The 65,157-nt window shown below is 47.6% G+C and overlaps 1 non-coding gene and 1 pseudogene across 1 annotated transcript; one reads left to right on the forward strand and one right to left on the reverse strand.

The window, feature by feature from the left end:
- The first annotated feature begins 49,206 nt into the window (after positions 1–49,206).
- Positions 49,207–57,192, forward strand: LOC119321015 (annotated as a pseudogene).
- A 729-nt stretch (positions 57,193–57,921) lies between these two features.
- On the reverse strand, positions 57,922–58,116 carry LOC119326883. The gene has a single exon (XR_005158245.1). It is a non-coding gene; the product is annotated as a U2 spliceosomal RNA (small nuclear RNA).
- Between the last annotated feature and the right edge of the window lie 7,041 nt (positions 58,117–65,157).

A 65,157-nucleotide genomic window follows, 5' to 3' on the forward strand; every position in this document is an offset into this window, starting at 1 on the left:
TCGAGCATAATATCGACGAGCCCCGAGCTTGGAACGCGGAGCTACTCCGCCCATTTTACACTTAAGTTTTATCACTCGGACGAGTTGCAATAAAATACTTCTGTAGTTCATGGACCTCAAAATAATAGTGTCATAGTTCCTCCATAATTTCTGTCACTTTTTTATTTTTGTCCACATAAAATTCCCCCTCAGTTGGTGACTTAGCTGCGAATCCGTTTCGCCTAAGTTTGTAAAAATCCTACCGAGTGGTGAGCTAGGCTCCCACTCGGAGGCTTAGCTGCGAATCCGTTTCGCCTAAGTTATAAAAATCCTACCGAGTGAGGAGCAACCCTCTCACTCGGGGGCTTAGCTGCAGCCCCGTGCTCGCCTAAGTTACGAAAATCCTACCAAGTGAAGAGCAACCCTCTCACTCGGAGGCTTAGCTGCAGTCCAAGCACTCGCCTAAGTTACAAAAATCCTACCGAGTGAAGAGCAACCCTCTCACTCGGAGGCTTAGCTGCAGTCCAAGCACTCGCCTAAGTTATAAAAATCCTACCGAGTGAGGAGCAACCCTCTCACTCGGGGGCTTAGCTGCAGCCCTGTGCTCGCCTAAGTTATGAAAATCCTACCAAGTGAAGAGCAACCCTCTCACTCGGAGGCTTAGCTGCAGTCCAAGCACTCGCGTAAGTTATAAAAATCCTACCGAGTGAGGAGCAACCCTCTCACTCGGGGGCTTAGCTGCAGCCCTGTGCTCGCCTAAGTTACAAAAATCCTACCGAGTGAAGAGCAACCCTCTCACTCGGAGGCTTAGCTGCAGCCCTGTGCTCGCCTAAGTTATCAAAATCCTACCGAGTGGTAAGCAGACTTTCACCCGGAGGCTTAGCTGCAGCCAAGTGCTTGCCTAAGTAGGACTGAAGAATAAGTCGATTGCAATAAAGGCGCCTTGCTTTGAACCTGCAAAAGACATTTCGAGCCAAAAGCAATCGTATTCAAGCACCAAATTCAAGTTTGAATCGATATCTAAAGGAACCGAGAGTGCTCAGGCGTTAAGCCTGTTAAGGTTTATCGGTTACAATTCCACTCGGCATACCGAGGCAAATTTAAAGCGTCGAGCCAGAAGAAGTTTTTTACCCCTCCTGTGGAGGGCTGGAAGGTGCAACGAATTCATCAAGGTCGATCCCGTCGGCGATCCGAGTGGCAGCTGCAAGGAAAGTTTCCATAAAGGACCTGAAGTCGTGTTTCTTGGTGTTGGCCACCCGAAGAGCCGCCAGCTTCTCTTCTCGTGCATCCTTACAGTGGACTCGGGCAAGACACAGAGCAACATCTGCACCACACCGAGCCGAGGACTTCTTCCATTCCTGCACTCGACCAGGGATCGTGTTCAACCGGGCCATCAGCGACTCAAGATCATTCTGAAGTGTCTCTTCAGGCCAGAGCGTCGAGTCGATGCGAGATGTGGCAGCCTTCAGTCTTGCGAGATAGTCCACGACAGCTGCAACACGGGACTCCAGTCGGAGAACATCCATGGCAACTTCATCGTTCACCGGAGAATTGACGGGGTCGAGGTTTGGCTCCAGCCGGCTAGTTTCTTCTTCAAAGTTTTGACAAAATTCTGCAAGGGTGATCACTAAGTCAAGGGGATGGTCGAATGGAAAAATCACAATTGGAAACGTCTGCCAAGCATAGAGGTTTACCTTCAAGCATAAGAAACAGCTTCTTGGCAAGTCCACTCAGGAAGGCCTCCAGATCAGTTTTCTTCCCAGTCAATTTGGTGACTTGGTCGGTCAGGGCAGCTTTATCAGTTTTTAGTCGACTGACCTCCTTGTTGGCAATCCCAAGAGCAGCTTTCAGATTGGTATTGTCTTGTTCGAGCTTGGTGACTGAAGCTAACTTCTCGTCAGCAAGCTTGATCTTCTCAGCTAGCTCAAGGTCTTTCTTCTATTGGGCCTCCCTTACCTTACCTGCAAAGTTACAGCAAGATCAGATTTTGAAACAAGCAAGGGGAAAAGCAGTCGTCAGGGTCTCACCAAACATACCTTCGGTCTCCTCCTTTGCCTTTGTCAGCTTCTCCTGAACCAGCTTCAAGCTCAGCTCGACTTGAGTATGCTTGTGTTCCAGCTCTGAGTAGCGAGCCACAAGATCACAAGAGTTCTGCGAAGAACCAATCGACTAAATGTCAAATATAATTCACTTCCGAGTGAAAAAGGGAAAAACTCACGTTTCTAAGACTACAGCCGAATACAAGCATTCGACCGTAGTCTCGGGGACTACACCCAGTGGGTGCACTCAGCGTGCCCCCACTAATCCTATTGAGGACAAAGTCGACCAGTCGACCTCAAAAAAAAAAGTGCAAGATGCATTCTCTAAGACTGTGATCAACTGCAAGCAGTCGACCACAGTCTCGGGGACTACACCCAGTGGGTGCACTCAGCGTGCCCCCACTGGTTTGTGAAATCCAGTCGACATAGTCGACTGACAGAAAGATTGACGTCATAAAGCCTAAGGCCGACTGCCAGCAGTCGACCCTAACCTTGGAGACTACACCCAGTGGGTGCACTCAGCGTGCCCCCACTAATCCTATTAAAGACAGAGTCGACCAGTCGACCGGTCCAATGACAGAAAGACTGAAATTATAAAGCCTAAGGCCGACTGCCAGCAGTCGACCTTAGCCTTGGGGACTACACCCAGCGGGTGCACTCAGCATGCCCCCGCTAATACGGAGCTCAATCGACAACACCCAGTGGGTGACTACTATAAATTCCGGAAAGGAAAAGTTTTTGGCAGCATATCCAACAGAACAAACGGTGGTCGACTGACCTGAACATTGCTTTGAAGGGCAGAACTGGCGTCATAAGCTGCCTAGCTCGCGTCCCGGATGGTCTTCAGCTGCTCCATCATGAGTCCCGCCTGGCGTATCGCCTCCTTCGCTGCGCCAGCTTGGTCCTCTGGGACGTGGTGCGTCGTGAAGAGGGAGGGCTGCTGAGCACTCGTCAGTGGATTTGCGAAGGACACCGTGTGTCGAGTGGTGTTCTCTTCCTCCACAGTCAGAATCTCAGGCGCCGTCACATCCTGAGGCACCTTACTGGCGGACGCTTTCCGACTCCTCCTGCGCTTCAGCGGCTCTTCATCCTCATCATCATCAGGAAGATTGATAACAGTATTGGGTGGAGCTGCGGAGAAGAATCAGGATCAGAGATCGCGAGTCAGTCGATTAAGAACGGCGTTAAGAATACAGTACCTGGGTTTGAAGTTGCTGCGTCCTCCATCTCGTGGTCATCAGCCCGGGCCGAGGTTTCAGAAGTAGCAGCACTGCAACTCCAAAGGATCAGTCGACTAACTTCAGCGTCGACCAGAGACAAAGTTCACACAAAATGAGAAGATTCAAACAACACGATTACCCTGATATGGTAGGGATGGACACCTTCATCTTCGGCAGGAGCTTGATCGGCTTCGACGAGGCCGCCCTGGGCTGCTTCGGTGCCTTTTCAGTCGGCACCGGAGAGATGGTCCGGGGGCGCTTGGTCGACTGAGTAGTGGTCGCAACCCCCTTACCACGTTCGGTTGAAGGGTCGTGGACAAGCTTCGACCGCCTTTCCGAGCGCGGTGGTACGACCTCCTCCTCCTCTTCCTCCTCGTCTTCAACGTCATCATCATCGCCGTCGTCATCATCATCGTCGTCGTCATCCCCTGCAACGTCCGAGTCCCACTCCTCCTCTTCCTGGCTCTCACCCCCGCTCGCCTCACCCTCCTCAGTCGGAGTTTGTGCCCCATTGGGCATCGAGTACAGCTCGGTGAGAGCCTAGCAGATATCAAGACAAGGATCAGTCGACCAGTCGGCGGGATAAACAGAAATGAATGCGACAAGAACGCAGTGGAGGGCAGAGCAAATGTACCTTGTTTGGATCGCTGTTGTGGTCGAGTGGAGGAATCCTTCTGGCTCCGCGTGGGTTGTCTTTGTTTCCGGTAACGGCTACCATCCATCTTTCCAGAGTGACATCGTCGACTGCTTCTGGATGGACTCGAGTCTCGTCTTCGGTCCCACAGTACAACCACATGCAGTGGCTCCGGAACTGAAGAGGCTGGATGCGACGCCGGAGGAAGACCTCCAAGAGGTCCATGCCCGTCACTCCCTCCCGAACCAACTGCACCATGCGCTCCATCAACATCTTCACATCAGCTTTCTCCTCCGGAATCAACTTCAGAGAGGAGGGCTTGTTCACTCGGTCCATGGTAAACTGTGGGAGTCCACTCGACTGCCCCGGCGTCGACTGGTCCCGGCAGTAGAACCAGGTCGACTGCCAGCCTCTGACCGACTCGGGAAAGGTCATGGGCAGGAAGGTGCTCTTATTCCTCACCTGGATCCCCAGACCCCCACACATTTGGACGACTCGGGTTCTCTCATCACCTGGGCTCGCCTTCTTCACGGTCTGAGAGCGACACGTGAATATATGTTTGAACAAACCCCAGTGCGGTCGACAGCCCAAGAAACCCTCACACATGGACACGAACGCAGCAAGATAGGCAATGGAGTTTGGGGTAAAGTGGTGGAGCTGCGCTCTGAAGAAATTCAAGAAGCCACGAAAGAAAACACTCGGCGGCAAGGAAAACCCACGATCAACATGGGTGGCCAAAAGCACACACTCACCCTCTTCTGGCTGAGGCTGCCACTCCTTCCCCGGAAGCCTCGCAGCTCCGTGAGGGATCAAGCCCTCGTTGGCCATGTCGAGGAGGTCATTCTCTGTGATGGTCGACTGGATCCAATCTCCTTGGACCCAGCCTTTCGGCAGGCGGGATCTGGACGAGGACCCTCCGCGGCTGGTGGATCTCCCCTTCGCCTTCTCCGACGCCGACGCCTTCTTTGCACGCTCCAGCGCCGCCGTCTTCTCCTTGGCCATGGTCGCCGGCGAGATGCGCGAAGGGAAGTGGTGCGGGGGCGAGAGCGAGCACGCTGGGCGGGGAAGAAGGAAGCAGAGAGAGGGAGAGAATGCTGAGGCGCAGCACAGAAATCCTCGCCGGGCACATTTGTAAGGTCCCTTCCGAGTGGATGACAGGTGGGCCCGTCGATCTAATCATATCTGGGAGCAGTTATGCAGACGGGATACATGGCGAAAAAGGCGGCGCGGAGATCGAGGCGTCTATGCCCCGTCCCATCCGAACGCCGCGGTCCGCCCCGCTTCGCGCGCGTCCCCAAATTTCGCATCCCGCAGAATCCGTGAACAGCAAATCAGTCTGTCAGACGTGGTGTTTCCAGCGATCCGTCGCTCGGAGATCGTCGAAGTCCGAAAGATCACTCGACGCAAAAATAGAATGGATCGAGTCGACTGAAGGCAAGTTGCTCCCTGTCGACGAAGAGATTCTTTGGTCCAGGACAACGCACGACCAGAGCGCAAAGGTTAATTGGAAACAACATCAACTCCTTCCTCACTCGAAGTCTCAATCCATTCGGGGGCTAATGATGGGGTTATGTACCTAGGGTAGGGTCATGGACCTGATCCAAGTACCTTACCCAAGGACACCCTTAGAAGAAGTCACCTTCCAGTCGACCAACGAGGGACACACTCGACTGACTTGAAGGACTCGACCACGAAGACTCACTCGACCACCGGAAAGTCAAAAGGCACTCTGCACTGCAACGGCCTGTAATCAAGTAGGCTTTATGATAGTAAAGGCACTTTATGTGGGGCGTTACCAGTAACGCCCCAGACTTAACTCACCTTAAACCCTCTCCTGTGTGGGCTGGCTGGGGTCCTGGCGCACTCTATATAAGCCACCCCCCTCCACAGGCAGAAGGGTTCGACATCTTGTAACTCATATACTCATAATCCACTCGACCGCCTCCGGGCTCCGAGACGTAGGGCTATTACTTCTTCCGAGAAGGGCCTGAACTCGTACATCCCTTGTGTTTACAACCTCTCCATAGCTAGGACCTTGCCTTTCCATACCTACCCCCACTCTACTGTCAGGCTTAGAACCACGACAACTATCTTCTCCTTTTTGACTTCTCCACAACCACCATTCTATTCGACATATAGTGCTATGTCCATGGCTCACGCTCATGTATTGCGTGAAAGTTGGAAAAGTTTGAGGTTATTAAAGTATGAAAGAATTGCTTGGCTTGTCATCGGGGTTGTGCATGACTAAATACTTTATGTGATGAAGATAGAGCAACAACCAGACTATATGAATTTGTAGGGATAACTTTCTTTAGCCATGATATTTTGAGAAGACATGATTGCTTGATTAGTATGCTTGAAGTATTACTATTTCCTATGTCAATATGAACTTTTATTTTGAATCATTTGGATCTGAACATTCATGCCACAATAAAGAAAATTACATTGAGAATTATGCTAGGTAGCATTCCACATCAAAAATTCTGTTTTTATCATTTACCTACTCGAAGATGAGCAGGAATTAAGCTTGGGGATGCTTGATACGTCTCCAACGTATCTATAATTTTTTATTGTTCCATGCTATTATATTACCCGTTTTGGATGTTTATGGGCTTTACTTTACACTTCTATATCATTTTTGGGATAACCTACAAACCGGAGGCCCATCCGAATTGCTATTTTTTTTGCCTATTTCCGTGTTTCGAAGAAAAGGAATATCAAACGGAGGCCAAACGCGATGAAACCTTCGGGAGCGATCTTTTTGGAACAAATGCAAACCTGGAGACTTGGAGTGGAAGTCAAACAACAAGCGAGGCGGCCACGAGGGTGCCCGGCATGCCCCCCCACCCTCGTGGTCCCCTCGAGTGTCCACCGACCTACTTCTTCCTCCTATATATACCCATCTACCCTGAAACCATCAAGGAGTACCACGAAAACCTAATTCCACCATCGTAACCTTTTGTATCCGCAAGATCCCATCTTGGAGCCTTCGCCGGCGCTCCGCCGGAGGGGGTATCGACCACGGAGGGCCACTACATCATCTCTAAGGTCCTTCCGATGATTTGTGAGTAGTTTGCCACAGACCTTCGGGTCCATAGTTATTAGCTAGATGTCTTCTTCTCTCTCTTTGAATCTCAATACAAAGTTCTCCTCGATCTTCTTGGAGATCTATTCAGTGTAACTCTTTTTGCGGTGTGTTTGTCGAGATCTGAATCTCCTCTGAATTCTTTTATGTGTGATTAAGTTATCTTTGCAAGTCTCTTTGAATTATTAGTTTGGTTTGGCCTACTAGATTGATCTTTCTTGCAATGAGAGAAGTGCTTAGCTTTGGGTTCAATCTTGTGGTGTCCTTTCCCAATGACAGCAGGGGCAGCAAGGCACGTATTGCATTGTTGCCATCGAGGATAAAAAGATGGGGTTTATATCATATTGCATGAGTTTATCCCTCTACATCATGTCATCTTTCTTAATGCGTTACTCTGTTCTTCATGAAGTTAATACTCTAGATGCATGCTGGATAGCGGTCAATGTGTGGAGTAATAGTAGTAGATGCAGGCAGGAGTCGGTCTACTTGTCACAGACGTGATGCCTATATATATGATCATGCCTAGATAATCTCATAACTATGCGCTTTTCTATCAGTTGCTCGATAATAATTTGTTCACCCACCGTAATACTTATGCTATCTTGAGAGAAGCCACTAGTGAAACCTATGGCCCCCGGGTCTATATTTTATCATATAAGCTTTCAATCTACTTTTATTTGCATCTTTTACTTTTCCAATCTATATCATAAAAATACCAAAAATATTTATCTTATCATATTATCTCTATCAGATGTCACTTTTGCAAGTGGCCATGAAGGGATTGACAACCCCTTTATCGTTTTGGTTGCGAGTTCTTGTTTGTTTGTGTAGGTGCGTGGGACTTTTGAGGAGCCTCCTACTAGATTGATACCATGGTTCTCAAAAACTGAGGGAAATACTTACGCTATTTGCTTCATCACCCTTTCCTCTTCAAGGAAAACCAACACAAGATCAAGACGTAGCACCTATATTATCACCTGCAAAGTAGTTCTAGTTTCATACTTGTTCTATGTGAAGCGAACGCAAGCGTGCGTAGAGTTGTATCGGTGGTCGATAGGACTTGAGGGAATATTTTTTCTACCTTTAGCTCCTCGTTGGGTTCGACACTCTTACTTATCGAAAGAGGCTAGAATTGATCCCCTATACTTGTGGGTTATCACACTGTGGTCGTCCCCGACAAGGATCTTGCCGGAGGCCTCGTGGATTTCCCTGGCAAGGATCTTGCCGAGGATCATCGTCTTCTGGTCCTCATCTGATCTTGTGCTTATGATCTTTACAATGATCTGCATGCCACCATGGGGGCGCCTTCCGAGCCTTGGTCCCCAATGTGGTTGATGGTGTTGGAAACCTGGGGCTCAAGGGTGGCGCGCTCTGCTGGCATTGGGTAAGTCCCCCCGGCTAGGCTCTTTCCAGGGCTGCATAGGCTGCCCCCGGCAAGGACCTTGCTGGGGGAGCCTGCCTCTCACTCTTGCTCTTTGTGTCTCTGTCTTGGTGTCTTGCAACTTCGGCTTCCCTCCTCTGCCATACTAAGTGTGGCCGTGGGCGCGGCTCTGACTTCCCGTGCACAAGTAAAGGGGTGCAAAGGAGAGCCCCTACTTTTGTACACCGACAGGTTGTTTAACATACACCAACTCATTAATAGGACCATTAAGAAAAGCACTCTTCACATCCATTTGTTGCAATTTGAAGTTATGATGAGAAGCATAAGCAATCAACAAACGAATATATTCAAGGTGAGCAATGGGAGCAAAGGTTTCACCTAGTCGATACCCTCGACTTGGGAGTAGCCTTGTGCTACCAAACGAGCTTTATTGCTAATGACAATCCCATGAGCATTTTGCTTGTTCTTGAATATCCACTTGTTCCAATGATATTATGGTTCCCCGTTGTCCCTAGCATCAGTCTCCACAACTTGTTGTGCTTGAAGTTGTTGAGTTCTTCATGCAGGGCATTGAGCCAATCCGTATCCTTGAGCGCCTCATAGACCTTTTGGGGTTTAACACAAGAAACAAACATGTGGTGTTCACAATAGTTTGCTAATTGTCTATGATTTCTTACCCCCTTTCTCAAACTTCCAAGCACATTCTTCATGAGATGATCTTTGGTAGTGAGCTTGGAAGCAATCTTGGCGGCACGACGCTCCAATTCCTCCTCAAGAGATAGTTGAGGAGCGGTAACTTGACCATCTTGAGCATCGTCTTGAGCTTGCTCTTGATCTTGAACTTGCTCGGGAGGGAGAACTTGACCTTGGGCATCACTTGGTGGTTCACCACCATCTTGAGATTGATCTTGCCCTTGATCTTGTTCACTTGGTTGCACTTTGTTCTTCAGAAGCGTGTGGGTCTTGGGTTGGTGATGGCTCCACTTGAGTGGAACATTGTCCTTCTCCTTCGGCCAGAAGGGGTTCCTCAATGGGTAGGATATGACCAACACCCATTCTTCTTATGGCTTGGGGAGGAATTTCATCACCTACATCACAAGTACCACTTTGCTCCACTCGGGAGCCATTATTCTCGTCAAACTCCACGTTACATGTATCCTCAATGAGTCCCGTGGACTTGTTGAGGACACGGTAAGCATGAGAGTTTATAGCATAACCAAAATATATGCCCTCATGAGCTCTAGCCTCAAAATTAGACAAATGAACACCTTTCTTGAGAATGAAACACTTACACCCGAACACCCGGAAGTACTTGTGGTTGGGCTTGCTACAGGTGAGTATCTCATATGGAGTCTTGTTAAAGCCTTTGCGGAGATAGAGCCGATTGGATGCATGACAAGCGGTGTTGATGGCTTCGGCCCAAAAGTTGTAGGGAGACTTGAACTCCGCCATCATGGTCCTTGTCGCGTCCATCAATGTTTGGTTCTTCCTCTCCGCCACACCATTTTGTTGAGGGGTGTAAGGTGCGTAATATTGGTGCTTGATCCCCTCATCACTAAGGAACTCATCCAAGGTGTAGTTCTTGAACTCGGTGCCGTTGTCACTTCTTATTGTCATTATCTTTGCATTGTATTGACATTGAGCTTCATTTGCAAAGTCAATGATGGTTTGTTGAGTCTCACTCTTCCTCTTGAAGAAATATACCCAAGTGTATCTTGAATAATCATCCACAATCACCAAGCAATACTATCTACCCCCAAGACTATCAAAGGATGGAGTCCCAAAGAGATCCAAGTGAAGGAGCTCCAAGGGCCTATTCGAGTAGATGATAGTTGTGGGAGGGTGAGCCTTCTCATGTAGCTTTCCTTCCATACAAGCACTGCAAGCATGATCTTTGGCAAAACTAACATTTGTTAGTCCACGGACATGGTCCCCCTTGAGAAGACTTTGCAAAGATCTCATATTGATGTGGGCTAAACGGCGATGCCAAAGCCATCTGTCGGTGTCAAAACTGGCGGATCTCGCGTAGGGGGTCCCGAACTGTGCGTCTAAGGCTAATGGTAACAGGAGGCGGGAGACACGATGTTTACCCAGGTTCAGGCCCTCTCGATGGAGGTAATACCCTACTTCCTGCTTGATTGATCTTGATGATATGAGTAGTACAAGAGTTGATCTACCACGAGATCGTAGAGGCTAAACCCTAGAAGCTAGCCTATGATTATTTTTGATCTTATCCTATGGACTAAACCCTCCGGTTTATATAGACATCGGAGGGGGCTAGGGTTACACAGAGTCGGTTACAGAGAAGGAGATCTACATATCTGAATTGCCAAGGTTGCCTTCCACGCAAAGGAGAGTCCCACCCGGACACGGGATGAAGTCTTCAATCTTGTATCTTCATAGTCCAACAGTCCGGCCAAAGTATATAGTCCGGCTGTCCGAGGACCCCCTAATCCAAGACTACCTCAGTAGCCCCTAAACCAGGCTTCAATGACGATGAGTTCGGCGCGTAGATTGTCTTCGGCATTGCAAGGCGGGTTCCTTCTCCGAATACTCCGTAGAAGATTTTGAACACGAGGATCGTGTCCGGCTCTACAAAATAAATTCCGCATACTACTGTAGAGAGCACAATATTCCACAAATCTAATCTGTTGACAACTTTTCATAGCGTGACAACACGCCACGGCCCGGCCATTATTCGAACCTTTTTTCTCAACCAGCCACTACACGTGTTGCGAGGCGGTATTATTGGCACATCTTGTTGAAGTAGAGACCGTGTTCCCCTTATCACGGGATTCTCATCAATACAGGTGTGGGTAACCCAACCGCGCTTGTTTAATATGACTCCTCGATTTTAGGCAAGTTCCAAACGGCCATGCGGGGGACGCTTAACATTCGTCCTCTTTATAAGGGGGCCAAGGTCTGTCCTTTTCTTCCCACGCTCGATCCTTCCCTTCCCCCACCTCGAGTTCCAACACTGAAGGCTCAAGCTAAGTGCTTCGGACCTTCAACCATGTCCGGATCCAACCTTCAAGGCCGGTGGATGGCCTCCTCTATCACAGAGGAGGACATCAAGAAGCTTAGGGAGGCCAGATATCTCACCGCCGAAATCCCACACAGGTTGCCTGCTCAAGGGCAGGTCATCCCCACTCCCGAACCCAACGAGAGTGTCGTATTTATTTCCCACTTCCTCCGAGGGCTAGGTTTTACTCTTGACCCCTTTCTAAGAGGGCTCATGTTCTATTACGGGCTAGATTTCCATGATCTAGCTCCGGATTCCATCCTTCACATCTCGTCGTTTATCGTCGTGTGTGAAGCCTTCCTCCGCATCACCCCCCACTTCGGCCTATGGCTCAAGACCTTCAATGTGAGGCCGAAGATGATTGACGGGCATCACGCGGAGTGCGGAGGTGCTATAATAAGGAAAGGCGCCGACGCTCCATGGCTAAAGGGTTCCTTCATGGAAGTTTCTGACTTATGGCAACGGGAGTGGTTTTACATCACAGCTCCCCGAGGTACAAAGCGGGCGGCCGCTCCAGCGTTCCACTCGGGCTCTCCTCCTCAACTAGCGTCATAGGTCAACAAGGGGCTGGACTGGGGGCTAGTTAACAACATGCTGACACTGCAGAGCCGCATCCGAGAGCTCCTTAAGAGGGATGTCAATCTTGTCAAGGTAATGCAAGTAATGCTGGTTCGTCGGGTCCTGCCATGCCAATGTCGATCTCTCCATATGTGGGAGTTCAACCCAGAAGGACCGCGAACTATTCAACAATTCTTTGGCGTGACGCTTGAAGAGATGTAGGGATTGTTCTTCGGATCACGAATAAAGTGTCCGGACACCACCGAGGATGTGGGTCTCTACTGCAACCGTCCAGATACCCAAGTAAGTAATTTCGCTACTGAACATGCCGTCCTTTATGTTTGTTACAATATCATTCTGAAAAATTGCTCTCTGCTAGGACTGGATAAGAAAGGCGGAGAGGATCAGGTGTTTGCCCCCCCTTCCCGAAGGCTCACCGGATCCTTTACTAACCAGGATGCTTGAGCGCGCACCGTATCAGGTGCCATCAGGAGAAGATGAGGGGAGGAATAGAGAAGCCACCGGCGGGCTTCATACTTTACACATCCAAATCGAGGGAGTAAGTGCCTACGCGAAGGAGGATAATTGGGGAGGTGGATCTAAAATCCCCTCTCCTCATGGGAAGAAAAGGGCCGCCTCTGAAGACTTGGAAACTGAGGTTTCCAAACGAGGGAAGAAACCCACGCCAGGGGGGCCTGCCCCACAGGGCGTCCCTACCGCACAGCGCCCACAAGGGGGCCAACCCTCAACCAAGTTGTAAGTAAAAAAAGTACTTTGGTAAATATATCCTGTTTTATCTCTGAGAATAATAACCGAGACATATATCATGCAGTCCGGCTCATAGCCCTTCTCCATAGAGTTAGTCTTTGGGGGATCTTCTTCCGGAGATGATGGAGAGCGAAACGCCTCCTCCTGCCTCCCCGCTACATGGGGCGGATGATCCCGAGGTGTCTTCATGGAGGATTTCTCCTAATCCGCCAAGGCCAGAAGTTAACACTTCGACTGCCTGAAGTCTGGAGTATTCGGCTCCCAAGGAGAGCAACAGAAAGAATCCGGAATTGTCCGCCTCACAACCGGACACACTGATGGGTCTTTTGGAGCGAGCGGCTATCTCAGAGGCGCATCGTACCTTAATGGGTACGGTGGTTGAGAGGATTTCCTTTGCCAAAAGTGGTTTGAATGAAGCTTTTACGAGCCTGCTAAGAGGCTTTGAGGTATGCAAAGTAACATGTGTGTATTTTGGACAGTATCGCACACGCTAGGTGTGCTCTGTATAGGTAGTAGCCCCTGAGACTCTAGTTGCCATCCAGAGGTGGCAATCAGAGATCATAGTCCCAGGTAATGATCATGCTGCTTTTATGTGCAGGCGGCTGAGGGTCCGGCGGCTAACCGGACTGCTGATTTTGTCGAACTGAAGCGGCAGCTTGACGTGGCGGATGCCGACATCATGCTTGTGAACAAGTGGCTTGACGAGGCATAGGGTATGTATTTTTGGCTTGTCAGCAAATATTAAGAGGAGCATGATGCTAGTATCTATAATATGATGCGACTGCAGATGGAGCTTCTACCGTGGAGACCCTTCGGGCGGAGCTTGCCCGAGCCAAGGAACAAGCCAGAAGAAGCGATGCAGCTGCCCTAAAGGCGTCCAAAGTGTTAGAAGCCGAACAGGCTGCTCATCGCCAGAGCAAAGATAAGATAGCCAAGATGGCTATTGAGCTGAAAGATGCCGCCGGCCGCTATGAGCTCCTTGAAAAGGAAAGCCGAGCGAAAGCGGCTGACCTAAAGAAGGACTTGGAGGTGGCCAAGGAAACTCGCTCTAAAATTAGAGGAATAAGGGAAGAGCTTCGTGAAGCCGAAGATATTACGGTTGGGAGGCCCTTTTTGTTGCGGATGAAGTTCGGAGATCCGAAGTACGCCCCTCTGGATCAGTTATGGAGTGCTGCAGACACGTATGCGGACTTGGCAAAGAGTGCTGCTGCTATGAGTGAGTTTTTCAAAGACCAGAAAGATCATGAGGTGGAAAGGTGGTTCTGGTCGCAGTTCAGTGCCCCAACGCGTCCGCTATCGTTTAATGAAAAAAATGGCCGCATGGGCCGTACTCCATAGGTTGTCCGAGCTTGCTATGAGGTCTGTCGTGGATCATCTTTGGCCTAAGGGACCAAGGCTGGACAGTTATTTTGGTTTGGTGCAACAATTCCTTGGTGTTGTGTCGCATATCGACGCTGTGAAGAGGTCGGCGTGCATAGAGGGTGCGCGGATGGCTCTTGTCCGTGTTAAAACATATTGGGCAGGGATGGAGGCCACCGCTATTCCAACCCGGGGTCTGGCGGGGGGCCAGGACCCGGCTGAGCACTATTTTGAAGAAGTCCTAGAAGGCACCCGTTCAATAGAGGCTCAGTGCTCGAAGAGTACCAGTTCGAGTGACATGTACCTGAATTGTAAAAACAATGCTATTTTAATTACAAAGGCTGTGTTTATAATTTTGCCCGATAGTATTATAGTGCCTCCTGTGCGTCCGTTTATGTATGTATATACCCTGAAAGTTTGCAGTCGTCGGCTTCAGCCCCCACGCATATAATGTAGGGGTGTTCGAAAAAGCACATAATCACACTTGATCCAACGTCTTGGTCCATTAAGGAGGTGATAGAGCGGCGAACGAGGCAATCGGACTATATAGCTTTAACACTTTCACTTAGCCATAGGAGTTTGACGGTGGGGCTACTATATAGCCCCCGGTACTTCCGCATTCATCCGAATACGGTGCGCGTACGTACGTGATCGGGAAACCGGTCCTTCGTTAATGCGGAGGAATCGCGAAGATTCTGCTAAGTCCTCGAGTGGTTGAACAGTCTCACGCTATATCATGACAGTCAGTTTTTGGCTTTCTATACTGAGGTGCTCATCCAGATGAACCAGGGCACAATCGCAGTAGTTCTCCCAGTTCCACCTTAGCCGATATAGAGGAACGTAAGGTAGCAAAACACGGGAGCCGGGCAAACCCAACATTTGACCAAAGACATGATTCAGAGCTGATGCATATAACGCCAAACTCGCGACGCCGAACACTCACTAAGGTATTTGGACTTTTACAACAAATGATGGGCTGAGTAACGCCCTCGATAATGAGCCCTGAGTTTCCAGGTACATGCATTAATCTGGCATGACGAAATGCCAATAACGCCAGTATCCCTTCCGATTGTGATAATTGTCCAGAGGGTATGAAGCAACAAGAGATGTTAAAAAAGGTTTACGTAGGGGCTAATCTAAAAAGAAACCTTTCGGCGGGGCCCTGCTGCACGTCTGCGCCTTTGTCTCTGTTGTGCCGTATCCTGGATGGTTGTAGCACGATGATCATCTGTTAAAAGGAAAAACCCAGGTGAAAGACTTCGTGTGAAAAGTTAGTATTCTGAACAAACCATGAAAATGCAATCTGTTATTGTATTAATAGGGTCCAGCCGAACTATGGGCTTTTTTACATGCGGGCAGCCCCTAGCACCACCTATGGGGGTATATCCATCGTCCCAAGCTCAGGTTTATCTTGGCTGTTACAACTGGTGGTGCACCGGACTCGTCTAACCGTGTCCGTGGTCTTCACGACCGATCATTTATTTTGATTGGAGAGGCCGTTCAGTGTTCGGCTGCTAGAGCCGCCACATATTCTTCCGCACGTAAGGAATGCTCTGTACTTCTTCTAATTGTGATGACGCCACGTGGACTGGGCATCTTAAGTTTAAGATAAGCATAGTGCGGTACTGCATTAAAACGAGCGAAGGTCGTTCTTCCAAGTAGTGCGTGATAGCCGCTTCGGAATGGAGCGATGTCGAAGATTAATTCTTCGCTTCTGAAGTTGTCGGGAGAGCTGAATACAACCTCTAGTACCAGAGAGCCTGTGCAGCAGGCCTCCATGCCTGGTATGACTCCTTTAAAGGTAGTATTACTTTGGCTGATTCTTGATGGGTCTATCCCCATTTTGCAGACAGTGTCCTGATATACCAGATTAAGACTACTGCCGCCATCCATAAGGACTCGGGTGAGATGGTATCCGTCAAATATTGGGTCGAGCACCAAGGCAGCTGATCCTCCGTGCCGGATACTAGTCGGATGATCCCTGCGATCAAAAGTGATCGGGCAGGCCGACCAAGGATTGAACTTGGGGGGCGACGGGCTCTACAGCGTATATGTCTCGGAGTGCGTGCTTGCGCCTTCTCTTTGGTATGTGAGTTGCGTAAATCATATTCACTGTCTTGACTTCTGGTGGGAATTTTTTCTGTCCCCCAGTGTTTGGCTAGCGAGGCTCACCCTCGTCTTCACTTGGCGTTTCCCTCCCCTTGTGTTCGGCGTTTAGCTTGCCTGCCTGCTTGAAAACCCAACACTCTCTGTGGGTGTGATTTGTAGGTTTTTCGGGGGTGCCATGAATCTGACATAATTTGTCTAGAATCTTATTTAGGCTGGACGGTCCATCTCTGCTACCTTTAAATGGCTTCTTCCGTTGACCGGGTCGAGAGCCCCTGAATCCGGCGTTGACCGCCGTGTTACCTGAGTTGTCTTCATTGTTTTGACGCTTGTTTTTATTGTGTCGCGGCTTCCCGTTGCCATCCCTGACTTCGGATGTGCCTGGGTCGCTGGTGCCGCTATGGGCCAGCCAACTGTCCTCGCCCGTGCAAAAGCGGGTCATAAGGCTTGTTAAGGCTGCCATTGTCCTTGGCTTTTCCTGGCCGAGGTGTCTGGCAATCCATTCGTCCTGGACACTGTGCTTGAAAGCCGCTAAGGCTTCGGCATCCGGGCAGTCGACGATTTGATTCTTCTTAGTGAGAAATATGTTCCAAAGCTTTTGGGCCGACTCTCCGGGCTGTTGAATTATGTGACTTAAATCGTCTGCATCCCGAGGTCGGACATAGGTCCCTTGAAAATTGGCCCTAAAGCATCCTCAAGTTCTTCCCAACATCCAATTGAGTTTTCGAGGAGGCTTTTTAACCAGTGCCGAGCTGATCCTTTCAACTTGAGGGGCAGGTATTTGATGGCGTGGAGATCATCTCCGCGATCCATGTGGATGTGAAGGATAAAGTCCTCAATCCAGACCCCAGGGTCTGTCGTTCCGTCGTATGCATCTATGTTCATGGGTTTGAATACCTTTGGAAATTCATGATCCAGCACCTCATCGGTGAAGCATAGGGGGTGCGCGGCACCCCTGTATTTGGATGTATCATGGCATCCTATCGACGGTTGTTGTGTTCGGTGTTGATTCCGAGCTGGTATTCGATCAATATGATCATTTTGGTGGCGTGATCCTGTGCTGGAGCATGTTTCCTAGATCCATAGATGGACCTGGCCATACCGGATTTTTTTGTCCAGGAGCTCACGTAAATCGTGTGCTGACTTGTGTGTGGCGTCATTAGCCGCTTTGTTGCGGCCACGGGGTGATTGGTCCAGCTGATCGGACATTTGTTTTTCGGATGAATGGGCTCTATAGCCTCGTCGTCGAATTCAGGCAGCAGTTTGCGCTTTGGATAGCTATTTGTGTGGCGATCACCACTGTATTTTTCTTCAGTGTCAAGCACTTTGTTCCATTTGCGGTTGAGCGTATCCTGCGCGGCCTTAAGCCTTTGCTTCTGCTTCTTTAAGCTCCTCGGGGTGGCAATAAGCCTTCTATGGAAGTTCTCTTGTTCCAAGTGTTTTTCCGGGATGATGAGTGCATCATCGTCCGGACTGTTCTCCTCTCTGGAGACAGGTTGATGAATTTTACCCTCGGGATCGGCGTCTTCGGACGTCGGCTTCGAACTACGATCGTCGTCCCCTGGCTCATCCTGCTCTATCGCTAGGTCCGCGGGGTTGTCGTTTCCTTTGGAGTCGACCGGGGTATTATTCTTTCTTGCGCTGTTATCGTTGTTTTTACTATGGCGGGATTTAGAGCGGCGCCTAAGTCGTCGCTTTGGTGGCTTCTCGAGGGGATTATCCTTCATTGCATCATCGTCATCGCCTTCTCTTGGCGTATCCACCATATATATATATATAAATATATATATATATATATCATATGATGAGGTGGCAGTCCAGCGCCCTGTGGGTGGTGGTTCCTGTTCTTCTGCTGCATCGTCGTACATACCATCAATGTCTTTGGAGTCGAAGTCGAGCGTGTCGGTTAAGTCATCGATAGTGGCTATGAAGTGGGTGGTGGGTGGGGGACAAATTTCTTCGTTGTCCGCTTCCCACTCGAGCTGAACCTAGTTTGGCCAAGAGTCCCCTAACAGAGAGAGAGACCTTAATGATTTTAGCACGTTACCCAAGGGCGAGTGCTGGAAGATATCCGCGGAGGTAAACTCCATGACCGGTGCCCAATCGGATTCGACAGGCGCGGACGTACGCGGTTCGGATCCTATGGCCGGAGATGAGTCCGTGGGTCCGATGACACAGATCTCTTTGGAGGTGGAGTCTATTTTCAGCTCAAGTGTCGATGAGTGTGCGGCCTCCGCGGCGGGATCCATCCACCCGTCCTCGGATGCCACAATCTGCTCCAGATTAAGGGCCGGGGCAGCCGCAGGTATGATCTCCCGAACACTGTCCGATGGCAGATCTAAGGCATGCTCGTCATGGCTGTTCGGCGAACCTGACATGGGTTTCAATCCGTCGAAGATCAAGTCTCCGTGGATATTGGCAGTGTAGTTCAAGCTTCCAAACCTGACCTGATGGCCAGGGGCGTAGCTGTCGATCTGCTCTAAATGGCCAAGCGAGTCGGTCCGTAGTACAAAGCCGCCGAATACGAAGATCTGTCCGGGGAGGTAAACCTCACCCTGGGCCGCATCATTGAAGACGATTTAAGGATCCATCAAGCCTTATCGTGATGGCACAGTGGAACTCTCAATGAAAGCACCAATGTCGGTGTCAAAACCGGCGGATCTCGGGTAGGGGGTCCCGAACTATGCGTCTAAGGCTAATGGTAACAGGAGGCGGGGGACACGATGTTTACCCAGGTTCAAGCCCTCTCGATGGAGGTAATACCCTACTTCCTGCTTGATTGATCTTGATGATATGAGTATTACAAGAGTTGATCTACCACGAGATCGTAGAGGCTAAACCCTAGAAGCTAGCCTATGATTATGAGTTCTTGTCCTACGGGCTAAACCCTCCGGTTTATATAGACACCGGAGGGGGCTAGGGTTACACAGAGTCGGTTATAGAGAAGGAGATCTACATATCCGAATTGCCAAGCTTGCCTTCCACGTAATCCCACCCGGACACGGGATGAAGTATTCAATCTTGTATCTTCATAGTCCAACAGTCTGGCCAAAGTATATAGTCCGGCTGTCCGAGGACCCCCTAATCCAGGACTCCCTCACCATCCCACGTCAACTTTAGCCATTAGGCATGTTGTGGTCTTAGTGGGTCGCTCCGGAAAGTTAATCACATAAAGACCATTCTTGACATGCCCAACAAAGGCTACTTTAAGAGTCTTGGTCCACAAGAGAGCCACGATATCAATATCAAAGAAAGTGGCAAAGCCCATGAGTGCAAGTTGACGAACGGAAAGTAAGTTGTATGCAAGGGACTCAACAAGCATGACTTTCTTGATTGTGAGATCATGAGAAATGACAACCTTGCCAAACCGCAATACCTTAGAAGATGAAGCATCACCCCATTTGACATTGGTGGGCGTAGATGAAACTTTATGCACGTCCACCACCAAGTCCTTTCTTCCGGTCATATGATTTGTGGCTCCACTATCGAGCAACCATGATCCCCCACCGGAAGCAAACACCTACAAGAGATCAATGCTTCGTTTTAGTACCCATTTTTAATGGGTCCTTTGATGTTAGCAACAAGGGTCTTAGGAACCCAAATAGACCATTCAATGTGCTCATAAGAAGAACCAACAAATTTGGCATAAACATGCCCATCACTAGCACGACATAATACATAAGAAGGGTTAAAATCGTCGGTTTTATTGGAAGGACTGGCATTGCCCTTCTTGACACCGCCACCCTTCGTGTTCTTCTTCTTCTCATTAGTAGTACCCTCTCCCTCCTTCACAAAGGTTTTCTTGAGAGGAGGAGTTTGTGTGGTCTTGTCATTCTTGTTCTTCTTCTTCTTGGACTTGGGTGCAAACCCAATCCCCTACTTGGCCACAACTTCCTTTTGATTGCTCAAAAGGTCGTTGAGGTTCTTCTCTCCTTGTATGCACGATAAAAGGCCTTTCTCAAGTTGCTACTTCAACTTGGCATTCTCCTCCACAAGATGCACATGCTTACAACATGGGTTAGTAGCATTTGCATTATCAATTAAAACCATATGAGGAAACGTGGCTTTCTCCTTAGTTAGCTTCACTTGGAGTTGATCATGAGACTCTTTGAGGCTTGCATGAGCACCCTTCAAGGCCTTGTGAGCCTTGTCAAGTATGTCAAACTCCTCCTTGAGTCTAGAATGGTCAACCCCAAGTTTAGCCTTCTCGGAATTGAGCACACGAGATACAACAAGAGCATGATCAAGATCTTTCTTTAATTTAGCACGATCATCATTGTGTGACTCCTCAAGAGCCAAACGATGACCACACTCTTCCTCAAGCGCATTAGAGAGATTCGATATCTCATCGTCATACTCACGACTATGCTCTTCCATCTTAGAGATGGTTTCTTCGTGAACCTCGATCATGTCATTGGCTTCACCAAGTTGTTCTAAGAGAGCAACAATGTGCTTCTTGGATTTACCCTTGAGCTTACTCATAAAAGACTCAGATTCATTTTCTTCCTCCTTCGAACCCTCACTTTCATCAATGCAATCCGTCAAGAAAGGATTAGTAGTGATGGTGGTTTTGATGTTGGGGGTTACCTTGTTGGTGGCTTTAGCCATGAGGCACTTGGCGGTGATGTTCTCGTTGGGTGAGTCGAAGAGGGACACCCGTGAGGTTGTTGCAATGCCAATGGAGGCCATGGCAACTGTGTCACCGTCTTCATCATCATCATCATGCTCATTGTACTTGTCGGATTTAAGGATCCGGCAACACTTGAGAGGTTTGAACTCTGGGGTGCGTGTAGATATCTCAACCTGCCTAGCCTGCCTGCTCGTGATCCTCTCTAGCCTAGCGCGTCGAGCTCAAAGAGACACAAAGACACAGAGATTTATACTGGTTTGGGCCACCGTTGTGGTGTAATACCCTAATCCAGTGTGGTGTGGTGGATTGCCTTGACAGGCTATGGATGAACTAGTACAAAGGATGAACAAGCCTCAAGAGGTGAGGTGTTCTTGAGCTGGTTTGGTGCTCTACTTGTTCTGATTTTGGTCCCCTTCCTATGGTGGTGGCTAGTCCTATATATAGTGGCCTTGGTCCTCTTCCCAAACATGAGAGGGAAGGGATTCCACAACGTCGGCATCTGAAAGGGGACAAGTAGTACAGTCTATCCTGACAAAAGTAGTCTTTGCCTGTGAAAAGCCTCTGGTCGTGACGCTGTGGTGGGCTCGTTGATGACCTCTGTCCTGCCGTCCTGGTGGTCTTGGTCTTGTTGCAACGGAATGGAAACCTTTGGCTGATTCCTCGGAACTCTACGCCTGTGGCTCGCCTCCCTTGCACCAAAGAGGAAACCTGCGCTCTGCACCCGCCTGGCGCTCGCCTGGCCTTGGTCGTCATGGCTCACGTCATACCGAGCCTCATGAGATATCTTGCATAGAACTCTCAGCCCCTCAGGAGCCCTCATGAGGAGGCTACTTCCTTCGGGGGTCTTGGTGTCATCCGCCTCGCGAGGCTTGGCCCCTCGTGAGGGTCTTGTGGTGTTGGTGTTGAAGCTGGGCCGTACCAGGCGTCGACGAAGCCACGTGGTGGGCCGCAGGCAGGCAGGGCTGGATACCCCCAAATCCAGGACGCCGATAGTAGCTCCCGGGCCCAAGGCGCGCTCGGACTTGGCTTCTAGGCAAAGCCAAAGGGCTAGTACGGAGTGCCGTGGGCCCTAACCGCCTACGGCCTTGACAACGCGTGGCGATTGATTGGACGTGGGCAACTCCGTTTCCCCATGCTGCCTCGGTAACTGCTCGACTTGACAACTGCATGCTGCATGCAGAGAGGATCATCATTACTGGAAATCGTGGGTGGCCGACAATTTACCTTCTCCTGGCTATAAATGTGCAAGTGGGTGGAGCCCCTACCCATCTCTCCTTCATCTTGCTCCCGCCATCTTCTCCTACTCTCCATCTTGCTCTCATGGCGCCGATCAGGAGGTTCTCAGCGGCAGAGAAGGGGGGAAGGCTTCTAGGGAGGGGCCTGGCCCTCTCCCGCTGAAGAAATGGCTCAACCTCCATGACGACACCGGCGTCGGGCGAGAGGTGGCCAGGCCTTGGAAATCGAGGCCTCTGCCTGGCTTCCCCCTCCCCCTATACGCCCGCGCTCAAGATGATGGAGTGCCCCATCGAGTGGCGCCTCATGAAGGTGGCAGGGCCGCCATTGCCCTACCGTCCGCACCACGGACCCATGCCGAGGGTAGCTCGCATGAGTTCGTGGTGTGGGCTGCAATGCCCCCCGACACCTGGATCCGACTCCCGTGGTTCTTCGCCAGCGAGCTGCCCCCGAGGGGACCGGTGGAGTTGTGGCTACAGCACGCAGGGTGCAGCAGCCTCGCCGCCGGAGCTGAGGTCAAGGTGGTGCTGCTTGGAGACGTCTTCATGACGCGAGGATGGGGTGAGATCGCCCGGGCTTGCCGCGCTGAAGGGGCCTTGACGATCCACTTCGAGTATGATGGCGCGGCCACCCTGTTCTTCAAGGTCTTCAACGAGGAGGGCGTGTGGATGGAGTGCTGCCCTAGAGGAGACAGCTCGAGGGATACCATAGTGGGTGCTGGATATGCTGCTGCCCCCTTTAGTGCTTCGTCCAGCAGCAGTGACGACTCCTGGGGATCCAACGACTCTCCTGAGCCTAGTGATTCTCCGAAGTCGAACAACGACAGCTACGTGCCGCCAAGCTCCCGTCGAGGCCGCAGCGCAGCTGCGGCTGCCGCCCAGCATCGTCAGTGCTACCGTAGGGCCCTGTAGTTGTTTCTCCTATGCGAGATGAAAATCAGTCCCCATGGGGTTTGTAAGGATCGGGATGCATTTAATAGTATCGCTATTTCTTTTGATTTTGTAATGGATGCGCGTATTCCAGTTTAGCTGAGTCCCTCCCTTTTCTCTTTCCTAGACAGCGTGGCGCTCTACGTCGACAAGACTCAGTCCCCAGGCAGGCTTCAACCATCGCTAGTATGCTAGGTCGCGATGCCGTGGTGAAGGGTAGGAGGTGAGCGGCCCAAGGTATGGTAAGAGCTCATGAGACGCGATGCTGACGAGGTCCCCTTTGGCATGCAAGCAGCTGTATAGACAATCAAAAAGGGGAGTCGAACCATCCAAGTGGAACTCCGAGGCGGGGCGTGGGGAACGGAACTAGTTCTGTAGCGAGCCAAGACTTATCTTTTGCCGTCTGAGTTCATAGAGGAGGTGATGTTTGCTATCGCGCTTGTGGTACCGTCTGGTGCGGCCTGTCTTGGCCACCCTCCTGCCTCGCTCGCCAAAATGCTCTACGTCCTCGGGTCCGGGCCATCGAGCGATCTCAGCCGCCGCTGGTATGCCAGGTTGCGGTGCCATGGTCAAGGCCAGGGGGTGAGGGCTGGAGAGCCAGTAGGAGCTCCCGAGACGCGATGCTCGGGAGGCCCCCCTTTAATGTGCAAGCAACTCGCAAGGCCTAATGGTGGTTGTCCGGGCCGACGTTTGGCCCATTGCTGGGTGAACCTGCAAGCTGAATGAAAAAGGAGGCTGAAAGCCCCAGGGCGTGAGACGGAGGCACCGAGGACCCTGCGAGGTGGTGTACGCGAGGAAGGCCACGACCCAAAGCTCGATCCCCGGGTTTATCAGCATTGGAAGGACGGACCCGAGCACAAGCGCCGTGCCGATGTGAGTATCGTGTAGTGATGCGGGAATGGCGTTAGTTAGAACGCATGAGGGTCATGAGGTGGTGGTCACGAGGTGACAGTCATAGACAAATTCACAGAAAGGATTAAATAGCCCTGATGAATGCAAAACGATACATGCCGTAGGGACGGGCCCACGTGGCCTGGGGATCGTGCAGCCCGAGGGGCGCCCCCAAACTGAACGAACTAGGAAGATGTCACCTAGTACTGTTGTTGGAGAGTTGTTGAAGTAGCCAAAAAACATGCGCCGCAGAAGCCGTTCCTCATGAGACACTCTAGTGCTGAGCCTCGGGAGGCTCGGAGGGACCGGAAGGCTACTGAAGGTGCTCCTCCATCTCCGCCAGGAGCGCTTGGTGCCTGGCTTCGCAGGCCGTCTGAGCGTCCCTCATGCAGCACTGGAACACCGATACGTCTCCAACGTATCTATAATTTTTGATTGCTCCATGCTATATTATCTACTGTTTTAGGCAATATTGGGCTTTATTATCCACTTTTATATTATTTTTGGGACTAACCTATTAACCGGAGGCCCAGCCCAGATTTGCTGTTTTATGCCTATTTCAGTGTTTCGAGGAAAAGGAATATAAGGCGGAGTCAAAACGGAATGAGATCAACTGGAGAAGTTATTTTTGGAAGGAAACCCACCTGATGGACTTGGACCCCACGTCAGAAGATACGGGAGGTGCTCACGAGGGTGGGGGCGCGCCCACCCCCCTAGGGCGCACCCCCCTGCCTCGTGGGGCCCCCGAAGCTCCACCGACGTACCCCTTGCACCCATATATACCTACGTATCGTAAAACTTCTAGAACAGAAGATAGATTGGGAGTTCCGCCGCCGCAAGCCTATGTAGCCACCAAAAACCTCTCGGGAGCCCGTTCCGGCGCCCTGCCGGAGGGGGATCCCATCACCGGTGGCCATCTTCATCATCCCGGCGCTATCCATGACGAGGAGGGAGTAGTTCACCCTCAGAGCTGAGGGTATGTACCAGTAGTTATGTGTTTGATCTCTCTCTCGTGTTCCCTCTATGGCACGATCTTGATGTATCCCGAGCTTTGCTATTATAGTTGGATCTTATGATGTTTCTCCCCCTCTACTCTCTTGTGATGAATTGAGTTTCCCCTTTGAAGTTATCTTATCGGATTGAGTCTTTTATGAGCACACTTCATGTATGTCTTGCCGTGATTATCTGTGGTGACAATGGGATATCATGTGCCACTTGATGTATGTTTTGATGATCAACTTGCGGGTTTCGTGACATTGGGAACCTATGCATAGGGGTTGGCACACGTTCTTGACTCTCCGATAGAAACTTTGGGGCACTCTTTGAAGTACTTTGTGTTGGTTGGATGAATCTGAGATTGTGTGATGCATATCGTATAATCATGCCCACGGATACTGGAGGTGATAATGGAGTATCTAGGTGACATTAGGGTTTTGGTTGATTTGTGTCTTAAGGTGTTATTCTAGTACGAACTCTTTTATAGATTGATCCGAAAGAATAACTTTGAGGTGGTTTCGTACCCTACCATAATCTCTACGTTTGTTCTCCACTATTAGTGGCTTCGGAGTGACTCTTTGTTGCATGTTGAGGGCTTGTTATATTATCTATCTATGTTATTATTGTTGAGAGAACTTGCACTAGTGAAAGTATGAACCCTAGGCCTTGTTTCCTATCATTGCAATACCGTTTACGCTCACTTCTATCATTAGTTACCTTGCTGTTTTTATATTTTCATATTACAAAAACCTTTATCTACCATCCATATTGCACTTGTATCACCATCTCTTCGCCAAACTAGTGCACCTATACAATTTACCATTGTATTGGGTGTGTTGGGGACACAAGAGACTCTTTGTTATTTGGTTGCAGGGTTGCTTGAGAGAGACCATCTTCATCCTACGCCTCCCACGGATTGATAAACCTTAGGTCATCCACTTGAGGGAAATTTACTACTGTTCTACAAACCTGTGCACTTGCAGGCCCAACAACGTCTACAAGAAGAAGGTTGTGTAGTAAACATCAAGCTCTTTTCTGGCGCTGTTACCGGGGAGGTGAGTGCTTGAAGGTATATCTTTATATCTTGCAATCGAATCTTTTTGTTTCTTGTTTTATCACTAGTTTAGTTTATAAAATAAAACTAAAAAATGGAATTGAGCTTGTCTCACACGCTTCATCTTTTTAATATCTTTCGTGAGTATGATGGAAAAAGAAAATTGTGCCAAAGTGTTAGAAGAAGAATGCATTAAATTGTTTGGCACTAAATCTTTGAATGATGAGCATGATTGCATTGTTGTTAGTACGAATTCTTTGAATATCCATAATGCTAATGATGATTGCACTAGTTATGATGAAAATATCTCTTATGAGCATGTCAACTTTTGTGGAGTGCATGTTTGCATGAACACACCAAATAGAGTAGATATTTATTTCAATAGGTATAAGTACTTAGAAACCAAATTGTTGCAAGAAGAGCTAGATGAATGTGCTAAAAGATTCAATATTTTTCGCGCTCCTTGTGAACTTTGCAATGAACATGGTCATTTAAAACTCCAATGCTATTTGTTTCATGATCAAGTCGTGTCCAAATATTGTGATAACTTGATTACCCTTGAGCATCATAAAGAGCTTAGTCTTCTTTTGGGTTATGAAGAAATGAAATGTATAACTGAGGATTTTCCAAAATTTAATCTTGATAAATTTCTTGGCTTTGATCTAGAGAAGATTTATATGTATTGTGCGGAGAATTGCATTGAAAATCCTTATATTGCCAATTACATAAAGAAAAGAAAGCAAATAGAAGATGAAGAGAATACTAATGAAAGGGAAGAGACTTCCCAATCTCCTCCTATTATTTCTTATGATGAATCAGGTAACGAGAAGGAGCCTTCTATTCAACCAATCTCATCAATAAGGAGCTCAAAGAGGAAGGTTGAACCCACACATAATGTGAAGAAGAAGAAGAAAAGAAGGAGCAACAAAGGTAGAAAGGTATCCCTCCCAAATGATGTTGCTCCTACTACTCATTGTGATGATGATAATTTCTATACTATTGGTGCTATAAATATTTTTAATGATGAGAGTGATTATGCTTATGATATGAAAGGGCCCAAGCTTGGGGAAGCTATGTTTGCTTGGGATGAAATATTTGAGAATATATTTGCTGGAATTAATGTTTGTCCCAAGCTTGGGGATGCTATGTTTAATGAAGATGATATTTTTAGCATCCCAAGTTTTGATATGCAAAGTTGTTATGATGACAGCATGCCTCCTACCTATGATGATTATATGGATGAAAGTGGGTTCGGAAGAGAGTAAACTTTAGGAAGTAGTGATCCCACTATTTTGGAGGATGTTGAATTTTATTGTGATGAATACGAAAGTGGATTTGGAAGAGTGTCAACTTTATTTAGTGATTCCACTATCTTGGGACAGGTTTCAATCGATTATGATGAGAACGAAGTTGCTACTTATGATGATTATTGTGATGAAACTTATGCTATAAAAAGTAGTGATGATTATATTTACAAATCTTGTCATGACTATGATTACCCTTTTTCTTAACATTACTCTTTTAATGTGGAAACAATTTTTAGTGTTCAAGTCTCTTATGATACTCCCACTATTATTCATGAGAAGAATTTTGCTTATGTGGAGAGTAGTAAATTTTCTATTCTTGTAGGTCATGAAAAGAATGCTTTAGGTGCTGGTTATATTGTTGAATTCATTCATGATGCTACTAAAAATTATTATGAGGGAGGAACATACGCTTGTAGGAATTGCAATAATATCAAGTTTCCTCTCTATGTGCTTCAAGTTTTGAAGCTATGCTTGTTTTACCTTCCTATGCTAGTTGATTATCATTCCCATAAGTTGTTTGCTCACAAAATCCCTATGAATAGGAAGTGGGTTAGACTTAAAAGTGCTATTCATATGCTTCATGATGCTCCCGTTATGTTTCAATTCTTATCTTTTATGTGAGTATCATTGTCATCATCATGCCTAGCTAGAAAGGCATTAAAGAAAAGCGCTTGTTGGGAGACAACCCAATATTTATCCTTACTGTTTTTGTGTGTCCACATGATTATGCTACTGTAGTAATCATGTTTTATAGCTTTTGTTTCAATAAAGTGCCAAGTAAGACCTTTAGGATGGCTTACGGTGATAGTTGTGTTGATCCTGCTGAAAATCAAAAACTTTTGCACCCAGTAAATTAGTTTTGTTAATTCACAGAAACGTGATTCTGGTATTATTCTTTTTTCTCTGTATTTGTACACAAATTTCTTAGTACGGCCTAATTTGGTAGAATTTTTGGAGTTCCAGAAGTATACGTTTGATACAGATTACTACAGATTGTTCTGTTTTTGACAGATTCTGTTTTCTATGTGTTGTTTGCTTATTTTGATGCATCTATGGCTAGTATTAAGTGGTATGAACCATAGATATGTTGTAATACAGTAGATATTACACAAATATGAGTTTAGAATGAAGTTCATTACAGTACCTAAGTGGTGGTTTTATTTTCTTATACTAACGGAGCTTACGAGTTTTCTGTTGAGTTTTGTGTTGTGAAGTTTTCAAGTTTTGGGTAAAGATTCGATGGACTATGGAATAAGGAGTGGCAAGAGCCTAAGCTTGGGGATGCCCAAGGCACCCCAAGGTAATATTCAAGGACAACCAAGAGCCTAAGCTTGGGGATGCCCCGGAAGGCATCCCCTCTTTCGTCTTCGTTCATCGGTAACTTTACTTGGAGCTATATTTTTATTCACCACATGATATGTGTTTTGCTTGGAGCATCATTTTATCTTGTTAGTATTTGCTTGCTGTTATTTATAATGTTTTGCATCTTTAATTCCAATAAAAATGTCAAGGATAGCCTTTGACATGCTTATTTTGCTAGTATACATGTTACTGTTTGAAAACAGAAAGTTTACCGCTGTTGCAAACATTCGCTAGAAAATTCAGAGCATGATATAATGTTGAAACGTTTTGCATGATGAGCTTTGATAAATTTATTACAGTGGGAATTTTAGTTCATAATTTTTGGAGTTAGGTAAGTATGATGACTCTTGCATTGTTTACAGACTGTACTGTTTTGGCAGATTGCTGTTATGGTTGCATTGTTTGCATATGTTTGCTTGTTTAATGATTCTATTTGAAGATATGAGTATTAAATATGCAGAGGCATTTAGTATTAAATGTTGAATAATAATTTTTGTGATTTGTTGCAGTAGAAAATGATAAGGTTTTGCATTGGTTTATACTAACCTATCTCACGAGTACTTGTTGAGTTTGTTGTGAATGAAGCTTTTGATAAAAAGAGAAACCATGATATGAGAGGAATTAAGGATACACAAAAGTTCAAGCTTGGGGATTCCCAAGGCACCCCAAGATAATATTTCAAGAAGTCTCAAGCATCTAAGTTGGGGATGCCCCGGTAGGCATCCCACCTTTCTTCTTCAACAAATATCGGTTAGTATCGGTTGAGCCTAAGTTTTTGCTTCTTCACATGAGTTGTGCTATCCTTGCAATGTAGTTTTCTTTAGCTTTGCTTGCTGTTTGAATAAAGTATCAAGATCTGAAATTATTAAATGGGAGAGTCTTCACATAGTTGCATAATTATTTCGACTACTCATTGATCTTCACTTATATCTTTCGGAGTAGTTTGTCATTTGCTCTAGTACTTCACTTATATCTTTTAGAGCACGTTGGTGGATTTGTTTTATAGAAACTATTGATCTCTCATGCTTAACTTAGATTGTTTTGAGAGTCTTAAATAGCATGGTAATTTGCTTAAATAATCCTAATATGCTAAGCATACAAGATTTGTAAGAATTCTTATGAGTGTGTTGAATACTATGAGAAGTTTGATGCTTGATAATTGTTTTGAGATATGGAGATGGTGATATTAGAGTCATGCTAGTTGAGTAGTTGTGAATTTGAGAAATACTTGTGTTAAAGTTTGTGATTCCCGTAGCATGCACGTATGGTGAACTGTTATGTGATGAAGTCGGAGCAGGATTTATTTATTGATTGTCTTCCTTATGAGTGGCGGTCGGGGACGAGCGATGGTCTTTTCCTACCAATCTATCCCCCTAGGAGCATGCGCGTAATACTTTGCTTTGATAACTTCTAGATTTTTGCAATAAGTATATGAGTTCTTTATAACTAATGTTGAGTCCATGGATTATACGCACTTTTTCCCATCCTTCCACCATTGCTAGCCTCTCTAATACGGCGCACTTTTCGCCGGTATCATACACCCGCCATATATTTTCCTCAAAACAGCCACCATACCTACCTATCATGGCATTTCCATAGCCATTCCGAGATATATTTCCATGCAACTTTCCACCGTTCCATTTATTATGACACTCTCCATCATTGTCATATTGGTAGCATGATCATGTAGTTGACATCGTATTTGTGGCAAAGCCACCGTTCATAATTCTTTCATACATGTCACTCATGATTCATTGCATATCCCGGTACACCACCAGAGGCATTCATATAGAGTCATACTTTGTTCTAAGTATCGAGTTGTAATTGTTGAGTTGTAAGAAAAATAAAAGTGTGATGATCATCATTATTAGAGCACTGTCCCAAATGAGGAAAGGATGATGGAGACTATGATTCCCCCATAAGTCGGGATGAGACCCCAGACGAAAAAAAAGAAAAAAAAGAAAAAAGAAAAAAAGGCCATAAAAAAAAGAGAAAGGCCCAAAAAAAGGAGAAAAAATGATGAGAGAAAAAGAGAGAAGGGACAATGTTACTATCCTCTTTACCACACTTGTGCTTCAAAATAGCACCAAGATCTTCATGATAGAGAGTCTCTCATTTTGTCACTTTCATATACTAGTGGGAATTTTACATTATAGAACTTGGCTTGTATATTCCAATGATGGGCTTCCTCAAAATGCCCTAGGTCTTCGTGAGCAAGCGAGTTGGATGCACACCCACTTAGTTTCTTTTGTTGAGCTTTCATATACTTATAGCTCTAGTGCATCCGTTGCATGGCAATCCCTACTCACTCACATTGATATCTATTGATGGGCATCTCCATAGCCCGTTGATACGCCTAGTTGATGTGAGACTATCTTCTCCCTTTTTGTCTTCTCCACAACCACCATTCTATTCATGATATAGTGCTATATCCATGGCTCACGCTCATGTATTGCGTGAAGATTGAAAAAGTTTGAGAATGTCAAAAGTATGAAACAATTGCTTGGCTTGTCATCGGGGTTGTGCATGAATTAAATACTTTATGTGGTGAAGATAGAGCATAGCAATACTATATGATTTTGTAGGGATAACTTTCTTTGGCCATGTTATTTTGAGAAGACATAATTGCTTTGTTAGTATGCTTGAACTATTATTATTTTTATGTCAATATTAAACTTTTGTCTTGAATCTTTCGGATCTGAATATTCATATCACAAGTAAGAAGAATTACATTGAAATTATGCCAAGTAGCACTCCGCATCAAAAATTCTTTTTTATCATTTACCTACTCGAGGACGAGCAGGAATTAAGCTTGGGGATGCTTGATACGTCTCCAACGTATCTATAATTTTTGATTGCTCCATGCTATATTATCTACTGTTTTAGGCAATATTGGGCTTTATTATCCACTTTTATATTATTTTTGGGACTAACCTATTAACCAGAGGCCCAGCCCAGATTTGCTGTTTTATGCCTATTTCAGTGTTTCGAGAAAAAGGAATATCAAACGGAGTCAAAACGGAACGAAATCAACTGGAGAAGTTATTTTTGGAAGGAAACCCACCTGATGGACTTGGACCCCACGTCAGAAGATATGGGAGGTGCTCACGAGGGTGGGGGGCGCGCCCACCCCCCTAGGGCGCCCCCTGCCTCGTGGGGCCCCCGAAGCTCCACCGACGTACCCCTTGCACCCATATATACCTACGTATCGTAAAACTTCCAGAACAAAAGATAGATCGGGAGTTCCGCTGCCGCAAGCCTCTGTAGCCACCAAAAACCTCTCGGGAGCCTGTTCCGGCGCCCTGCAGGAGGGGGATCCCATCACCGGTGGCCATCTTCATCGTCCCGACGCTATCCATGATGAGGAGGGAGTAGTTCACCCTCGGGGCTGAGGGTATGTACCAGTAGCTATGTGTTTGATCTCTCTCTCTCTCGTGTTCTCTCTCATGTTCCCTTTATGGCACAATCTTGATGTATCCCGAGCTTTGCTATTATAGTTGGATCTTATGATGTTTCTCCCCCTCTACTCTCTTGTGATGAATTGTGTTTCCCCTTTGAAGTTATCTTATCGGATTGAGTATTTTATGAGAACACTTGATGTATGTCTTGCCGTGATTATCTGTGGTGACAATGGGATATCATGTGCCACTTGATGTATGTTTTGGTGATCAACTTGCGGGTTTTGTGACATTGGGAACCGATGCATAGGGGTTGGCACACGTTCTTGACTCTCCAATAGAAACTTTGGGGCACTCTTTGAAGTACTTTGTGTTGGTTGGATGAATCTGAGATTATGTGATGCATATCGTATAATCATGCCCACGGATACTTGAGTTGACAATGGAGTATCTAGGGGACATTAGGGTTTTGGTTGATTTGTGTCTTAAGGTGTTATTCTAGTATGAACTCTTTTATAGATTGATCTGAAAGAATAACTTTGAGGTGGTTTCATACCCTACCATAATCTCTATGTTTATTATCTGCTATTAGTGGCTTCGGAGTGACTCTATGTTGCATGTTGAGGGCTTGTTATATTATCTATCTATGTTATTATTGTTGAGAGAACTTGCACTAGTGAAAGTATGAACCCTAGGCCTTTTTTTCCTATCATTGCAATACCATTTACACTCACTTTTATCATTCGTTACCTTGCTGTCTTTATATTTTCAGATTACAAAAACCTTTATCTACCATCCATCTTGCACTTGTATCACCATCTCTTCGCCGAACTAGTGCACCTATACAATTTACCATTTTATTGGGTGTGTTGGGGACACAAGAGACTCTTTGTTATTTGGTTGCAGGGTTGCTTGAGAGAGACCATCTTCATCCTATGCCTCCCACGGATTGATAAACCTTAGGTCATCCACTTGAGGGAAATTTGCTACTGTTCTACAAACCTGTGCACTTGCAGGCCCAACAACGTCTACAAGAAGAAGGTTGTGTGGTAGACATCAAACACCTCAGTCGCGCCCGTCAGGCCAAAAGGCATGCAGAAGTAGTTGTGCGGCGGTCCCTCGCACCGGCTGATACGAGACGGCCACACGAGCTGCTGAGATGCGACCTGATACATCTCTGTCGTATCTATAACTTTTGATTGTTCCATGCCAATATTCTTCAACTTCCATATACTTTTGACAACTTTTTATACTATTTTTGGGACTAACATATTGATCCAGTGCCCAGTGCCAGTTCCTGTTTGTTGCATGTTTTATGTTTTGCAGAAACCCAATATCAAACGGAATCCAAAAGGGATAAAAATGGACGGAGAATTATTTTGGAATATTTGGGATTTTCTGGAGGAAGAATCAACGCGAAACGGTGCCCTAGGTGGCCAGGAGATAGGGGGCGCGCCCTCCCCCCTGGGCATGCCTGGCACTCTCCTAGGCCACCCATAAGGCGATTGACGCTCTTCTTTTGCCGCAAGAAAGCTAATTTTACGAGAAAAATCTGGGCGAAAGATTCACCCCGATCGGAGTTACGGATCTCCGGATATAAAAGAAACGATGAAGGGGAAGGATCAGAGAAGGCAGAAACAGAAAGAGACAGAGAGATAGATCCAATCTCGGAGGGGATCTCGCCCCTCCCAAGCCATGGGAGCCAAGGACCAGAGGGCAAACCCTTCTCCCATCTAGGGAGAAGGTCAAGGAAGAAGAAGAAGAAGAAGAAGAAGAAGAAGGGGGCCTCTCTCCCCCTTGCTTCCGGTGGCGCCGGAACACCGCCAGGGACCATCATCATCACCGCGATCTTCACCAACACCTCCGTCATCTTCACCAACATATCCATCACCTTCCCCCCTCTATCTACAGCGGTCCACTCTCCCGCAACCCGCTGTACCCTCTACTTGAACATGGTGCTTTATGCTTCATATTATTATCCAATGATGTGTTGCCATCCTATGATGTCTGAGTAGATTTTCGTTGTCCTATTTGTGGTTGATGAGTTACTATGATTGATTTAATTTGCTTGTGGTTATGTTGTTGTTCTTTGGTGCCCATCATATGAGCACATGCATGGATCACACCATAGGGTTAGTTGTATGTTGATAGGGCTATGTGGAGGGCTAGAGTGACAGAAGCTTCAACCTAGCATAGAAATTTATGCATACGGGATTGAAGGGGGACCAATATATCTTAATGCTATGGTTGGGTTTTACCTTAATGAACGTTAGTAGTTGCAGATGCTTGCTAATAGTTCCAATCATAAGTGCATAGAATTCCAAGTCAGGGATGACATGCTAGTAGTGGCCTCTCCAAAATAAAACTTGCTATCGGTCTAGTAAATTAGTCAATTGCTTAGGGACAATTCCACAACTCCTACCACCACTTTTCCACACTCGCTATATTTACTTTATTGTATCTTTATCTAAACAGTCCCTACTTTTTATTTACGTATTCTTTATTATCTTGCAAACCTATTCTATCACACCTACAAAGTACCTCTAGTTTCATAGTTGTTCTAGGTAAAGCGAACGTCAAGCGTGCATAGAGTCGTATCAGTGGCTGATAGGACTTGAGAGAGTATTTGTTCTACCTTTAGCTCCTCGTTGGGTTTGACACTCTTACTTATCGAAAGAGGCTACAACTATCCCGTATACTTGCGGGTTATCAAGACATTTTTCTGGCGCCGTTGCCGAGGAGTCATAGCATGGGGTGAATATTCTCGTGTGTGCTTGTTTGCTTTATCACTAAGTAATTTTTATTTGCTGTTATAAGTTGTTCTCTATCTTTAGTTATGGATATGGAACACGAAATACCAAAAAAAATTAGGTGTAGATGCTACTCATGGATATGGGGAACCTCCTAAAACCCTCGATGCTCGGTATGTCTAAGATATTATGTACTACTTTGATAATCCTGAGAAAACCCCATTCAACTTTATAATGGGAGTAATGTTGGATCAACGTGAATACTATAGGTATTATCGCTTGACACAAAAAGGGAAACTATTATGGGATCAAATTAATATGTTCCGTTGGTATGCTTGAGATATGATATTACTTGTTGCTCTAGGATGAAGGCTCCACACCTTCCCTTTTCATGCAAATTTAATGATAATGAAACCTTAGCTTCTTATGCTAATGGTATATATGATTACTATGATGTGGAACAAATAGAAGAATTTGTTGCTTTTAAGGCTTCTTATGAAATTGAATCTTTGTTTGAAAAGTATGAAGCTTTAGATGATGATGTTTATAGGCCTGAAAATTTTGCTATACTTAGATATTGCTATGAAAATTATGAATACAATTACAATATTAATGCATTTATTGAGAAAGTCTCCGCTGTCTAAGAAGAGACTAATATTTTACAGGAAGCTATGGAAGAAGAAATTGATGAAACTATGAGCTCATTGGATGAAAAAGATGATGAGGAGAGCGAAGAACAAAAGGAGGAAGAGCAGATTGATCACCCGTGCCCACCTTCTAATGAGAGTAACTCTTCAACTCATACATTGTTTAATTCCCCTTCGTGCTTACCGAAGGATGATTGCTATGATGATTGTTACGATCGTGTTGATTCTCTTGAAATATCTCTTTTTGATGATACTTGCTATGCTTGTGACCAAGATGCCAATATGAATTATGCTTATGGAGATGAACTTGCTATAGTTCCTTATGTTAAACTTGAAATTGTTGTTATTGCACCCACGCATGATAGTCCTATTATCTTTTTGAATTCTCCAAACTACACTGTATCGGAGAAGTTTGCGCTTAGTAAGGATTATATTGATGGGTTGCCTTTTACCATTGCACATGATGATTTTGATGAATGTAATATGCATGTGCTTGCTGCTCCTACTTGCAATTATTATGAGAGAGGAACTACATCTCTGCCTCTTTATGTTTCCAACACGATAGAATTGCAAGAAATTGCTTATACTATGCATTGGCCTTTACTTGGTGTGCATGAATTGTTCTTTTATGACATGCCGATGCATAGGAAGAGAGTTAGACTGCGTTGTTGCTTGATATATGTTACTTTGTGCTCACTACTAAATTACAAATCATTGTTAATTAAAATTGGCTTTGATATACCTTGGGATTCGGGTGGATTCATTACTTGAGCACTAAATGCCTAGCTTAATGGCTTTAAAGAAAGCGCTGCCAGGGAGACAACTCAGAAGTTTTAGAGAGTCATTTATTTCTGTTGAGTTCTTTTATATAGTCTAAAAACAAAAAAATAAAGAGGGAACCTAAAAACTTTTCAAAAAGGAAAGTGGAAGTGAGAAAGACAAGCATTGTTGAAGAGGGAGCTAGCCTTGAACTTTGTTCATGCTCACGGAAACGTTGTGAATCTTGATTACAGAAACTTTTCAACAAAAATAATTATACCCTTGTACAATTCCATTGTATTATAAAAATAATGTGCCAAGGTTTGCCTTTAGGATGTTTACAATGCTTGTTGGTTTGTACGGTGCAGGACAGAAACTTTGGCTGTAGTGCACGATTTTACATTTTTAACTGGAACGTACAATGGTTCTAATTCCTTTTGAACTGTCTTGATATACAACTTGTTTATTTTTCCTAATTTTTTTAGAATTGTTGGGGTACCATAAGTATGGAGAATGTTCAGATTGCTACAGACTGTTCTGTTTTTGATAGATTCTATTTTTGATGCATAGTTTGCTTGTTTTGATGAATCTATCAATTTATATCAGTGGATTAAGCCATGGAAAAGTTATATTACAGTAGAAACGATGCAAAAAAAATATGAATTGGTTTGCAACAGTACTTAGAGTAGTTATTTGCTTTATTATACTAACGGATCTTACCGAGTTTTCTGTTGAAGTTTTGTGTGGATGAAGTGTTTGATCGAGGAGGTCTCGATATGAGGAAAAGGAAGAGGGGCAAGAGCTCAAGCTTGGGGATGCCCATGGCACCCCAAGTAAATATTCAAGGAGACTCAAGCGTCTAAGCTTGGGGATGCCCCGGAAGGCATCCCCTCTTTCTTCAACATGTATCGGTATGTTTTCGGATTCATTTCGTTCATGCGATATGTGCAAGTCTTGGAGCGTATTTTAAATTTAGTTTTCAATTTTTATTTTATGCACCATGCTGGTATGAGATAGTCCTTGGTTGATTTATAGAATGCTCATTGCACTTCACTTAAATCTTTTGAGTATGGCTTTATAGAATGCTTCATGTGCTTCACTTATATCATTTGAAGTTTGGATTGCTTGTTTCTCTTCACATAGAAAACCACCATTTGTAGAATGCTCTTTTGCTTCACTTATATTTGTTAGAGCGTGGGCATATATTTTGTAGAAAGAATTATACTCTCTTGCTTCACTTATATCTATTTAGAGAGATGACAGGAATTGGTCATTCACATGGTTAGTCATAAAATCCTACATAAAACTTGTAGATCACTGAATATGATATGTTTGATTCCTTCCAATATTTTTGCGATATAAAGGTGCTGATATCAGAGTCGTGCTAGTTGAGTAATTGTGAAATTGAGAAATACTTTTGTTGAGGTTTGCAAGTCCCGTAGCATGCACGTATGGTGAACCGTTATGTAACGAAGTTGGAGCATGAGGTGTTCTTTGATTGCTTTCCTTACGAGTGGAGGTCAGCATCGCGCGATGGTTAACTCCTACCAACCCTTCCCCTAGGAGCATGCGTAGTAGTACTTTGCTTGGAGGGCAAGTAGACTTTTGCAGTAAGTATATGAGTTCTTTATGACTAATGTGAGTCCATGGACATACGCACACTCACCCTTCCACTTTGCTAGCCTCTATTGTGCCGCGCAACTTTCGCCGGTATCATGAACCCATTATTTACCTTCCTAAAAACAGCCACCATACCTACATATTATGGTATTTCCATAGCCATTCCGAGATATATTGCCATCCAACTTTCCACCGTTTCATTATTATGACACGCTCCATCATTGTCGTATTGCTTTGCATGATCGTAAGATAGCTAGCATGATGTTTTCATGGCTTGTCCGTTTTTTGATGTCATTGCTATGCTAGACCATTGCACATCCCAGTACACCGCCGGAGGCATTCAAATAGAGTCATGTCTTTGGTCTAGTATCGAGTTGTAATATTGAGTTGTAAGTAAATAAAAGTGTGATGATCATCATTATTAGAGCATTGCTCCAGTGAGGAAAGGATGATGGAGACTATGATTCCCCCACAAGTCGGGATGAGTCTCCAGACTTTATGAAAAATAAAAGAGGCCAAAGAAGCCCAAATAAAAAAAGAGGCCAAAGAAGCCCACCAAAAAATAAAAATAAAAAAGAAATAAAAAAGAAAATAAAAAAATTAGAGAAAAAGAGAGAAGGGGCAATGTACTATCCTTTTACCACACTTGTGCTTCAAAGGAGCACCATGTTCTTCATAGAGAGTCTCCTATGCTTTCACTTTCATATACTAGTGGGAATTTTTTCATTATAGAACTTGGCTTGTATATTCCGATGATGGGCTTCCTCAAAATGCCCTAGGTCTTCATGAGCAAGCAAATTGGATGCACACCCACTTAGTTTCTTTTGTTGAGCTTTCATATATTTATAGCTCTAGTGCATCCGTTGCATGGCAATCCCTACTCACTCACATTGATATCTATTGATGGGCATCTCCATAGCCCGTTGATACGCCTAGTTGATGTGAGACTATCTTCTCCCTTTTTGTCCTCACAACCACCACCATATACCACCATAGTGCTATGTCCATGGCTTGCGCTCATGTATTGCGTAAGAGTTGAAAAAGCTGAAGCACGTTAAAAAGTATGAACCAATTGCTTGGCTGAAATCGTGGTTGTGCATGATGGGAGTATTTTGTGTAATGAAGATGGAGCATAGCCAGACTATATGATTTTGTAGGGATGAGCTTTCTTTGGCTATGTTATTTCGATAAGACATAATTGCTTGGTTGGTATGCTTGAAGTATTATTGTTTTTATGTCAAATGATAGACTATTGCCTTGAAACACTTGTGTCTTAATATTCATGCCATGATTAGACATATGATCAAGATTACGCTAGGTAGCATTCCACATCAGAAATTATGTTTTTTTATCATTTACCTACTCGAGGACGAGCAGGACTTAAGCTTGGGATGCTGACACGTCTCCGTCGTATCAATAATTTTTTATTGTTCCATGCCAATATTCTTCAACTTTCATATACTTTTGGCAACTTTTTATACTATTTTTGGGACTAACATATTGATCCAGTGCCCAGTGCCAGTTCCTGTTTGTTGTATGTTTTATGTTTCGCAGAAACCCAATATCAAACGGAATCCAAACGGGATAAAAACGGACGGAGAATTATTTTGGAATATTTGGGATTTTCCGGAGGAAGAATCAACGCGAAACGGTGCCCGAGGTGGCCAGGAGATAGGGGGCGCGCCCTCCCCCCCTAGGCGCATCTGGCACTCTCCTGGGCCACTCGTAAGGCGGTTGGCGCTCTTCTTTTGCCGCAAGAAAGCTAATTTTACGGGAAAAATCTGGGGGAAAGATTCACCCCGATCAGAGTTACGGATCTCCAGATATAAAAGAAACGGTGAAGGGGAAGGATCAGAGAAGGCAGAAACAGAAAGAGACAGAGAGATAGATCCAATCTCGGAGGGGCTCTCGCCCCTCCCAAGCCATGGGAGCCAAGGACCAGAGGGCAAACCCTTCTCCCATCTAGGGAGAAGGTCAAGGAAGAAGAAGAAGAAGAAGAAGAAGGGGGCCTCTCTCCCCCTTGCTTCCGGTGGCGCCGGAACACCGCCGGGGGCCATCATCATCACCGCGATCTTCACCAACACCTCCGTCATCTTCACCAACATCTCCATCACCTTCCCCCCTCTATCTACAGCGGTCCTCTCTCCCGCAACCCGCTGTACCCTCTACTTGAACATGGTGCTTTATGCTTCATATTATTATCCAATGATGTGTTGCCATCCTATGATGTCTGAGTAGATTTTCGTTGTCTTATTGGTGGTTGATGAATTGCTATGATTGATTTAATTTGCTTGTGGTTATGTTGCTGTACTTTGGTGCCCATCATATGAGCGCGCGTGTGGATCACACCATAGGGTTAGTTTTATGTTGATATGACTATGTATTGGAGGGCTAGCGTGATAGAAGCTCCAACCTAGCATAGAAATTGATGCATACGGGATTGAAGGGGGACCAATATATCTTAATGCTATGGTTGGGTTTTACCTTTATGAACGTTAGTAGTTGCGGATGCTTGCTAATAGTTCCAATCATAAGTGCATAGAATTCCAAGTCAGGGATGACATGCTAGCAGTGGCCTCTCCCACATAAAACTTGCTATCGGTCAAGTAAAGTAGTCAATTGCTTAGGGAAAATTCCACAACTCCTACCACCACTTTTCCACACTCGCTATATTTACTTTATTGCATCTTTATCTAAACAGCCCCTACTTTTTATTTACGTGTTCTTTATTATCTTGCAAACCTATTCTATCACCTACAAAGTACCTCTAGTTTCATACTTGTTCTAGGTAAAGCGAACGTCAAGCGTGAGTAGAGTCGTATCAGTGGCCGATAGGACTTGAGAGAGTATTTGTTCTACCTTTAGCTCCTCATTGGGTTCGATACTCTTACTTATCGAAAGAGGCTACAGCTATCCCGTATACTTGAGGGTTATCACAGCCCTGTTGAGCCCGGGAATGTCAATGCAGACACGGAACTCCTTACCCTCGTCAGGGCAGTGAGCTGCACCACGCGGCATGCGATGATCGCCTTGCAGAACCCTTCCTTCCTGAATCTCCTCGATTGCCCTGCTGATGAACTTTTGAACGCCTGGTGCCTCACGCCCACTGTCTTCTCCTGGGAAGTGTGCTCTGAAGGGCGCCTCCATATGGTACCCGAGTGCCACTCTCGTGACATTGGCTAGGTCTAAGGCCCTCCAGAGGAGAGCCCCCGAGCCCAGCCTGAGAGGAGCGCTGAGCGCGCCTTCCTATGTGATGGGTGAAGGTGTTGCGTCCGGAAATGCGAGACTCAGTGTTGTGTCCTCGGGTGATGCTCCCTCACGAGACCCCTGGCCCAGTTGTAGCTTCTTCGTCTTGGGGCGACCTCAGGAGGGAGGGTGTCATCTTCGTCTTCTGGGTTCTCAACTGCTGCAGCCTGGAAGGCGCGCTCAAGGGAGCACACAACATCCTTCTCTTGGCAGGCGACATGATGATGCCGCCGCTTCCTGGCATCTTGAGGACGTTGTAGCCGTGGTGTGTGGCCACCATGAACTTAGCTAGTGTTGAGTACCCTAGGATGGCGTTGTAGGGAAGACGAATGTCAGCGACGTCCAAATCGATGAGCTCGGTGCAGTAGTTGTTGCGCTCGCCGAAGGTGACAGGGAGGCGAACTTGCCCGATCGGGTGCGTTGATCCGTCGGTCACTCCTGAGAACGGCTTGGTGGGGTGCAGCTGGTAGTATGGCACCTGAAGCCTGTCGAATGTCTGAACAGAGAGAACATTGAGCCCTGCCCCGCCATCGATGAGAGTCTTGGTGACGGTCACGTTGCTGATAACAGGGGAGCAGAGCATGGGAAGTGTGCCTGCGGTAGCCGCACACTTGAGCCGGTATGAGGAGTCGAACGTGATGGCGCACATGGACCACTTGAGAGAGCAAATCGCTTCAGGCTTTGGGAGCACTCCATTCACCTCGCGTGCAAACTGCTTAAAGACACGGTGGGAGGCTGGGGCCTGCGAGCCGCCCAAGATGCAGGCAATGGCCCGAGGCTCCTGGAAGCCCCCAGCCCCCTCGTCCTGGTGGTGATCTTCATTCCTTCTTGGTGGTGGATGCAGAGGAGGCAAGGCAGCGTTTCCCTGAGGGCGGTCCTCACGAGGCTGCTCCCTCCAGTTGCCCTCACGAGGTTGGTCCTGCCAGCGATCCTCGCGAGGCTGGTCTCGCCACTCCTGACGGCGGTCGCGTCCATCCCAGCGCCCTCCACCTCGGCCACCTCCGTGACCGTAGCCCCAATCGTTGCGCTCGGGGCATTGACCGAGGCGCCCATCACGGAGAGCCCTGAGCTCCAGGCAGTCGCTGGTGTTGTGGCTGTAGACGTTGTGGAAGGCGCAGAACGGTCGCTTGCCCTTGGATGACTCGGGGTGGTCGCAGCCATGCTTGGTCTCTGGCTCAGCCGCAAGCACAGCTGGCCCCTTGCGCTTCGTGTCCTTGGCCTTGGTCTTCTTGTCTTCTGGATCAGCATCAGGGAGCTCGAGGAGGGAAAGGCGTCCTTCCTCAGCCCTTGCACACTTGTTCGCCATGTTTAACATCTCCAGAGTGGTGCAGAGGTCCTCGTGGATGGCCAGCTCCTCCTTCATCTTGACATCGCAGACGCCATCGGTGAACGCGGAGATGATGGCCTCGTCAGACACCTTAGGGATCTTGAGGCAAACGTTGTTGAAGCGCTGGATATACTTATGTAGGGTCTCTCCAGGCTGCTGCTTGACACGACGCAGGTCACCTGCGGCCGACGGGCGGTCGCGAGTGCCCTGGAAGTTGGCGATGAAGCGGTTGCGCATCTCCTCCCAGGAAGAAACCGACCCCTCGGTCAGGTTCAGGAGACAAGAACGCGTGCCATCCTTGAGGGACATCGGGAACCTGTTTGCCATGATCTTCTCGTCGCTGTTGGCCGCCTCGATGCTCAGTTCATAGAGCTGTAGGAACTCGGCGGGGCCTGCCGTGCCGTCATAGCGTGGAGGCAGGCCAGGCTTGAACTTGCTCGGCCAGACGATGTTGCGGAGCTCCGCAGTGAACACGCGGCACCCTGTCGTGGCCACCGGAGGTCGTCGAGGGGGTGGAACATGGTCCTGGTGCACGCGCATCGCCACCTCCTGTGGCCGCGCGCGAGCCTGGTGCTGAGGTGCTGGAATCACGCGCGCTTCTCCTTAGGGATGTTGCACCACCTGGCAGCTCCCGTCATCTCGAGCCGGCACCGGGCACTGTGGGTCGCGCCATGGAGCCATACGCCTTGGCTCGATGATGGCGCCCTGGGCCAGAGGTGGAGGAGGAGCCCCATTCGCGACGTCGCCGGCTGCAGGTGGTTGCTGAGGCAGCGAGCGAGCTAGCCCGTCAGAGCCCCCGTGCGCGACGTTGATGAGCTCGACGATCTGCTCAAGCCACTCCTCATAGAGGTCACCCACCGGACGGTAGCGAAGAAGCTCCCGCGTCATGAGCAGAGCGGCCTGCGCGTCCACCTGGCCGCGGCGCGCGTGGGATGACAAAGCTGCTGGGGTCAGTGATGGAGTAGCGGTGCGGCCATCGCGGTGCACCAACGGGTGCAGCAATGAAGCTTGCTGCTCATGGCCAGCAGGGTGTGGTGGCGTTGGCCATCAGAGAGGGAGCATGACGGGTGCAGCCGTCACCCGTCGGAGCCGTCTGAGCGACACGGGCGGTGACTGCAGCCCGACGCTCGACGCGAGCCCTACGCGCGTCGGCCATGGAGATGTCGGAGCGGAGACGGATCGAACAACGGAAGAGAGGATCCGCCGCACCCCTACCCTGCGCGCCAAATGTGGGATTTAGGGATCCGGCAACCCTTGAGAGGTTCAAACTCTGGGGTGCGCGCGGAGATCTCAAACTGCCCAGCCTGCCTACTCGCGATCCTCCCTAGCCTAGCGCGTCGAGCTAAAAGAGACACAAAGACACAGAGATTTATACTGGTTCGGGCCACCGTTGTGGTGTAATACCCTAATCCAGTGTGGTGCGGTGGATTGCCTCGATGGGCTATGGATGAACTAGTACAAAGGATGAACAAGCCTCAGGAGGTGAGGTGTTCTTGAGCTGGTGTGGTGCTCTACTTGTTCTGATTTCGGTTCCCTTCCTATGGTGGTGGCTAGTCCTATATATAGTGGCCTTGGTCCTCTTCCCAAATATGAGCGGGAAGGGATTCCACAATGGCGGGATTTGAAAGGGGACAAGTAGTACAATCTATCCTGACAAAAGTAGTCTTCGTCTGCGAAAAGCCTCTGGTCATGACACTGCGGTGGGCTCGTTGATGACCTCCGTCCTGCTGTCCTGGAGGTCTTGGTCTTGTTGCACCGGAATGGAAACCTTTGGCTGATTCCTCAGGACTCTGCGCCTGTGGCTCGCCTCCCTTGCACCAAAGAGGAAACATGCGCTCTGCACCCGCCTGGCGCCCGCCTGGCCTTGGTCATCATGTCTCATGTCAGACCGAGCCTCATGAGATATCTTGCATAGAACTCTCCGCCCCTCAGGAGCCCTCCTGAGGAGGCCACTTCCTTCGGGGGTCTTGGTGTCGTCCGCCTCGCGAGGCTGGTCTTGTGGTGTTGGTGCTGAAGCTGGGCTATACCAGGCCGTCGATAAAGCCACGTGGTGGGCCACAGGCAGGCAGGGCTGGATACCCCCAAATCCAGGACACCGACAGTACTCTTCTTGTGCCACCAACCCTTGGGAGGAGTCTTCTTGGTGAAGTTGTTCTTGTTGGGGAAGGACTTGGCCTTGTCTTTCCGGATAAGCTTGCCTCCATTGTCTTCCCTCTTCTCATACGGGCATTCCGCAACAAAGTGGCTCACGTTGCCACAATTATAGCATGTCCTCACACGTTGCTTGCCCTTGGTGCCACTTGAGTTGTTCTTGTTGAAGTTGGGCCTTGTGTTCTTCTTGCTCCAAATTGCCATGACGCAAGAGCCATGTGCTCATGATAAGCATACTTGGTATCTTCGAGGCAACATTCCTCTTCTTCCTCTTCACTCTCTTCTTCCACACTAGCCTTGGCCTTCAAAGCAAGGTTGGGCTTCTTTGATCGTTGAGAATGCAACACCGCATTGTCGGCGATCTTGTCCAAGATCCTCATAGCAACAAACTCATCCAACACTTCACTTGAGGACAAGGCGTGAAAGTCCGGCCTTTGACGGATGACGGATGACGAATGACATGGCCTTGTGGTAGGGCATCATGGCCTTGAGAAACTTGCGCTTGATCCAATTGTCATCTGTATCCTTGCTCCCATGATCTCAGAGTGAGACCGCGAGAGTGGTTAATCTCCAGTAAAGCTCATGAGGTTCTTCATCTTCATTCATAGCAAACTCATCGGCTTCATCTTGTACCATTTCAAAGTTGGAGCGTTGAATGCTAGCACTTCCCTTGTAAATGGAAACAACATGTTGCCATGCTTCCTTGGCCACGGTGAAAGGTCGGAGGTGTGCAATATCTTTGGGAGGGATTGCTTCTTGGAGAATGAACAGAGTGGGCTTGTTGAATTGATGATTCGCGGCTTCTCTAGGAGTGAAGTTGCTTGGGTCGTGCGGGTAGAAACCTTGCTCAATAATTCTCCAAAGATTAGTAGAACTATGATTTAAATGACGTTTAAAGCGATATACGCAAGAAGCAAAATCCTCATTTTTCACAAGCTTAGGAGGAGGACCAACATGATTCATATGTGTGGAGGGAACCGGTCCTCCATAAGTAAGTGGAGGTTCAACATGGTAAAAGATGCCACTTCCACTTCTACCACTAGGCATAGGAGCATGCTCACTACTAGCTTCCCCCTTTTTGGAGTTAGCATCCGTCACCTTATTAGCGGGATCAACCACTTCCAAGGGTTCGGTGGATAATTTAAGCCCATCAAGAAACTCCTTAAACATGCCTTTAATATCGGCCGTCATGGAGGTTTTCAATGTGTCCATAGCCACATTGAACTACTCACGAGAGACCGAGGATCCCGCATCGGTCGTGGACAAAGTGGGATTCGCACCAGGGTGACCCTCCACCTCGTCCGTGGTGTCAACCATACTCTTCGGACGGCAAAGTCCTTAATAAAGATACAAGGCTCTGATACCAATTGAAAGGATCGATATGGTTGACTAGAGGGGTGGTGAATAGGCAACTAACAATTTTTAGCTTTTCTTGACCAAATTAAACTTAGCATCAAAGTAGGTTGTCTAGATGTGCAACCAGGTGAACAACCTATATGATGCAACAACAACAAGCACACAACCAAGCAAAGGATACAACACAATATAAGCTTGCACAAGTAAAGGTAAGAGATAACAAAGAGTGGACCCGGTGGAGACGAGGATGTGTTGCCGAAGTTCCTTCCCTTGAGAGGAAGTACGTCTCCGTTGCAGCGGTGTGGAGGCACAATACTCCCCAAGAATCCACTAGGGCCACCGTATTCTCCTCACTCCCTCACACAATGCAAGATGTCGTGATTCCACTATTGGTGCCCTTGAAGGTGGCGACCGAACCTTTACAAACAAGGTTGGGGCTCTCTCCACAACCGAATTGGAGGCTCCCAACGAAACCACGAAGCTTCACCACAATGGAATATGGCTCCAGGGTGACCTCAACCATCTAGGGTGCTCAAACACCCAAGAGGAACAAGATCCGCAAGGGATTAGTGGGGGGAATCAATCTCTTGGTGGAAGTGTAGATCGGGGCCTTCTCAACCAATCCCTAGAAAATCAACAAGTTTGGTTGGCTAGGGAGAGAGATCGGGCAAGAATGATCTTTTGACTGGCAATGGAGCTTTGGGGGGAAGAGGTCAGCCTTAGGAAGAAGAAGACCCCCCCCCCCTATATAGTGGAGCCAAAATCCAACCGTTTTCTGCCCAGCCCCGCAGTTAAGCGGTACTACCGCTTAGGCGGTACTACTCCCCACAGGCCTAAGACCACACATAGTGTAGCTATGGTAGTGCCGCCGGAGCGGTACTACCGCAGACCCGGGCGGTACTACCACCTTGTGTTTTAGTCCTGGAGAGGCAGCGGTAGTAGAGGGTGCCTGGGGGTGGCAGTACCGTGCCAAGCGGTACTACCGTCCTAGTGCTGCTCTACTACCGCTTGAGGCGAAGTGGGAACAGAACCTTGAACAAAAGGAAATCCCGCAAGCGGTAGTAGAGACGGTAGTACGGGCTGTAGTACCGCCGGAGCGGTACTACCGCACTACTACCACCCTACTACCGAGAAAAGCAAACAAGCAACCGAAAGTTGCAAGCTCGGGGAAGCCCTAAGCGGTAGTGCCACAGAAGTAGCAGCGGTACTACCGTGGGTACTGGCGGTACTACCGCTGGCAAGATGCTGAAAACACCACAGAAGAACTTTGGAAAGACTCCGGAGATGGGAAGGAGGTTGTGGGTGCATATGGGGTTGTGTACGTGTTGATTCCACCCATACCTTTCCGAAGCGGACCCCCCTTAATAGTACGGCTTTCCTATGACTCGGTTCCACCAAAAAGAAACATAGAGAAACACCGTCTTCGATAGGCTCCAAGGGGCATCAAATCGTCTAGTGCCTAGACATGAGATATCTGAAATGCTCAATGCACACGATTAGTCCGCAAACGCATTGTCATCAATCACCAAAACCACTTAGGGATAAATATGCCCTTACAGTAGTCATCCTTTGCTGAAAAAACTGATCATGGCTCGCCAGTTTCTCTGCAATGCGTTTGAACAACTCGATGCTCATCATAAAACGATGCCGAAAGTAGGACTCGGGGTATGTGGGACTCTTCGCAAAATAGTTCCTCACCAATCTGTTGTGGGCATCGATCTTATCCCTCTAAAATTTATGATGACCCATAACCAAACCACCGTGCTTCGACTTTTTATTGGCGTGCATAGCTAGTATCATTGTGAGGTCCTCCTCTTGAATATCCAATTCTTCGTCGGAAGAATCGTATGCCGAACCCATCTACAATATTGAATTTAAACTAGTTTATAAAACTACAAACAACATGCATCAAATTCATCTACAAAATATAAAGTTGAAGCAATACATACCATGCAAGTGTTTTGTCAAACACCATGTGGGCACCGAGCTGCAATGGGCCGTTGAGCGCTGTTCGTCGGAGAAATGGTGTGCTCGAGGGACGACGGCACGGAGAGGAGGTGGACGAAGAAGCGGCGGCGTGCAGGGTAGGCGGGGGAAGCGCCGACAGGTCACCGAAGCAAACGGGGAAGGTGCGGGCGGCGGCGCCAGCGTCTGGAGGTCTCGGATCTGGCGGTTGGTGAAGTCGCACGTGAGTCGTCCTTGTCCAATGCGCGGGAACGGGTGCACGAAATAAGCAGCGCGCGATGCCGTTTTTCTCCGCGCGCTGAACCCATTATTACCGCGCGCATGATTATTGCGCGGCTATTGGAGCGCCTCTTTCGGCTCCCCGCGTGCAAAATGATAGTTTTTTTTTCAGTGTGCGGCTAAGATAGCGAGCGTGTTGGAGATGCTCTTAGGACATTAGTCGCGTCCAACTCCAATACCACATGGAAACTAAGTCCCTATACGGAGCCCTGCCACTCCACCACTGCTCTTCTTCCGAGGCTGGAGTTAAAAAGCACTGAGATGGGAAAGAGATGCTGCGCAGCTTCCCGTATTTTTAGGAGCTGGAATGACTCTCAAGAGAGCCTAACTCAACTAGGTAGGAGATTATTTTGGAACACTGCCAGTCTGTTGTCAATTCGTAGTATACACCTTGTTAGGAATAAGCCACGCATGAGTATGTGCTCATGTGTGTGATCTGCATGCATGGATGGATTAGTTAGCTAGCTATGGAGCCGGCGCAGCTGAGTCGCGTGGCAGTTCTGCGTGGAGGAAGAATAGGAAGCAATAGTTGAGGCTTGGTCCTATACGTGTGTATCCAAAGATTCTGGAGACTTGGCTGTTACCCAAGCGTGTGTAGCTAGCCCGTGGAGTACTAATCGGATCAAGCAACCGTGGGCTTGACCATGCATGCGTGTGTGCGTGGGGTTAGTGGGTGTGTGTGTGAGTCTTGTACTTGGCTATATAAGTTGAGTAAATGAATGAGAAAAGCGGCCGTGAGGGCTGGATACACAATGTAGCCGTGGTGGGCATCAAGGAAGTTTCTCTTGGCAAAGCCATTTTGGTCTTCTTCCTTGGTGCATGTGTATGTCCGTGCGTGTGTAGAGTTCGTCACCATGTGTGAGAGTTGTGAGGAAGAAGAAGGGCGCTGCGGCGAGGAGGCGGCGCCAACAATTGGTATCATGAGCTTGGTGTCTTGGGCGTGCTTGCCATGCCGAAGGCGTGGCAGCGATGGCAGCGCTCGTCGGCGGCTGCGTGATGGAGCTCCGGGCCGTGTGTCAGCCTATGGAGGTGGGCGGCGCTGTGGCTGCAATGGCGCGTGGCGGATGCGGCGGGCGGTGACGTCGTACGTGCGGCGACCGCGGAGGCCGCCGAGGCGCTGCGTGGTGGCGCGGCGGCGCGGCACTGCATGGCGGCATGGAGTTCGCAACGGTGCAGGGCAATGAGGGCGGCGGCGAGCCGGGCGCGACCGGTGCGTGTTATGGGTGCGCATGGGACCGCGTCGGGCGCATTGGGACCGCGGGAGTGGACCTCGTCAAGGCGCTGGACCTGGTTGCGCAGATCGCGTACGTGCGCGGCGGGAGCGCGGGCCGGGAGCGCGAGGACGTGAGGAGTGTGCGCGAAGGGCAAGGCGGTCGCGGAGACGAGGAGGTCGCGAAGGACCTGCGTGGTGGCGCAGCGGTCGCGGCGGCTCGGCGCGACAACCGTGGAGGCGCGTGGCACGGAGCCGCGGCGCTCGTGTCGGATGCATCAAGCGTGTGTATGGGCGCGCGCCGGGCGTGTCAGGCGCGGCGGGACCATGGTGTAGGGTGGCCGTTGGCGAGCGGGGGTGTGCGCGTTGAGCTGGTCCATCGCGGGCTCGCCGCGCCCAGACGTGTGCGTGCATGTCGGAGGGGGCGCGGGCAGAGCGGGCGGGGCGGGCGCTCGATGTGGGCTGGGACGTGGGTGCGTGCCCGGCGCGTCCCTGGATATAAAACCCCTCGTGTACGTTGTAATGGCAGTGCCCGGAGTCGAGTTCGAGCTCGAGGGAATCAAGGTCGTTGGTGCGCCAGGAAGAGAAGCTGCGGTGTGTGTCGCCGGAGATGAAGAAGGGCGTTCTCCGTGGCAGTCGACGAGAGGCCGGAGTCCTGTCAGGATGGGCGGCGAGGTCGTGGCTTAGAGGGAAGAATGTTAGGAATAAGCCACGCATGAGTATGTGCTCATGTGTGTGATCTGCATGCATGGATGGATTAGTTAGCTAGCTATGGAGCCGGCGCAGCTGAGTCGCGTGGCAGTTCTGCGTGGAGGAAGAATAGGAAGCAATAGTTGAGGCTTGGTCCTATACGTGTGTATCCAAAGATTCTGGAGACTTGGCTGTTACCCAAGCGTGTGTAGCTAGCCCGTGGAGTACTAATCGGATCAAGCAACCGTGGGCTTGACCATGCATGCGTGTGTGCGTGGGGTTAGTGGGTGTGTGTGTGAGTCTTGTACTTGGCTATATAAGTTGAGTAAATGAATGAGAAAAGCGGCCGTGAGGGCTGGATACACAATGTAGCCGTGGTGGGCATCAAGGAAGTTTCTCTTGGCAAAGCCATTTTGGTCTTCTTCCTTGGTGCATGTGTGTGTCCGTGCGTGTGTAGAGTTCGTCACCATGTGTGAGAGTTGTGAGGAAGAAGAAGGGCGCTGCGGCGAGGAGGCGGCGCCAACACACCTCACAGAGCGCAGGCGATTTCGATCGATGGCTAGAGCCTTCCTTGCCGGACCTCGCGCCGGACATTGCCGGCGAAGTCCTAGCCCGCGTGCCGTCGTATGCCGACCGTATCTGTTTCGGCGCCGTGTGACGCTCGTGGCGTTCGTCGGTGCTGCAGCACCACGCGCCCCCGCTGCTGCCGTGTCTCTGCTTCACTGACGACACCTTCCGCGGCTTCCCCGTGGAAGCTCGGCCCTTCCGCCTGCCCGTCGCCGCGGGCCACCTGCGGCAAGTGGCTCGTCTTCGAGCATGATGACAGTGCATACTCGCTGCTGGACCCATTCTCCGACGCCACGGCGCCTGTGGCGCTACTCCCGAGCGTGTCCCGTGTGCGTGTCCGTCAAGAGCCCATCGTGGCCCTGGCCGAGCGGGAGTTACCGGAGTGCAGGCATCCGTGGATCCCGTGTGAGAGAGACGCCGAGCCACAGACCACTGTGTCCTTGCTCAAGCTCGTGGTCTGCTCGGCCCGCCTCGTCGCCGCGGTCGTTGGCCAAGGGCGGCACGGCAAGCTCGCGCTGTGCCGGCCGGGCGCTCCTGCGTGATCGCTGAGCGGCCAAGACGAATGGAGGCGGCTCAAAGACATGGCCTTCTACAGGGTGTCAGCGAACCACTGTCTACCAAGGTGAGTACTGACGAAGGAGGAACTGCAGCGACTACAACTGGTGTCGACAACAGCAAGACAGCTACAGCGCCAGAACCGAGGCCTAAGTCCACTCGGCCCAGGAAGATACCCAGTGGCTTGCAAGCCCAAACTAGGTTGTTGATTCAGGTGTAATAGTACTTATAGCCGTTAATTGTTTTCCTTTGGCTTTTGGCGATGGACTCGGTGTCCACGGCCAACCTTGTATCTGATACAGACGTGAGGGTGGTTGGGAGGAACACGCCTGCCAAATTCAAATTCTAGATCAAATCCCCAACTTTCGCCATGACCATGTGAGCTAGATCTAAGTTCCTCACAGTTGGTAATCAGAGCCATTCGACCTGGAGTTTCCACTACACCACCACCACACCAGATTCAGCGACCGTCGGCGACGCCAAGCCATGGAGGAGCTCAGCGACGAGAGTCGCGCTGTGTTTGATCTGCTTCGCCATGAAATCAACATCGACTTGGACCAGAAGCTCAAGGCGCAAGGTGAATCTCTCCTCAAATCCATGAGTAAGATGCTGGAAGCAAACAATTCGGCGCTTGACAACCTCATGTCGGCAAGAGCTGACGGTATCCGTGAGGAGATCGCCCTCGACATCGAGCAGGTGCGGGCCGACGTCAACAAGCTCGAGTCGGTGGATCAGGGACCCAGACCGGAGGGGAGTTTGCCATCTCGTCAGGGCAGACCGTCTCTAGGCGGCGCAGCCAGCGACGGGTTGGGGTTCGAGAGCGACCACCACGGCAAGTCCCACAACATCTATGTGCCTCCACCGGCGAGAGGTGCGCGAGATCTGAATCCTTCGCCCAAAATTTTTTCGCCTCGCGAATTCTCTGTTCTGGATACTGCTGAGTCGTCTTCCTTCTCTCTGCATCTGGAGATGCCTCGATTCGATGGTACCAATCCTCGATTATGGCAAAATCGTTGTGAGGATCAGTTCAGATTGTGGAGCGTCCCTGCCCACAGGTGGATTTCTCTGGCTACAGCGCAATTTGAAGGAGCAGCAGCGCGCTGGCTGGAGTCTGTGCAGCGTCGTATGCCCAATTCCAGTTGGACTGAATTCTGTTCTGCTCTTCAAGCCAGGTTTGGCCGCAACCAGCACCAAACTCTCCTGCACAAGCTGTTTCGAATCGCGCAAACAAGTTCTGTAGAAGATTATGTGGATCGTTTCGCAGAACTGTATGACCAACTGACAACTTATGAAGATACACCAAATGACTTGCATTATACTACCAGATTCCTTGACGGCTTCAAACCAGGTGTGCGGATTGCGGTGGCTCTGCAGAAACCTAAGAATTTAGATGCTGCCTATGAACTGGCCCTGTTACATGAGGAGCTTGGTGAAGGGTTCACACCGATCAATAGCTATTCAGCCAAGCGCATGTCAGCTACTGCACCGACCATTTCTCCTTCCATTGTCAAAACTGCAGAAGAAAAGAGGAGGACTGAAACTGCCAAAACCAACCGAACTGAAGATAAGTGGTCAGCGTTGAGAGAATTCAGGAGATCCAAGGGTCTCTGTTTTGTTTGTGGTGAGAAATGGTCCAGAGATCATGTGTGCAAGTCCACTGTGCAACTGCATTTTGTTCAGGAGATGATTGAACAGTTGCAGATTAGCTCACCAGAAGAATCTGAAACTTCTGACAGTGAACAACCTTCTTCTAATTCATCTTCAGTGCACTCCATCAGACTTTCTGCTGCTGCTATGGGAAGGGAACCTGAGGCTCCTGTTTTGCAATTACAAGTAGATATTCAGGGGCATAATTTGAGTTTCCTTGTGGATTCGGGCAGCACTCATTCGTTTATTGACAGCAAATTTGTAACATTGTCAGGTGTGGTTCCCATTGCTCCTGTTAAGGTTACAGTGGCAGGTGGGACTGTTATATCGTGTCAGCATAGTATTGAGGCTTGTAACTGGACCAGTAATGGGGTACAATTCCAATCCAATTTCAGACTCTTATCTCTCAACACGTATGATGGTATTCTTGGACTCGATTGGTTAGCCCAGCATAGCCCTATGAAAATCGATTGGGTGGAACAGTGGATGTCTTTCAGTTATGAAGGAAGTGTGGTCACCTTACAGGGTATAAATGCAACAGAGTATACTTATGCATGTGTGTCCATTTCAACCATCCAAGTCACAGAACCCACTGCAATGCGTGATGAGATGCAACAACTTATCGATGAGTTTGTTGATGTGTTTGTAGCTCCTACAGAGTTACCCCCCAGGAGAGAAAGTGACCATCACATTCCTCTGATTCCAGGGGCAAGGCCTATTACTTCAAAACCTTACAGAATTGTTCCTCAGTTAAAGGATGAGCTTGAGAGGCAAATTAATTAACTGCTTGTAGCTGGACTGATCAGAGTTAGCAAAAGTCCTTTTTCTTCCCCAGTTTTACTTGTTAAGAAGAAAGGAGGAGAATGGAGACTGGTTGTGGATTATAGGATGTTAAATGCCATTATTGTTACTGGTAAGTTTCCAGTCCCAGTTATAGATGAGCTACTGGATGAGTTAGCTGGTGCTGCATGGTTCACTAAGCTGGATTTGAGAGCTGGTTATCATCAGATTCGGTTAGCTCCTAGAGAAGAGTACAAGACTGCATTCTCTACACATATTGGTCACTATGAATTCAATGTGTTGGCCTTTGGATTGAGTGGTGGTCCTAGCACTTTCCAAGGTTCTCTGAACAATACATTGAAACCTGTCAATAGAAAGAATACACTCTGTTTCTTCGATGATATTCTCATCTTCAGCAAAACTTACAAGGAGCACCTTGCTCATGTCAGAAGGGTATTGGAATTACTCAGAGCTGACCAGTGAAAAGTTAAGTTGTCCAAATGTGCCTTTTGCTCAATAACAAATTGATTATCTGGGCCACAATATTAGTGCTGCAGGTGTATCCACTGATTCTTCTAAAATATCCACTGTTCAGAACTGGCTTACTCCTACTAATGTAAAGGAAGTGAGAGGATTTCTTGGTCTCAGTGGGTATTACAGGAAATTCATCCAGCATTATGGCATAATTAGCAAACCACTGACTGAACTCCTCAAGAAGGGAGTACCATTTGTTTGGTCCCCAATTACTGCAGAAGCATTTACTATCCTGAAGCAGAAGCTGATTGAGGCCCCTGTTTTAGCTCTTCCTCAGTTCAATAAACCTTTTGTCATTAAAACAGACGCCTGTGACAAAGGGATTGGAGCAGTCTTAATGCAAGAAGGTCATCCCCTGGCTTATGTCAGTAAAGCTCTGGGGCCCAAGAACAGGAGACTGTCAGTCTATGAGAAGGAATACATGGCTATTTTACTAGCTGTAGAACAGTGGAGACCTTACTTACAGATGGAACATTTTGTGATTAAAACTGATCAGAAAAGTTTGGTCCGTCTGCAGAACCAAAAGCTGCATACTGTTTGGCAACAGAAAGCTCTCACCAAGTTAATGGGATTGGATTATGAGATTGTTTATAAGAAAGGGGTTGAGAATTCTGCAGCAGATGCCCTATCCAGAAGACCACCAGATCAACAATTGTTTTCTATGTCTAAGATACAACCAGTATGGATGACTGAAGTAATTGACAGTTATAATGATGACAAGTCTGCTATTGAACTCCTGCAACAACTAGCTCTAGACCCTGTTGCTAAACCCAATCACCAATTGCTGCAAGGGATAATTAGATATAAAGGAGCCATATGGATAGGTAATAAGCAAGAATTACATTATAAGATTTTTGCTGCCTTCCATGACAGTCCAGTAGGTGGCCATTCAGGGTTTCCTGTTACTTATCACAGGATCCATTCTCTGTTCAGATGGTCAGGGATGAAGAATTTCATCAAAGATAAAGTACAATCTTGCATTATCTGTCAACAAGCTAAACCAGAAAGGGTTAACTACCCAGGGTTGTTGTCCCCTCTGCCAGTTCCTAAGAAAGCTTGGGAATATGTTACTATGGATTTCATTTCTGGTCTGCCAGTCTCAGGTCAATTTGATTGCATATTCTTGGTTATTGACAAGTTCACTAAATATGGCCATTTCATGCCCTTGAAACATCCTTTCACTGCTACTAAGGTTGCTGAAGTGTTCCTAGATAATGTGTACAAGTTGCATTGGATGCCAGAGTACATAGTGTCTGACAGAGACCCGGTTTTCACTAGTGCATTTTGGCAAACCTTGATCAAAAGAACTGGCACCCAGCTTAATATGAGTACTGCTTACCATCTAGCTACTGATGGGCAGACTGAGAGAGTGAATCAACAAGTTGAGTGCTATCTCAGGAGTTTTATCAGTGCACATCCTAAACAGTGGAGCAAGTGGCTTGCAATGTGTGAATTCTGGTATAATACTAACTGACACTCTGCAGTGGGCAAGACTCCCTTTGAAATTTTGTATGGCCACTCTCCCAGATACTTTGGCATCACTGCTAGTGACACTGTAGCTACTCCTGATATACAACAGTGGCTCTTAGAAAGGCAGACTGTGTTAGATTCTGTCACCCAACATCTGCACAGGGCTCAACAGAGAATGAAAGCTCAAGCTGATAAGCACCGGACTAAATGTGTCTTTGAAGTTGGTGAATGGGTTTTTCTCAAGCTCCAACCTTATGTCCAATCCTCAGTTGTTCGTCGAGCAAACCACAAACTCTCCTTCAAATACTTTGGTCCATATAAAATTCTGGGCAAGATAGGTGAAGTGGCATACAAGCTGGAGCTGCCTGCTACTAGCAAAGTCCATCCAGTTTTCCATGTATCGCAACTCAAAAAAGTGATCTCTCCTGGTACAGCAGTTGTTCCTATCCCAGTTTTCTGATCTGCAGGTGCCAGTACAAGTGCTTCAGTCTCGAGTGCGTCAGGTTGGTCAGAAAACGGTGGCGCAAGGCCTGATACTGTTGAGTGGTTCTTCTCCGGACGAAGCTACATGGGAAGACCTGGAGTCTCTGCGGCAACAATTTCCTCGTGCTGCGGCTTGGGGTCAAGCCGCTACTCAACGAAGGGGGGATGTCAGCGAACCACTGTCTACCAAGGTGAGTACTGACGAAGGAGGAACTACGGCGACTACAACTGGTGTCGACAACAGCAAGACAGCTACAGCGCCAGAACCGAGGCCCAAGTCCACTCGGCCCAGGAAGATACCCCAGTGGCTTACAAGCCCAAACGGGGCCCGTTGATTCGGGTGTAATAGTACTTATAGCCGTTAGTTGCTTTCCTTTGGTTTTTGGCGATGGACTCGGTGGCTACGGTCAACCTTGTATCTGATACAGACGTGAGGGTGGTTGGAAGGAACACACCTGCCAAATTCAAATTCTAGATTGAATCCCCAACTTTCGCCATGGCTATGTGAGCTAGATCTAAGTTCCTCACACAGGGGCAAGCTGTACGCCGTCGACCAGAACGAAGACCTGCTCGCGGTCACCGTCGCTGACGACGGCAGCGACGACGAGCTGCCGACCATCTCTCAGCTTGACCGCGTCATAAAGGGCCGTCCCCCGTCGTTGAGCCAGTTTCGCCGCGTCACGCTGCACTACCTCGTCGAGTCCGGCGACGGCGCGCTGTTGATGGTCCGCGGAGAGATCTCCCGCGTACGCATGCAGCGGGCTGCGCCGGTCACGCCAGAAGGCGCAATGAACGAGGACATCACCGTGTTCAGGGCCGACTTCGGCACCTCGAGGTCGAGGTGGAAGGAAGAGAGGGGCGCCCTCGGTGGCGACCAAGCTCTGTCCGTCGGGCGGTGGTGCTCCAGGGCCGTGTGCGTGCCGGACGAGCGCCGGAAGGAGTGGGCGGACCGCATCTTCTTCCTGCAAGACGGCACAGGTGAGGAGTGGCACGTGAGGCGGTTGCGCTATTCTGTGAGCGTCTACATGGTGAAAGGAGGCAGCTTCAGTTGGTCCGACCTCGCGGCCAGAGGGAGAGCGGAGTCGCTTCTGCCGGTGATGGCGTCGCCGAACGGGGACGACTTGCCGGCCACCTGGCTCTTCCCTCAAGATCGGCAACAACTGCACGTACAGCAGCAACTGCATATTATGATTCCAAAGAATTGAAAACGACTTAACGTACTACTGATTTTGTCAGTTGCTGCAGCCAATCTTCTGAAGTTCATCTAGACTTGGTCGCCCGCCTCGTCGTCGCAATGTGTAAACCAAAATATAGCAGAGTCCATTTTCCCAAGAATTCCTTTTCAGTGATGGCTTGCACGTTACATTATGGTTCAGAAGCTTGAACGGGCCACAAATCGCTGCAGTGCCTACTGATAAGTGATAACTGATGGTTCTTGCTTTACACGGTACTTCTGTTCTTCAACTCTGGAAAAGCTTTGTCAGGGAAGATGATGTGCATGAGAAATTCAATAACAGATACATGCACGAGTAGAAAGAGATGATAGCTTCCTTTTATGCACAGATAGAACTTTCAGATACGTCTGCTTCCATTTGTAAAATGGGGAGATTTCTCGTTAATAATGGACAATATTTCTGAACTCAATGAGGGCATTCATTGGCCTATAACTACAAGGCATAAGGCTTCCGTATCAGATATGATTTTCATCAGGTGTGCAGACTACGATTTTGTCATATGTCAAGGGACAAGAAGCGACATAAGCAACAACATAATTCACCTGTATCTCTCTTATTTCATGGCTTTTAATCCTCACTTTCTTCCTTAGCATCATAAAAAGAAGGAAGATTTCAGGCCAAAGTAAGCTCCTAATCAGCTACAATCCCTGATAATACCTTTTAAAAGCTTTGCAAATTCAAATTTTAGCCTTGTTTTGGTTGGGGTGCACCTGCCTGGGCTGTAGTGCAACGCCCAAGCGACAGCTAAGGGCCCAACGACAAGCCATTGTGATGGACCCTCCCCCATAAAAAATAAATTTAATATCGTTGTGGACACATGGCCCACATATCAGATATTAAACTGATAAGAACAAATACTACACTTGATCTTAGCCAAAAGGCCGAGAAAGGTACGAGTTGCAATGATGCCCTGGGTCTCAGTTTATAGTTTCCTCGACCGCCTCTCAACTCTCCGCAATCGATGTGGTACTAAACAAAAGAGCCAAGAGTCCCTGGGCCCCTCTCTCTGCGTGTAGGCAAGCAGCCGCAATCAACTTCTTTTCTTTTTAGAATAGCGGCAAGCAACCTGTGCGCCTCTCGTTTGGGCTTGAACAGGCCCAGTAAGAACACAGCTGCACGCTTCCATGGCCCAATGCCCTGGCTGGCTTTTTCCAGTTCGTTTTGCTCGTTCCCCTAAAAAAAAGCTCGTTCTGCTCGTTGTCTTATGCGAGGCCGAAACTACAGCACACAAGGGACTTTTTTGGAATCAAATATGACGAGGTGTTATATGCGTGTAAAAAATTTGGCGAAGAAATGATTACCGTAGAGTTCAGGAAAAAAATTATGACCACAATATAGCATGAATAGTTCTTGTACCTATCGTTTTTTGGCAAATCTTTGACCCCGAATGCAGTAAAGGTCATTCCATGTTTAATCTTTTTATACAAGTGCAATACTTGGTCATGTTTAATTCTATAAAAAGTTTCTCGATTTTTTGACTCTTTTTAAATAATAAATTGAATACAAGTGCTCCCATGTTATTTTTTTGCTAATTAGCCTACTATCATCATCGTGTGTAGCCATCGATTGAGGTCGACTGTGCAAGTCACCATGAGGTAGGCGCTTATAGTGAAAAGATAAACACCCAAAGAATTAAAATGTAACTGGTTCTCTCACTTCCAATGCAAAAGCTAATAAGAGCATCTTTGGTCGATCCCTCTAAAACAGTTTAACTCTATAGAATTTTGTTTTGAGGAGTTAAACTGGACCTAGTCGATCTCTTATCCTCTTTAACTCCTTAAAAATTTACTCCTCGAGCGGTACTTGATCGATGCCGCTTCTTTGGATATTTTTCCTCCCCATCCACGCCCGTCTTCTGCCCTGCTCGACTGCATCAACTTCGACGTGGCTATCCTTGCCATCGCCGGCCACCACCCACCACCGCAGACACCCCATAGCACCGACTGCTCCGCCCTCCCACTTTGATTTGGCCTCTGCTCGTCGCCGCCGCCGGAATCACCGCATATACACCCGCCACCATTAGCGCCGGATTCAACGCACCTACATCACGACACCATCACATTTCGGTAGAAACTAAACCGCGTAGCTACCCGAAGTGCCCCGTGTCGCCTTATGGTATGTCTTCCTCCTCTCGCTCCTTGCGTCTCGCTCGTCGTCCGACCCTTGATGCATCCTCGTCCGTTCGTCGGCCGGGCTCGGCCCTCGCCCAACAAATCGTTGGCGTGTCTCTGCCAATCATCAAGTGTGATGACTGCTGGCGGCTGGTGGTCTGCTAGATCTCAAAGACGATAGAACAACCCAAATGAGTTTCTCCAAGTGTGAAATGGAAAAAGGTTGCAACTTTCGATTTTGGGAAGAAGAATACATTGATATATTGATTGATGGATGTCTATCAGATGTGTATGCACTGGTTGCTAGAGATTAGATTGCAGAGGGCGCAATGTCAAAGGTTGAGGAGGAAGAAAACAAACAAGTGTGCAAGCTATAGAAGTCAACAGAGAAGAGCAATAAGATGGAAAAAACTATTGATTGGACTTACAGAAGCACTCAAGAAAGTTGTGTTTAAGCTGAAGCGTGTAATTTTTCTCGTCCTTTACTTTGTATTAGCACTCCTAGTGAGGAACTGGTCAAATATGTGCCCAAGAAGTTGTTTAATGAAGTAATTGAGTAGTAAAGCTTTAAATTGATGGCCTCAAAATAAATGAATTTGTGTTAAAAAGTTTTTGAGGAGTTAAGTTTTGGGGGTTCAACTAGGAATCAATTTCGTCCGTCTAAAAAAGGAGTAAGGTTCCTTGTCCCTTTCATCTATATTTCATTTCACCCTTGTGTTTTCCTCATGTACGTACTACTCCCTAAATGTTTTTTTCAAAGATCCAGCATCGCTGACATTCATTGATAATAGCAGGAAGCGACGGAAAACAACAAGGTGGTGAAGGTCCTAGGACCAGAGGATCCGAAGATCAAAGGAAAAAAAGAAGAGAAAACAACAGCCCTAGAAGCTGCAACACAACACTCCAACACAACCCATACTAGTCAGCGCAACTCCGACTCCAAACGCTGAAACTACAAAGGAGACTAGGCAGGGGTGGCATCGCGGAGGAGCACCGAACGAACCACCTATTACGCGTCAACGTATACCACCGGCCCCTACCGTGGCTTCAACTTCACAGCAACATACAGTCGAGGCACTCCCACTCACACGCCGGAGAAGAAGAGCCGACTGCCACAACCAAAGGCCACGCCTCCGACATTGCTCACCGCCGTCATCGTTGCGACAAAAGCCACCTTGCGCAGAAGTCTGGATGCCTCAACCGCCGCCAACCACGGTGCCGCTTGCCGATGCCGAGCTCCGAGACGAAGCCCACAATAGGGAAAATGATGCTGAGGTGAAAGTGCAACTATCCCTGGGTGGTTTTGGTAATTATTAACAACATATAGCTCATTGAACTAATGCTATTTCAAGATGAATATTTCAGGAAAGTTCAATGATTGGCATGGCATGGATTATGAATATGGACCCCTCAAAATGCTAGACAAAGGATTGGCTCAAGCTCTAAAGTTCAAGACTCTACATTTTACTTATAGTGATCCAAGATCACATTGAGTCCATAGGAAAACCAATACTATTAAAAGGGGATGAGGTGTTGCTTAATGGCTTGCTTGCTCAAGATGCTTAGTGATATGCTCCAAAAACCCTCAACCACTTTCTCATACCCACTTATGTCCCAAACCAAAATTCAAACTCGGCCCCACCGATTTGATCTATCCGGCGCCACCGAGTTCATTTAACATAGCCACTGCCAGAAACCCTAGTCACTTCGGTCTCACCGATGGGGATCTCGGTCTCACCGAGATGGGATTGCAAACTCTCTGTTTCCCTTCGTAACATTTCAGTCTAACCAAGATGAGCGATCAGTCCCACCGAGTTCGCAATGCAAACTCTCTGTTTCCCCTTCGTAACATTTCGGTCTCACCGAGATGAGCGAATCGATCCCACCGAGTTTGCCTGACCAACAATCTGGTTAGCTTATTACCAAAGTCAGTCCCACCGAATTTGTGTAATCGATCTCACCGAGATTACGTTATGCCCTAACCCTAAAGAAATCGGTCCCACCGAGTTGACATGTCGGTCCCACCGAAATGCCTAACGGTCACATTATGAACTAAATCGGTCTGACCGAGTTTTCTGACTCGGTCTCATCGAGTTCGGAAAATTGTGTGTAACGGTTAGATTTTGTGTGGAGGCTATATATACCCCTCCACCCTCTCTTCATTCGTGGAGAAAGCCATCAGAACATGCCTACACTTCCAACATTCATTTTCTGAGAGAGAACCACCTATGCATGTGTTGAGGTCAAGATATTCCATTCCAACCACATAAATCTTGATCTTTAGCCTTCCCCAAGTTGCTTTCCACTCAAATCATCTTTCCACCAAATCCAATCCTATGAGAGAGTTGAATGTTGGGGAGACTATCATTTGAAGCACAAGAGCAAGGAGTTCATCATCAACACACCATCTATTACCTTTTGGAAAGTGGTGTCTCCTAGATTGGTTAGGTGTCACTTGGGAGCCTCCATGAATATTGTGGAGTTGAACCAAGGAGTTTGTACGGGCAAGGAGATCGCCTACTTCGTGAAGATCTACCCTAGTGAGGCAAGTCCTTCGTGGGCGATGGCCATGGTGGGATAGACAAGGTTGTTTCTTGGTGGACCTTTCGTGGGTGGAGCCCTCCGTGGACTCGTGCAGCTGTTACCCTTCGTGGGTTGAAGTCTCCATCAACGTGGATGTACGATAGCACCACCTATCGGAACCACGCCAAAAATCTCCGTGTCAACATTGTGTTTGCTCCCTCCAAACTCCCCCCTTTACATTCATATGCAATGATTTACATTCCGCTACTATACTCTTAGAATTGCATGTGTAGGTTGATTACTTGACTTGTGCTAAGTTGCTAAAATCTGCCAAGACTTAAAATTAGGAAAATGCTAGATTTTTATTTGGTCAAGTAGTCTAATCACCCCCCTCTAGACATACTTTCGATCCTACAAGTGGTATCAGAGCTACGGTCTCCATTTGCTTGATTTCCATAGCTTTTGGTGATCATTGCCTTGGTTTCACAACCTAGGAGAGTATGGCGTCTAGTGAGGGAAATTACCACCGTAGAGGTCCTTCTTTGATGGTACTAATTTTGCTAGTTGGAAGCATAAGATGAAAATGCATATTCTTGGACATAACCCCGTTGTTTGGGCTATTGTGTGTATTGGCTTGCAAGGTGAGTTCTTCGATGGGAGAGAACCGAACCGTGAAGCTACCGCAGAAGAGTTGAAGATGCTTCAATACAATGCTCACGCTTGTGATAATCTCTTCAACATATTGTGCCCCGAAGAATTCAATAAAATGAGCTGTCTTGAGAATGCAAAGGAAATTTGAGATACTTTGATTGATATGCACGAAGGTACTGACTCCGTCAAGGAATCCAAATTGGATGTGCTTCAAAGTCAGCTTGACAAGTTCGAAATGAAGGATGATGAAGGTGTCGCTGAAATGTACTCTAGGCTTGCTCTCATCACAAATGAGATTGCCGGCTTAGGAAGTGAAGAGATGAACGATAGATTCATCATCAAGAAGATCCAAAGAGCCTTGGATGGAAAATATACTACCGTGTGCACATTGATCCAAATGATGCCCAATTACAAAGATCTCAAGCCAACGGAAGTCATTGGAAGAATTGTTGCTCATGAGATGTCACTCAAGGATAAAGAAGAGCTTCACAACAAGTCAAGTGGTGCTTACAAAGCCTCATGTGATGCTCCTACATCATCAAGTGAGAAACAAACCTTCAATGAAAGAATGAGCCTAATTGTGAAGAACTTCAACAAGTTCTACAAGAATAGAAGCAAGGAAAGAAGTTCAAAGTCAAGGTCCTACAATGACAAAAGATCTTAGAGTCGTGAACGTAATTTCTACAATTGTGGAAGACCCGGACACTACTCAAATGAGTGTACGGCTCCCTACAAAAGAAGAGAAGATTCACCTAAAATAAGAAGTAGGAGAGAAGAATCACCACCAAGAGAGAGAAGGAGTAGAGATGATCGTTATGAACGAAGAACCTCTCCGAGAAGCAAGGATTCGGTAAGGAAGGACAAATCATCAAAGAGCTACACAAAACGAAGACATCAAGCTCACATTGGTGAATGGGTATTCGGCTCCGATTCCGACCATCACTCCGAAAGAAGTTATCACTCCGACTTCGAATATACTCAAGATGCAGGTGTTGCCGGTCTAGCACTTGTGTCAACCAACTCCTATGACATATTTGACTCACCAAATGAAGGAATTGGAAGATGCTTCATGGCTAAAGGCCCAAAGGTATCACACCCCGAGTATGCTGATTTCAGTAGTGATGCAGATGATTTGCTAGGTGATGATGATTTACTTGTTGACAACTCTAGTTATGAAAACTATGATGAATTTGATATTGATCATGCTAATCAAGATAAAACAAATGACGATGATAAGAAGGAGATTGATTGTCTAACTAACGAACTAAATACTCTTAAGTTAGCTCATGAAACTACCTTGGAAGATCATCGAGAACTTTTAAAGACTCATGAGAAGCTCCGCTTTGAAAAGCTCAACCTAGAGCAAGAGCATGAGTTTTTAAAGGCAATCAATGATGATCTTCGCAAGAAAAGTTCTTCTTACATTGCCAAGCATTTACTCTTGTCTCCTTACATGCCACAAGTTAAATCTAGCAACAAGTAAGAAAGATTCTTCTTCTAGTAGTAACAATAATCATGCTAAATCCAATGTTGTTGCTTCTAGTAGTTCTCTTGATTCCACTCATGATTCTCTTAGCCAAGTTACACTTGAGCAAGAAAATAGCTTATTGAAGGGAATTATAGAGAAAGGTGTTTACAAGATCCTTGTCGGAAGTAAGAAATTTGAGGAAATTGTACGCAAGCAAGGAAGGCATCGGAAGAATCAAGGTGTTGGTCTTGAACGGAAGTTCAATGCCAATGGAGTTGAGTGGGAAGAAGATCAATACCCCAAGAAAAAGTTTGTTCCTCAACAAGAGAAGTATGATCCTACTTCTTTCCAAGGGAGACAAGCTCAAGATGATCTTCCACCACAAGACCACAAGCAAAAAAGGCAAGGATAAGCTTCAAGAGGAGATTGATGCATTTGAAGAAGCTCCCAAGGCCTTGGTAAAGTGGGTTCCCAAGACTACATCAAGTTCTACTTCATCAAGTACGACTACAACCCCGAGGATTCCCATCAAGATGATGTGGATCCTGAAGAAGAAGAACTAGAGAGTTCTTGAGGGTGACTCCGCCAACACACTTCACTCATATCGTTTTGGCAAGAACAAATGCAAACAACTTCCACATCTTGCACTAGTTCGATGTAACGCCCCGAGACCGATGTGCCAGGTGTCGTTCAGTTATTCGTTGTTGTTGTCTTGTCATTGGCTTGCGTGTTGCTTTTCATCATGTCATCATGTGCATTGCATCATCATGTTTTCAAAACTTGCATCCGTCCCGGTCTCCTCGTTCCTTCCGTTGTCCGTTCTGAGCCCAACCACACTTGCACGCGCCCGCGGCATGTCCAAGATAGTATTTTATTAGTGGCCGGAAAATGTTCTCAGAATGGGATGAGAGTTGTCGTGCGGTCTTATTATAGTGTAGGTAGACCACCTGCCAAGTTTCATCGCATTCGGAGTTCGTTTGACGCCCCAACGGATAACTATAGCGTCAGTATAGCCGGTCTAATGTCGGACGTTTTCGGTCTCCGGAAACAGTTACCGGGCTGCACTCCTCTCCTCTCATCTCAGCCCAACCTCTCTTCACAGCCCACTAGCCCACCTATCTAACCCCCCCCCCTCCGTTCTGGTCCGTCAGATCGCGATCGGAGGCTCTGGAACGGACAAAA

The sequence above is a fragment of the Triticum dicoccoides genome, chromosome 6B, assembly GCF_002162155.2.
Source record: "Triticum dicoccoides isolate Atlit2015 ecotype Zavitan chromosome 6B, WEW_v2.0, whole genome shotgun sequence".
Taxonomy (NCBI): Eukaryota; Viridiplantae; Streptophyta; class Magnoliopsida; order Poales; family Poaceae; genus Triticum; species Triticum dicoccoides.